This window comes from Microchirus variegatus (genome assembly GCF_963457635.1).
Source record: "Microchirus variegatus genome assembly, chromosome: 17".
Lineage (NCBI taxonomy): Eukaryota > Metazoa > Chordata > Actinopteri > Pleuronectiformes > Soleidae > Microchirus > Microchirus variegatus.
Window position 1 is genome coordinate 19,668,679 of NC_139818.1, and position 60,790 is coordinate 19,729,468.

General features: G+C 41.8%; 3 protein-coding genes across 4 annotated transcripts; all 3 read right to left on the reverse strand.

Moving 5' to 3' along the window:
- Positions 1–1,441: 1,441 nt before the first annotated feature.
- On the reverse strand, positions 1,442–16,317 carry LOC310939068 (uncharacterized protein; the record flags this gene model as incomplete). Its single annotated transcript, XM_083903735.1, has 19 exons — positions 1,442–1,531; positions 1,639–1,665; positions 1,777–1,870; positions 2,928–3,068; positions 5,750–5,867; positions 6,163–6,275; positions 6,753–6,859; positions 6,960–7,044; positions 8,280–8,410; positions 8,972–9,053; positions 9,140–9,291; positions 9,381–9,470; positions 10,440–10,604; positions 12,272–12,345; positions 12,454–12,525; positions 12,629–12,757; positions 14,014–14,235; positions 15,488–15,715; positions 16,236–16,317. The coding sequence occupies 19 exons, from the start codon at positions 16,315–16,317 to the stop codon at positions 1,442–1,444; spliced, it is 2,202 nt and encodes a 733-aa protein (XP_083759861.1).
- A 1,880-nt stretch (positions 16,318–18,197) lies between these two features.
- On the reverse strand, positions 18,198–25,085 carry LOC310938858 (protein kinase C and casein kinase substrate in neurons protein 1-like). 2 transcript variants are annotated; one of them, XM_083903486.1, is made up of 10 exons: positions 24,945–25,085; positions 23,344–23,424; positions 23,072–23,228; positions 22,627–22,862; positions 21,265–21,420; positions 20,693–20,868; positions 20,453–20,573; positions 19,437–19,504; positions 19,265–19,344; positions 18,198–18,800 (listed from the first exon to the last, which is right to left on the reverse strand). In XM_083903486.1, exons 2-10 carry the CDS (start codon positions 23,398–23,400, stop codon positions 18,685–18,687), a joined length of 1,167 nt encoding a protein of 388 aa, XP_083759612.1. In that variant the 5' UTR covers positions 23,401–23,424; positions 24,945–25,085; the 3' UTR covers positions 18,198–18,684. The 2 variants fall into 2 exon arrangements, with proteins under 2 accessions (XP_083759612.1, XP_083759611.1); XM_083903485.1 differs by lacking the exon at positions 24,945–25,085 and adding an exon at positions 24,596–24,755.
- A 4,383-nt stretch (positions 25,086–29,468) lies between these two features.
- On the reverse strand, positions 29,469–54,731 carry LOC310938925 (SH3 and multiple ankyrin repeat domains protein 1-like; the record flags this gene model as incomplete). Its single annotated transcript, XM_083903562.1, has 26 exons — positions 29,469–29,520; positions 29,814–30,704; positions 31,166–34,337; positions 34,410–34,536; positions 35,014–35,135; positions 35,718–35,774; positions 35,882–35,908; positions 36,497–36,577; positions 36,717–36,852; positions 37,460–37,584; positions 37,747–37,829; positions 42,909–42,987; positions 43,674–43,787; positions 44,019–44,158; positions 45,197–45,330; positions 45,443–45,606; positions 46,031–46,097; positions 46,222–46,299; positions 46,396–46,512; positions 47,113–47,154; positions 47,358–47,525; positions 47,964–48,115; positions 48,475–48,583; positions 48,679–48,750; positions 50,708–50,911; positions 54,267–54,731. The coding sequence occupies 26 exons, from the start codon at positions 54,729–54,731 to the stop codon at positions 29,469–29,471; spliced, it is 6,978 nt and encodes a 2,325-aa protein (XP_083759688.1).
- Between the last annotated feature and the right edge of the window lie 6,059 nt (positions 54,732–60,790).

Here is a 60,790-nt window from a genome sequence, read left to right on the forward strand (position 1 = left end):
GTCGTCCAAATTTGACATTTTTTTTCAAAATCATTTTTTTGGTCTAAAAAGCGTCATATGTCGTCCGAAATTTGACTATAACGTAGTACTATGCTATATCATCCAAATGTGGCAGCTTTTGAGCAAAAAAAAATTTGGTCCAAAATTTGAAAAACATCATACTATACTATGTCTCCAAAATTTGACATTTTTTTTCAAAATCATTTTTTGGTCTAAAAAAGCGTCATATGTCGTCCGAAATTTGACTATAACGTAGTACTATGCTATATCATCCAAATGTGGCAGCTTTTGAGCAAAAAAAAATTTCGTCCAAAATTTGAAAAAAGTCATACTATACTATGTCGTCCAAAATTTGAAAAAAAAATTTATAAATCATTTTTTGGTCTAAAAAGGCGTCATATGTCGTCCGAAATTTGACTATAACGTAGTACTATGCTATATCATCCAAATGTGGCAGCTTTTGAGAAAAAAAAAATTTGGTCCAAAATTTGACATTTTTTTTCAAAATCATTTTTTTGGTCTAAAAAGCGTCATATGTCGTCCGAAATTTGACTATAACGTAGTACTATGCTATATCATCCAAATGTGACAGCTTTTGAGAAAAAAAAAATTTGGTCCAAAATTTGAAAAACATCATACTATACTATGTCGTCCAAAATTTGACAACTTTTGAGAAAGTGAATGCGGTGAAGTCTGCCATCTCCGATTGCCTTGTGTCAATTAAGTCCCGATGTATTGCTGGTGTTACATAATGGTGCGTCCCAACATTTACCAAACATCTGCTCTAAGTGAATTATTTCTCTCATGAGGGTCACTGAAGAAAAACTTCCTATTTTCACTGACTTTATAGCACTTTGTTTTGAATGATTCTGATGACATAGACCCAGTAGATATAAACTCAAATTCATTCTTTTCTTTAATGAATCTTGTGAGGCATGTACATCTTGATTCCCTTTCTTTGAATGTTGGTGTAATTGCTGACTCTGGTTCATATTAAATAATAATATTTATAAAATAAATAATTGTAAAATAAAAGATATGCCCAAACGCTGGCCATCTTTAAGTATTGTTCCATCTTATTTAATTTTCATTTTCACTTAACAACAAAATAAAATTGCCTTTGAGGAAATAATACAAAAGCATCAGAATGAAATCACCATCAGAAATCTGCTGTGCTGCTGTAATGTGTTTTCCTGAGTGATGTGTGTATTATTATAATGTGTATTTGCCATTACAAAAAGTCTACCACTGAAAACATGTAAAATATGTTATATAAGTACACTTATTTTTATGACATGGATGACACTGTTTCCGACATGGATGACACTGTTTCAGCAAATATACAGTAATACATTATTTACATGAACGTGAAATGTACTGTATGACGTTCAGCCAGATAAAGTCCTTTCAACAAGGTTAAAAAAAAATAAAAAAACATTTGCTATTGTTGATGTCTGTTCTTCAATGAGATGGACTTCCTGTTGCTTTGCTTCATGGCGTACATCAGTGCTGCACCAGCATCGGTCAGAGACTGGTCAGAAGGAGAAGAAACAAAGAAACATTAGAAAATGTCAAGCAAAAATAAATATATATACATATTGCATTTTAAAATAAAGCATTATGACGGCATGACATTACCTGTGAGTCTGAAATGACAGATTGTCTCTGGAAAAAAAAAGGGATAATTGTTTGATAAATTTGCTCATTGTAACGATTGTGAGACACTGGATCTTATAAATGTACAGTACAGAAAGAAAAAAAAAAAGAAAAACTCACCCGTGTGAAGTTCTGAATGTTTTTGTATATGGGCTCCATCGTTATGATCCAGTCTCGGTAAGTCTCTTTATCCTGGAAGCTGTGATTGTGCTCACTGCGAAACAGAGACGTCACATTAGACATTAACACTGTGCACATAATAAAAAAAACATACTTTCAATATTTCTTTTCTTTTTACTGATGTATAAATAAAGAAGATAGTGAGGAAAATTAAAATATAAAATGACTTTTAACATAATATATCCAATTGTTCTGATTTAATATATTCATCATATTCCTGTTACAGTTGTTTATTGCTACATAAAATATGTTCATATACAGGGTGCGATTTATTTTTTATTTTTATTCAAAGGTTAGGCGTCAAGAGGGTAGTATTTTCATTTTTTTTTAAATATTGTTTTCAGTCTATGATGTGTTCAAAACAACCCACAACTCTGAAAAAACTTCTCTGACTTGTTTAAACCAAAATGAACAGTTCAAATTTCCGAATTTCCAGTTGTTCTTGAACCCATCACACGCCTTACGTCATGTTGTCGGTGCCTGTGACCAGTGTGCGAAACACACATTGATAATTGGGTTTTGTTGCACAATACTCTTTCACCACCCCAGGTGCCACCCTGCAGTAGCGGCTTGTGTGGGCCTTTTCCACAGCGCCATTTGGAAAACAATTCATGAAAACATTCAAATACAAAATAACAAATAAAATCATTTACATTTTGTCTGGTTATAAAGGATAAGAATGCATGCAGAGTGTATTACGTATGTAGATCATATATGTAAAACTGAAATGAAACTCAAATGTTGCCTTTGAGGCTTTCAGGGGGTCTTTAATGTTAATCAGGGGGGTCTAGCCCCCAAGGGCCCCCTCAAGGCCCCCCTGTATTTCACACAGTGCCTGTGACCCTGTTTGAAGATTGTTAGATTAAGAGTTTAAACTAAGAGTTTATGTACCATCAGTTAAGTTGCATTCATCGCTATCAAGGTAAGGGAAGTCCTTGTCCCCACCGGAGATCAAATTAATTTAGCAGAGATAGGGATAGGAAATCCCCCCTCCCCCCACAACACTTCAAGTTCATGGCTTGAATTTTGCAATATGAAAACATGAGTCATTATCTGTGTCTCCCACATACAAACTCCCCCCTGAAACTCACATGGCTCTCTCGATCAGTTTCCTCTGCAGCTCGCCTTCCCTCTTGGCATCGAGGAAGCGTCCTCTGACAGCCAGAGCGGCGCTGGCCTGCGACGAGTTGAGCTGAATGATGGCCAGAGACAGAGAGGACAGGGCCGTCGCGCTGAGAAGAAGAAGAAGAAGAAGAAGAAGAAGAAGTCACACTGGTGTAATAAGAGAACACGCACTCAACATTTACAGCCTCAGCCTTGAACACTCTGCTTCATTGCAGCGCTAATGCACACAGGGGCAATTCTGTGGATATGACGGAGACACAGTGACAAAACGTTTGAATGAGCCAGTAATGTGATTTACACGCTGCAATCATGTCTGAGATTGCTGAGTATCTCGGCAACAGCCTCGGCCTCAGAGGGTTTTCTCAAAAGTGCTGCCTGAAGGTTCACCGAGACTGAGACAGACAATAATACATCTAATCACCTGATGTCCTGAGGGTAAGGAGCAGCTCGTTGATGAGCAATATCAAAGGATAATGACTTGTTTAGCTTTCAAGGAGGCCACAAGAGCGCAGCGTGTGCGTGTGTAAACGAAACAAACAAAACCTCCGTGGTTATATATGGAAACGGCGTGATCACCTGTCATCATTTTGATCAAAAATTTTACAAAAACGGCATATTATATTATGTCGTCCAAAATTTGACAAAAACGTCATACTATACTATGTCGTCCAAAATGTGAACATTTTTTGAATAACATTTTTTGGTCCAAAATGTGACAAAAACGGCATACAATACTATGTCGTCCTAAATTTGACAATTTCTTTGAACAAAAAATGTTGGTCCAAAATTTGACAAAAACGTCATACTATACTATGTCTTCCAAAATTTGACAAAAAAGTCATATTATACTATGTCGTCCAAAATTTGACAAAAAAGTCATACTATACTATGTCGTCCAAAATTTGACAAAAACGTCATACTATACTATGTCGTCCAAAATTTGACAAAAAAGTCATACTATACTATGTCGTCCAAAATTTGACAAAATAGTCATACTATACTATGTCGTCCAAAATTTGACAAAAAAGTCATACTATACTATGTCGTCCAAAATTTGACAAAAAAGTCATACTATACTATGTCGTCCAAAATTTGACAAAAAAGTCATACTATACTATGTCGTCCAAAATTTGACAAAAAAGTCATATTATACTATGTCGTCCAAAATTTGACAAAAAAGTCATACTATACTATGTCGTCCAAAATTTGACAAAAAAGTCATACTATACTATGTCATCCAAAATTTGACAAAAAAGTCATACTATACTATGTCGTCCAAAATTTGACAAAAAAGTCATATTATACTATGTCGTCCAAAATTTGACAAAATAGTCATACTATACTATGTCGTCCAAAATTTGACAAAAAAGTCATACTATACTATGTCGTCCAAAATTTGACAAAAAAGTCATATTATACTATGTCGTCCAAAATTTGACAAAAACGTCATACTATACTATGTCGTCCAAAATTTGACAAAAAAGTCATACTATACTATGTCGTCCAAAATTTGACAAAAACGTCATATATACTATGTCGTCCAAAATGTGAACATTTTTTGAATAACATTTTTTGGTCCAAAATGTGACAAAAACGGCATACAATACTATGTCGTCCAAAATTTGACAATTTCTTTGAACAAAAAATGTTGGTCCAAAATTTGACAAAAACGTCATACTATACTATGTCTTCCAAAATTTGACAAAAAAGTCATATTATACTATGTCGTCCTAAATTTGACAATTTCTTTGAACAAAAATGTTGGTCCAAAATTTGACAAAAACGTCATACTATACTATGTCGTCCAAAATTTGACAAAAAAGTCATACTATACTATGTCGTCCAAAATTTGACAAAAACGTCATACTATACTATGTCGTCCAAAATTTGACAAAAAAGTCATATTATACTATGTCGTCCAAAATTTGACAAAAAAGTCATACTATACTATGTCGTCCAAAATTTGACAAAAAAGTCATATTATACTATGTCGTCCAAAATTTGACAAAATAGTCATATATACTATGTCGTCCAAAATGTGAACATTTTTTGAATAACATTTTTTGGTCCAAAATGTGACAAAAACGGCATACAATACTATGTCGTCCAAAATTTGACAATTTCTTTGAACAAAAAATGTTGGTCCAAAATTTGACAAAAACGTCATGCTATACTATGTCGTCCAAAATTTGACAATTTTTTGAATAACATATTTTGGTCCAAAATTTGACAAAAACGGCATAATATATTATGTCATCCAAAATGTAACAAGAACGGCATACAATACAATTGTCCTAAATTTGACAATTTCTTTGAACAAAAAATGTTGGTCCAAAATTTGACAAAAACGTCATACTATGGTAATGTTGTCCAAATTGTGTAAAAAAAAAAAAAAAAATTTCTGGTCCAGAATTTCACAAAAACGTCATACTATATTATGTCATCCAAAATTTGACAAAAACGTCATACTATGGTAATGTTGTCCAAATTGTGTCAATTAAAAAAAAAATATTTCTGGTCCAGAATTTCACAAAAAAGTCATACTATACAATGTCGTCCAAAATTTGACAATTGTTTGAAATAAATGTTTTGGTCCAAAATTTAACAAAAAAGTCACACTGTGGCATGTCGTCCAAAGTTTTACAATTTAAAAAAAAAAAAAGGTCTACAATTTCACAAAAAAGTAATATTTTCGAGCGCAGTGTGTGCATGTGTGTGTGTGTGTGTGTGTGTGTGTAAACGAAACAAACAAAACCTCCGTGGTTATATATGGAAACACCGTGATCACCTGTCATCGGTGACGTCTCGGTTTGAAGTTATCACTCTGAGCATCGTCTGTCCGTTGCTCTGCCTGTACCTGATCTGCAGCTGGATGGACACACGGCTGCCAGAGGCTGGCAGCGACACTGGACACAGACACACAGAGAGAGAACAACATTAGACAAAACAACCGTCTTCAGTGCTGGGATCACATGTTGCACTAAATATGGTATCACTGGAAAACCTCAATCAAAATCAGAAACTTTGACTCCACCTAAGGTCACAGACATTATCGTCTGCCTCGCAGTGATCTGAGGTTGGAAACAACTATCGCTCCGCAAAGACGTGGCAGTGCAAAGTTCCCGAAGAAAAACAACGGCAACACTGACAGTCAGTCAGTCAGTGATGACGTCAAAGTGTTTTGGTTTTTTTCCCCCTCACCATCTGTGTCCTGTTCATTCGCTCCAAACTGGAAGGTGATCTCTGTGTCCGGGGCCACGTTCCCAACCTCTCTGGTTCCTTTGTGTCCAGACTCCCTCTCTCCTCTCATTTGCCTGCAGCAAAGGAGTCACATCCTTGTTAGGAATGTGATTGAATGCACTTCAAAAAGCATTCAAGAACAAACTATAGCTATATACACTTGTTCAACTGCTTGTTAAAGCAAGAATCTAATCAGCAGATTGCATTTCAGCATGTGTTTAGGCATGTAGACATTGGTCAAGGCTACGGCAAAAGAAACTGAGCATCAGAGTGAGGGAGACGGGTGAAAAAAGTGACCCTGAACATGGTTATTGTTGATCTGAGTGTTTGGAGCTGCTGATGTACTGGTATAGTCACACACAACCACCTGTAGGATTCACAGATAATGGTCTGAAAAACAGAAAATGTCTGGTCTGAGGAGAATGACCCGACTAATTTGAAATGATAGAAAGAGAACAGCATCTTAACCCAGGTATGCAGAAGGCCGTCTCGCCGCGTGTACCTAATAAAGTGGCTGTTGAGTGCATATGGATACAGAGTGCAGCTCTTACAGTGACTTGGGCAGGTGTACTGTAACGGTGCAGTGCGTAGCTATGGTCCTGTGCTCGATTATGTGCTCAAACTCTTGGTGCAGCATGTTCGGATTTGCTATCACCACCTAGAGGACACACGCAGATGACACGATAAAATACAAATGATGTATGTTCATCAAAGAAAACACTGACAGAAACACACTTCCTGTCACGTGGCACTCTTACTTTGCCTCTGGTGCGATCGGCCAGTCTTCCCAGCTCGTCCAGCCTGCAGTCTGTTCCCTCTATGGACAGCACAGACACCGTCACACTGACGGAGGAAGCACATTTCAACACGATCCTGATATCACATTCACTTTGAGATCAGCTGTCATCAATGAATTGCCTTCATTAGCATTAGTGTTACTGTAATCAGATGCTCTAGATATTGAGCTGGACCTGCATGTCCATCTAACACCCGTGTTGCAGACTAATAAGATTAAAGGTGGTATATGTGTGAAATGTATTACATTAAGACATAAAATGAACAGAGAGGAAGGGAACTTGGTGAGTTGAAATGCTAAATATAGTTCACTGATAACAATGGTGTATTTGTGGGCTGCACACTGTGTTTATTTTTTAGTTTGGTGTGTTTGGTCACCCACACAATAACACTTCATCACACAGGGTGCCAGCAGAGATGTGAAGCATCAGAAAGACTAAAATGTACCAAACCTAAAAAGCCCAAGTACGTCTCTCAAAAATGTCTCGACCAGAGGAAAAATTAAAAACTAAAGTAAAGATGTATTAAAGGGATAGTTTCGGAATTTTGGACATAAGACCTATTTTCCAACTCAGCCGGTGTGATGGAGACGTTTTCAAGAAATTTCATTCAGTTCTTCTAGTTGCCGAGTTCGCTGATGCTATGGCTTGCTCAAGTCAATGGTACAGGTTAGCATGGCATTAGAAACACTCATACCGACTCCACAGTGCACCCGAGGCAAATCAATTGTAACCGCAGACTATTGATGTACATATCTGTGTTGATAGAATGTTTGAAATAAAACCAACCTTGCAATTTGAAGGATTTATGTCTCAGCAGCAGCAGCAGCAGGTCTTGATTCACGGACTGATTTCGTTGCTGCTGAGAAAGTAGTCCCTCAAAAATTCATGCGATGTGAGGTTAGTTTTGTTTCAAATATTATTCTATCAGCACAGATGTACATCGATAGTCTGCCGTTACAATCGATTTGCCTCGGGTGAACTGTGGAGTCGGTATGAGTGTTTTTAATGCCATGCTAACGTGTACCATTGACTTGCGCTAGCCATAGCATCAGCGAACTCTGGAACTAGAAGAACTGAATGAAATTTCTTGAAAACGTCTCCAGACGTCTCCATCACACCGGCTGAGTTGAAAATAGGTCTTATGTCCAAAATTCCGAAACTATCACTTTAAGATATAGGTATTTGAAAGTGAAGGGAACATTCCACTGTGGCTATTCACCCAGATGAGGAAGACATGCTCCTGAATTTTGATAATGATAGAGACTAGCGACGCGCACCAACCCCTGATTAGCAGCATAATCCCCCAGCTCCTGGTAGAAGATGGTGGACGAGAGGAGGGTGCAGGCATCCAAATTCTCCTCTTCCAGATTTCCTAAGTCCGTGTTGGCTTTCCCATCTGTGCAGATGATCACCTTTAGCATCACACAGGCATAACAGATCAGGATGGTAAGGAAAATATATATATATGTCATTGCTGTAGGACCACATGAAGGTCTTCGTACGTCACAGGTCATTTTGGTCAAAGAAAAAAAATCTCTTTGATTTAATCTCTGATTTAAAAGTAAAACATTTTTTTTTTTTAGCCTTTATATGTAACTCCACAGCAGCATAAATGGACAAACCAGCCAGAGCATGCATTTCTATCCAATATGTAAGATAGAGGAAGGGGTTAGATGAGTCTAACCATTAGACTTTAAGGACAGCTTAAAAAAAATAATAAAATCAATAGGACCAGACCTGTTAAATGTTAAAAAAGAGCATTAAATGAGTCCAAGTATCCATCACTGTGAGAGATTCCTGGTTCATTTTCACTCAACAGGGTTTGTGTCTCTCCACATCCTTCATACAGACAGGCAGGTGTGCGAGAGAGAGAGTAAATACTTTTAAATGACCGTTTAATACAGGCCATGTGTGTATTATATTCAGTGCAGCGGTACAATGATGCAAATAAAACAATCAAAAGCCAAACATACTTTGGAGCCTGGCTGTCTGGAGGCCAACGCGATTGCCAGAAGAGCAGCTGGACCCAGAGCCGTGGTGCCACTCTCAGATAACCTTTGAAAAGGTGAATCAAGAGAACGTGGCTGTTATTACTGAGCAAATAGAGCAGGTAACGTCGTATAAAGTGTTTTTATTCTCACCCCAGAACTTGTCTGGTTAAGAAGTCCTTGGTCTGTGAGAGCGGAGGCGGAGTGGGGAAACTGGCTGCAGCTTCTTTTATAGAGTCAATGTCTGTCAAATCAGGACCGCTCAGGATACACGAGGTGACATTTTCATAGCCGTGAATTATAACCTGGCAATAAAGAGAATAAAGCAGCAGGGATATTAATAAGTGTGTTCAAGACAATAACGAAGCTGGAGAATTACGAATTAAGTGAGTACCTGATGGTTGAAGGTGATGAGCCCCACTCTTATGTCTGGTTGCTGTTCACAGAGTCTGTGAACACAATGAGTCACAGCTTCCTGGACAAACTGAATACAACAGGTTTCTTGTTTTTTTTTAAACAAAAAATGATCAATGGTTAATTGTATCATCACTTTATGGTCGTGTCTTTATCATTCTTCTTCTTATCATTATAACTATAGTGCACATTCAACCTCTCAAAGTTAAAAGGATATGAGGATACTTCAGAAAGTATCACTGCCCACAAAAGCTTAAAGGTGCCATATGTAAGAATGTGGCCAAAAACGGTTACTACATTCAAATTCAAAATACCGAGGTCTTTTAGGTTTTGTTTTTTGACCTAACTGGCAACCCGTGGTTGCGGAGACTCTACTGACTGCAATGATTGGTAGACGGCGGTAGGTGGCGCCACATGCCAAAACATGATTTCAAAACATAAACATGATTTGCAGTCTGCAAAATATTTTTTTTAATGCAAATATTTTGTCTGTACTGTTGTTGTTGGTGAGTTCAGTTTGTTATATGAACATTATTCCTGAGTCTCTGTGACATATTAGGATTATTTTATGGCCAGTTGCTTTAGATTTATTACATAATGCACCCTTAAATATTTATCATATATATATTTTTTGCAAGTAACGCCCATTAAAAATGAAGAGAGGAAAACCAAAAATTTGGCAAAATCAGCACCTGAGCGTCATCTGTTGTTATCTGTTATCTGGAGGCTCTTAATTTGACCTTCTTCTACGACGGGATAGCAAAGGTTGAATGTAAGTGGACCAAGGGCATTGATATTAAAGGGAAACTATATTGAAACATTATTAAGATTATTAAGAACAGTCTTTCTCTTGTGGTGTTTTATGGGTGATAACTTTTTCTAAAGTACCCTCGTACCTGGAAATCTGACAAAACTCACCTCGAGACGGGTTCTGTGGATGAAATCCTCTCCCAACTCCACCTTTAAATTGACCAGTGACTGATTAGCTGATAACGTCACAACCAGATGATCTATGTCGGTGTCAGCGGTGCATTTTAACCTGTGACGTCATGCTCATGGAGCCTGAGATGTCGATGCAGAAGAACAGCAGAGAGTCGGTGGCACACGGGGGTTTTTCATCTGGGTCTAAAGAGAAGAGCGTGTTGGGAGGTACGTGGGGAGGACTGGACGACTCCCACAGCAGACAGAAGTGACACACCTGGTCCTGCAGAGCAGCAAGAGGTGAAAGACATGACTGTTATAGTGAGAAACCAAACCAGCACACAGTCTTAGTGAATCAAGAGTGACAGTGAACTACAGTGACCTTTGCATATCAGAAATCTAAACCCTACACCAGGGATCTGCAACCTGCGGCTCTAGAGCCTCATGTGGCTCTTCAGCCCCTCGGTAGTGGCTCCTTCTCGCTTTGAAGAAAAAAAACTTTTCATGTTTTTCACACTTTTTTGTCAAGTTAAAGGCGTAAATAATAGTGTTTTGGATATTTTTTCCATCACATCCAATTAGAAAACCTCGCCTGAAAGCCATTAAAGTAATGCATACATGAAGAAATTCACATTTGGAGTCCTGTCCATGCTTAGATCCAAATACTTAGGCCAGGCATATTTTCTCATACATAAACTACATAAAATTGTACATAAAATTTCATCTCAAAGTCATTTTTCTACACTTTAGAGGTTTGGTATCAACGTGCGACAAACTGTAGTTCTTTGAATATAGTACATGTGTAAAAACAACAACTTTACATGTTATTTTATCTTCATTTTAAGGATGAAATAGGTTTTTTGCGGCTCCAGAATAATTTTATTTGGGTGGAGAGGGGACACAAATGGCTCTTTTCATTCTAAAGGTTGCAGACCCCTGCCCTACACTCTTAGAAATGAAAGTGCTAAGTAGAACCATATAAGGTTCTTCGGCTTGTCCTCATAGGAGAACCCTTTTTGGCTCCAGATGGAACCTTTTCATAAAGGTTTAAAGGTTTCTCTGGATCACAATGGTTCTAACTGGAACCATTAGTGTTACCAAGAACCCTTGAAAAACCCTTTCCCCAAGAAAGGGTTTTTCAGAAGCAAATGGTTCCAGGTAGAACCTCAGCCCTTGTAGAAGAACCCTTTTGGAACCCTTATTTCTAAGAGTGTACTAACACACAACTTTCGAAGAAGGTTAGCCCATGGTTCTCCTGAAGTTTAGTTACAACCAAACCAAAAACTAACATTGAGAGTAAGTTCCTTCAAGGTTAACCAGGAGCCTAACGTTCCCTAAAAGTTGAGAGAACCAAAAACTGGAACTGGTTGTACTGTGGTTTCCACACAGCGTTCCCCTTTGGTTATATTTTTTTTTACAATTAAAAGAAAACATTCCCGAGAATGTTGTCCAGAGGTTTGTATGTTTGTATTTCAACCAGCTTCATTGCAGCTGCTAAATTCACCTTTAGGTTTAAATTCAAGGTTATATCTTACAGACAGTTGTACATATGAACCACAGATTAGTATTTTTGGGTTGGTGAAATTAGTAATTTGATGTAAATATGAATATGAAAATACATCTTTAAGGAGTAATTATTTCCCACAACCAAAAGGTCACGTTCCCAGAACGTTCTGCAAAGCTGAAATTGTTTAGCCTGTAGCTGATTTACTGATTCAGGCTGCTGTAGAAAGCAAAAGCCCTTCCTGAAGTATAAGAAAAACAAAATTATGGGTAGTATATCCAAATTCTGCAAAAAAAAAAAAAAAAAAAATCTAAATTTTACACATTGGACCTTTATTGATGTTCTATACATCTAACAGTGTATCATGGTTTTCCCGTCGTGATTATGAGATGTACTGATGTTCATGATTCTACAACTTCAGAAACAGGGTGAAGAGAAGCCATTACCACATTAAAATAGCAGGAGTCCAGCACAGCGGCACATAGAGGGCAGAACGTGGGTTGACTTTGTATGGATTCCACTGGAAAGATGCAAAAATCATCATCATCATCATGAGCATATAGTAGTAAAAAACGAAGGCAGAGAGCCAATACTGAAGCTTTTATAGTGATGATAAAAGTTTACTGACCTTCTTCCTCTGAGAGTAATTTTCCTAAACTGACTAACACCACGTTGGGATTCCCCGGAAGGAGCTCCTTATCTGTGGCTGCTGAGATGGGAATAATGTGAGCGTTTAAAATGATGTAATGTTATATTGGTCTTTTGAGAGACTGACAAAAAGGGCGCTGTTACAGTATATTTACTTTTCCTGGCAGAAGACTGGGAAAGTGATGAATTTGAAGGTGATTTCTGAGAGGAGGAAGTAGACGGCAGGACCTCCAGGTAGTCTGGCATGGACTTCATGAACGAAGGTCTCGGCGGGAGAGCTGGAGCTGCGGTTTGAGATGAGACGCAGAGGCAGTTTGAACAATTATGTCTCCTCTTAAAACAAGGCGCTAAAAAAAAAAGTTGTTTTGCATTAAAGTTTCAGTAACATCTGTTGCCTCCCTGAGGAATCATGAGCAAAGTACAAAACCACTGCCAACATCTCTACGTGACGCGAAACCACGGTGCTGCTATCAAAACCAACCCAACCTCCCACTATCATGTTACAGTATGTGTTCATCCCATTACTATGGGAATTGGTTATCGATCTGTTTCGGGCATCAGTCCGATACTGGACAGATAAAAATGTCAAATCCGATCCAAGAATCCTATATGTCGCATGTATCGTAGTAGCAGTGACTATCAAATATTGTTATATTCCAGAGTTTGTGATATCGGTATCGGACAAAAATGGCATCATCCCATCCCAACTATGACCATAAAACCCTTTGTCTTCTGCTGTGCGAGACATAAAACTTTTATTTCAGCGGTCTATTATGTGTTGCATATCTGTCTTTTTCAAGTTCAAACTGCATCCAGGAAACTTGGAGCTGTTTGGTGCAGGAACAGCAGCAGCAGCAGCTGCTGTGATCAACACATGCAGACAGTTGCTTAGGGAGCGCTTGATTTGCTCTGCGCTCTATTGCTGCTGCCTTAGTAGACCACACGTAACAGGTTACTCATCCCACGTGCAATATATATATATACATATACTTTACATACGTGCAATATACAAATACAATATCTCATGTTTAACCCGTGTTTATACTGTACATATCAATATATTTATTTATTTCTGTTGCTTTTATACTTTCTAGAGTATTTTATTCTTTTATTGTGTGTTTTATAGGACTATTAGGTCTTATCATTTTATATATACTTGTTTTATTTATCTCTGATGTGCAGCACTTTGTTTGGATTGCATACCGCGTATATTCTGGTAACTGTCGATAATGTGCATTCTATTTCAACTTTTTTTTATAGTCCTATTGTTAATATCTTTCTATATTGTACTTTCACATTATTATTATCTTTTTCTTTACCGTCTGTTTTCTGCTGTGACAATACCAACTCCCCCACTGCGGCAGCAATAAAGGACTGTCTTGTCTTATTGGCAGGAGCATTTGTCATGATTAAAATGTGATTTTGCAGCTAGATACTGAGAACTACAAAGTCATGTGGCACTGATAAGCAATAACTAATTTGACAATAGTTTAAATGTTGATAATATTAAAAAAAAAAAAAAAAAGAAGCATCTGTTCACCTGTCGTCTGGTTCACCACATGGTTGTTATCAACCGGCAGCCTGACTTCATCCCCCGTGCCTTCTGGTGTGCTGTATGAATACGTTAGGACACGGGGATGGACATTTAAATCCAGCTCATCCTTTGGCAGCTCATAATTAAAGCTGTGACCCCTGAGAGGCTGGTGGTTGTGTGGTGGACAGTGGCTGCTCGCTGCAGGTCTCATGTGTGGCGGGAGAAGAGCTGGATGAAATAGTGCGAAAGAAAAAAAATGTGTTATATGTGCATCAATCAAGTCTGTCTTCGCCATGAGAAAAACATGTTTTTGTGGTATATGTCGTTCCTTTTTCAGGGCGTGGGATCTCATTTTTGTGGCCCGAGTGACCCTCGACTGCACCCGACTGGTTTCACAGTCCTCCAGACAACTTGTGCAACTCGCGCGGAAGACGTCGAGCGTCACGAGGAAGTCGTGTTTGTGCTTTAGCGTGCAGTGTCACGTTCGCATCCTCAAATTAAACAGTAATGGTCCGCGAAAATTCTTCCAATTGGGAATTTCCCTTTTACACACACTACCGTTCAAAAATGTTGGCGTCATCTATACGATTTCTGTGTGTGTTTTCCATTAAAAGTCACACTTTTATTCATCAAAAGTGTTGCAAAATTTATAGAAAATATAGTCAAGACATTGACAAGATTAGAATTAATGATTTTTATGCAAAAATAATAGTTTTGCTTTCGTCAAAGAACCAGCAAAACTGTTTTCAGCTGTGCTGACATAGTCGCACAAGGGTTTTCAAGGGCACACAATGTACCATTAGAACACTGGAAATGTGCCTCTATACACCTATGTACATATTCCATTAAAAACCAGACGTTTGCAACTAGAATAGTCGTTTACCACATTAACAATGTATAGAGTGTGTTTCTGATTCATTTAAAGGTGCCATATGTAAGAATGTGGCCAAAAACGGTTACTACATTAAAATTAAAAAATACCGAGGTCTTTAAGGTTTCGATTTTATTGACATAACTGGCAACCCGTGGTTGCTCGGCGGCGGAGACTCTACTGACTGCAATGATTGGTAGACGGCGGTAGGTGGCGCCACATGCTAAAACGTGATTTCAGAACATAAACATGATTTGCAGTCTGCAAATGCACATTTTTTGTCTGTACTGTTGTTGTTGGTGAGTTCAGTTTGTTATATGAACATTATTCCTGAGTCTCTGTGACATATCAGGAGGATTTTACGACCAGTTGCTTTAGATTTATTACATAATGCACTTTTAATGTTATATTCATTGCTTTTCCTTCCTTCCTTTCCTTCAAATAAGGACATTTCGAAGTGAAACTTTTGAACGGTCGTGTATAAGCAAGGTTTTATCATTTTCCTGCATTGAATTCAGTCAATGTGAGAGCAGTGAATTAAGATATAACTCTGGATAAATACAGCACAGAAAGTAAACTTTTCCCACAGTTTTCCACATTCACAGTTACCTGTCTTCCGAGGAGTTGCCGACTGTTTACTCGCGGCGTTGTTTGGACAAGCTGCCTCCAGCTTGGCGTGGAATTCCACATTTTCATAGTGCTGAGGCGGCTTCACCGGCCTTTTCATCAGAGGGGCAGACGCGTGGGATTTCGGTGATTTGGCACTGGCTGATTGGGTCGGAGGAGGAGGAGGAGGAGGTGTGGTCGGACGGACTCGGTTCACGGGAGGGAGGAGAGCTGAAAGAGCATCACACGGTGGATGAGGAGAGAAATTCACGCGAGTGCGGTTGATATATTCAGAAAGGCAAAACAAGGACCTGATGACGCAGAGAGTTAATTCTGATGAAAACTATATATATATCTGAGAGGCGTGTCTTCCCTGAGGTGAACAGAGGAGGTTGTGCATGTCACTGATGTCGTAATACATAATGATACTGAACCACCCAGTTGTGTTTTTTTTTTTCCACACATTATTGTCTTTGTTCTCCCACAGAGAATGACAGTCACTAACACTCTATTTTAAAAAAACAACTCTTTAGTGCTGAATCACTCAAGCGGGTTATTTAGAACACCAGTTCCCTGACTGACACTAGAATGTGAAGTTTCCTGTTGTGTTTTAAATAGCTGAAATACTTGACACTCGTCTGCTGAAAACAGACACTCATCTGTTGCTTATGAGAACAAAAAAAATAAATAAAGAAAACAAAGATATACATATATAAATATAGATAAATATGTTATGAGAAAGAAGTCCCACCTGAGCGTTTAGGGACGTTGGGTCGTCGGCCATCCCTCTCGTTCTGAGGCGGCACATAAACAAACTCACAAGCAAATTCCATAGTGATTCTGCCTGTGAGTGAAAGGAGATTATTAAATGACATCCCATAATAAACATTGACACATATACAGGGAAAAAAAAAATTATATTGATAATTAAAGTCCAGAATAACCACAGTAATTAGAACTTGATTATAGGTTGACATGTCTTTCAGCAGCATTTAAAACAAGCTCTGTGGATGTTAAAAAACAGAGTAAGACGTACTTTACTTACATGTGCAGAGTTCTCTTTAAAACCGAGCGCTCAGTAAAACCTTCGACCTGAAACCCTGCGGTGAGGAAACGTTCAACTACTGTTTCGCCGACTGTTCTGTCATTCATCATTTGTGCCTTGTGGGAACTCGTCCAACAGGTTTGTTTCTTAGAGAGTTCTGTACGTGTGTGTGTGTGTTGAGGGGGTTTATCAGGTTAGTCATTGCACACACACACACACACAGATTTACTGCACATTTTGTGTCAGTCCAGTTAAACATTTGTGGAAGTAGACGACGTAAACCTGTACGGGAATAAGGCATCAAAGGTCAAGATGACTGATATATGAGATTTAAGATAGAAGAGACTTTCAAAATAAAAGAAAAACCTATAAACTGACTATATGATTAACAATATAATGGGACGTAAGTCACTATATGAGAGTATGGAGAATTGTACTTAATTTAATAATTCAAACCCAGTAAAACAGTTATACTACACCTTATGAGTTTTAATAAAAACTGCAAACTACCATAGCTTTATTTCCTTCTTCTACGTACATGCTTGGAAGGGAGCGGTGAGGGATAGCACCAGCAGATCTAACCCCACTGTACCGTTAACCCTTGACCGGGCAAAGGAATATTATATGCGATAACTTCCGCATGACATTGTGAAAACACGTGGATCTCCCCCAGCACGCGGCCAATCAGCAGAGAGGTCCAGCGACGTCACAGAAAAAAGTAAGCGTCGGATGCTCGGAAACTTCTGCGGAAGCACAGTCAGTATTGACATGTACAGTAATATGTCAGATAAAGTGGATGAGGTGTTTCTGAGCAGGGAAACACATAAGGGACCAGGATTGGGAAATGTTGTAAAATGTTATACCTTATATTGTTTTGGATTACTATTACACTGCTCAACACCAAATTTATTGTTTAAGTTTTTTTTACTGATTTAGGACCATTTTGATGTGCTGAATCCAAAAATCACATTGGCTTTGATAAATCAGGTCAACTTTCTGAACAAAGCTACATATTTTTATAGTTTTTAACGTTTTTGTTTACATTTTTGTTCACGTCATATGATGCAACATTCTTTTATATTTCTTGCGATAAACAAATTCTGAAGATTTGTTATTGTTTTTTATATATATATATACATGTGAATGAAATGGCTTTGACTAGAAGATCTTGCAAAAATAAGCCCGACGTATTCTGCTCCATCTGCAGTGAATACATTATTATTCCTAACGGGAATCTGTTAGAAAACTTTTTTTTTCTCCTTAAACCTTTTTTGGATGAGATATATTAACGAAAATCAACCGATAATGACACAACAATGGAATCAATTTAGTCAGAAGGTGGGATTTTTCAAAATTTGCATTAAAACCTGACCTGATTGAGGAAAAATTTATGTCATTTTTGGATTCAGCGGTGCAAAATGGTCCTAATTCACATTTTTTGTACACTCATGGACCTTGATTTTCCACATGAAAATAAAAGAAAGGGGGGAAATAAAAGTTTTGTTATATCCTGCAATAACACAGGGTTGACATGTTTTAATGTTCAAGTATTTCAATGAGTGTCCTGTAAAGGGTTAAGAACAAAACTTTGATATTTCACTTTAAAACAAAGTAGTGGATTTAGTCATTAACGCAGCAAAGAAAAAAAAAAAACATATCAACAGTGAATCCAGGCAAAAACAAATATAGGCTTTTATTGTGAAACTACATTCTCCTCAGTCAAAGTAATGTATGTGTGCTTTGGCCTTCACATAATAATGATTTGGTGAACATTAACCTGGAGCACACACATGATTTAAACCTGTGCCTGGGTAATAAACCTAATGGATCATTTTCAGCTGACATGATTGCTGTGAATAAATATCTCCTTCTCATGTTCTCCTTTTGTGTTCATCTGAATGTGCACACATGCAAACACACATCCACACACACGCACACACACACACACACACGCACACAACTCTTGCACAAACAGCACATTCTAGTCCTCATATAAGTTAAAGTACTCAAAACGAGTAGGTTAGAATATTACGGGAACCGATTTGATCTGAAATCATTACAGAAGAACAAACATCTCAAACTGTTAGAAGATTTAGAAACAAACTCTCTGTGAGAAATACGTTTAGGACATTTTTAGGTTTTGGACGGCGTGACGTCACTCTGGCGTGGCCTCGACGTAGTTGGCCGGGTAGAAGCCCTCCTTCCCGCTGCTCAGGACTCCTCGACACCAGCCCTGGTCGTCCTCCTCTTCCACCTTCAGGAACACTTCTCCTGAGAGCCAGAGAATGAAGACGGTAAAAAAAAAAACAGCTGGAATCTCTTACATCTCTGTTTTTAATCCACTCAAACTTTTACGGAATTTGACCACGTTCCCCATTAAAATACCCTCAATGCTTTAAATAGATAGCATAGCTTTGCCCAAATCAAAGCCAATTGAATCACATTTTCCTCATAATTACTTTAAGATGCACTTTGTCTTAAAGCCACTTAATGTTGGGTCAAAACAACCTCTTTAAATGTTTGCTATTTCAAATAAATGGCACAGAGTCTCTTTGGATTTCACACAATGTACATTTAGTTAAAAAACACCTCCGTGAGAGTTGGTTTCAGACTTTAAAGCACCACTTTGTGCCATTTTCTCATGTAATTTATCAGCAAACTGTAGCTTTAATAACATAATACACAGTGTATATACAGTATAAGTATATATATATATATACGTGACGTGAATGCACCTGATTTAAAGGACAGTTCATCGCCCTCCTCTCCGGTGTAGTCATACAGAGCTCGCACCTTCACACCTCCGATCATCACTCTGATAGAAAGAGACACAGATGTTTAAAAAGTGAAAAATAATAACGTTTAATTGTCTAATCAAATGTAAAAAAAAAAAAAGTTAATATTCACGGTCGGTTCTCTTTTCTCCTATTGTCTCTTTTCCTCCTCTTCAGCTTTTTTACTGGTGGCAGCCATTCCTGAAAAAGATGAAAGTTTGCGTGTGAAAATCATGTATTTCTTTGACTGAAAAAAAGGTTTAATTAGATATAACTTTAAAGCTGCTAACAGTGAAATATGTTTTATCAAAATAAATGTTAAATAGCTCTGTTTTCTGAAAGCTATCACTAGTACATTTATATGCACCAGTTTAATCAAGCTAAGGCCTTAGTCAGACTAAGACAGGCAATCGGACACATTTTTTTCCAGCTCGACTAAGCATATACATGCAGGAGTAATCAGACTAAGAATCACATTATCTACGTTAGTCCGATTAAGACTAGCTCGATTTTTAGTCAGACTAACGTGTTTAAATGACATTAAGAGAATCAAATTATTGTCTTAGTCCGACTAAAATCAGACTTTGGCCAGTCACACGAGTTTTGCAGTCTCAGGAGTCTGCAAGTATCTATCAATAAAATTTGAGTATCTCATGAAACTGTATCCAACAGATGATCCTCTCTGCTCACGAGATTATGCCAAACGTGGCGACCGGTCGTGACATAACATAATAATCTGATTAATTTGACATGTGGAGGTTTTCCTATCGCAAATTCCCAAATGTCACCTGCAACCGGGCATCTATTGGATTCCACTCAAATATACTGCGCTTTATTGTCTATTTTCCTTTTAATGGGAGAATAATTTTCTAAATCGACATCATGTTCAATTGAAGAGGACCTGAAACTAGCATTTGAGGCCATTAATTCCACAGGAAAAGTGTGTTCAATACATTTTTACTTCCTGGTTGGCCTCATCCAACAACAGGAAGACCACATCCACTATACAGTCTATGATGGTTTGTAAGAGAATACTAACATCTGCAACCAACAGGAAGTTAACCAAACGCGCTGTCTGACGTATTTATACTTTAACTGTCATGGCCATGTTCGTAGTTTCATTTTCTGTTTTGTTTTGCAGTCACGTACTTGAATCTTGGGCCAGTCGGTGGGCATGCCTGGACCGCGGTTGTTCTTCCACCATTTTAAATCATCCTGGTCGTTGATGGACATCAGTGTGTGATGGAGCTCACTGTACACTGCCTTCACACTGACACACACACACACACGCACACACACACACACACACACACACACACACACACACACGGAGAGATGTTAATCATGTTAATCTGTGTAAAAACAGACTTTTTCCTCACGGCTGCTCACCTCTCGTTGTTGGTGATGTCCAGGTGGCTGTGGATGGAGAGGAAAGTCTCCTTCAGGAACGTGATCCTCTTCAACTCTTCCTCCTGCGACTGTTCAAAAATGGCCTCCATCTCCTCCATGTAGCGGGGCGTGTAGGACGTCACTTCCTCCAGCATCTTCTCATAGCGCTCTCTTATCTGCAAGGAAGACTCTCCTTCAGGAACAACATGGACTGTGTTTCTTTAAAGGAGGGGGATCTAAAATGTATAAATCACTGGTGTGCGCTCTACTCTGTTCCCAGGCTGTGCTCCATAAACACTGAGCCCAGTAACAAAAACACATCTCCATACAAGGGAAATGCCTGGAACAGAAACTTAAGGCTGGGCTCGATGTTTGGAGTCAATAGTTCCTCGAGTGAATAAATATCACTACATGCAGCAGGGGCGGGGAAACGTTTCTTGGAATGCAGCGTATTTGTATCTGTAGCATGTGGTGAATCAGGACTTTAATGTGCTGTAAATTAATCCCTGATTGAAGACACATGCCAGAGCTGGAGTGTGGATGGTGTAAGTTACGTAAACATCTCTCCTCACCTTCTCTTTCTCCTCTGTGGCCTTTTCTTTGGCCTCTGTGATCTTCTGCTTCTTCTCCGGACTCATCTCGGAGTTCTCGTTTGCTTGTTTTTCCTTGTCCAGCGCCGCCTGTTCCCTCTGACACGACTTGTGGTATGCGACTCTGGCCTTCTCCAGCTGGTGGATCACACACATTCACACGTACATGTTTACTTTACGGGGGGAAAATGTGCCTGCTATTTTGTCTGTTTGTGATGGAACATTAACAACACTGTCACGTGTGTACAGAAAACCTGAAGCTGCAATTAACCGACTATTAGATTATATTAGATTACAAACACATGGAGAAAGACTCTGTCCAAAGATTGCCACATATCAACGTCTCTAAAGACTGCATATTAACATTTTATGGGCGATTTATTAGGTACACATGTTCAACTGAGCTAATCACAGCAGTGTCAGGTCTAAGTATTTCAGATGATCTATTGGTATTTTCAAACAGAGAATGGTCTTAAAAGCTGATGAGCTACAGCCATATATTTTCTTTCTGCTTCTCCCTCACTAGGGATCGCCAAAGTGGATCCATCCATCCATCTTCTACCTCTTTAACCTCCACAGCTGACATAAGCTGAAAGGCGCCAGTCAGAGACAAAGAACCATCCACTCTCACAACCACTGTCAATTTAGAGTGTCCAGTTTGTGTCCTAATGCCTGAATTTGCTTGGCTTTTGGACGGTATATATCGCATATAAGGGGGAGAACATGCAAACTTCCTGCAGAGAGGCCCTTGTTCTGACCGGATCACGAACCCGGGTCTTCTTGCTGCCAAGGCAAGAGTGCTAACCGCTAACTACACCAACCGTATGGCTAACCACAGTGAATGACCCACATATTTGATTCAGCAGAGATTTTTACACTAGACACCTTTCCTGACACAAACCTCCAATTTATCCAGGCTTGAGACCGGCACTGGATGTGGATCCCCTGTGACTGGGGTCAGTTGTGTTTCTCAAATCCGGTCCTCAGGGCCCGTTTGCCCTGCATGTTTTAGATGTAGCCCTGCTCTGACACACCTGCTTCAAATGGTCAGCTTGTCATCAAGCTCTGCAAAAGCCTGATAACAACTCATTCATTTGAATCGGGTGAGTTGGAGCAGGGTAACATCTAAAACATGGAGGGCAGGGGGCCCTTAGGACCTGAATTGAGAAACACAGCGTCTTAATTAACAATGAGCAATGGGGATTGGGTACCAGGTGCTTGAATCGGCAACCCTTTGGTCAAAAGTCAGGTTCTTAACCCTGAAAATTCTATACATAAAGGATTAATAAATAATAAAGTAAAGTAAAATAAGTAAAGTTAGTGGTTAGAGATTGTAATCTGGACCTTTATCAGCTTTTTGGACCAGGGCTTTTGGGCGCGTGAAAAGCTTGTGTTGTTCTCGTGGCTCTCCTTGAACCCGCAGAAGATTTTCTTGGGAAAGGTCGCCTTCTGCCAGCTCTTCACCCGCTGCCCCTCCTCGGCGACGAGCGCCTGGGAGATGGAGGCGTGGAGCTCGGACAGTCGCTCTGTGGAGGTGAAGAAACACTGCCATGCACTCATGAGGGAGCCATAAAGTGGCCCTGGAGGATGGGGGGGAGATAAAGTGGAAAAAAGAGAGATGGCAGATGAGCGAGAGAGAGCAGAGGTGAGTCATGGAAAACAAGGAAGAAACAATTACCTCCATTTGTCCACTGGACATTTTCAAACAAGCACACGTGTGCTCATTTAAACGTGACGAAAGATGATCAAACACATCCAATGAGGCTGTAGCATGTTTCCTCATACTTACTGGAATCCACTATGGACTTCCACTTGCTGCTCCACTGGCTGAGCTGCTGCGAATACTGTTTTTCCACCTTTGCTCTCTCTGTGAAGCAGGCCACGATGTCGTTGCAGGCCTGGAAGGACTGATCAGTCCGGTGCACGGTGGGCACATACTTCCCCGGCTGCGAAGAGAGGCGGAGACGACGCCGTACGTCAGCACAACAAACCGTGCAACTGGATTAACAAAGGATCCCTTTAGGGCGGTGTGTGATCTGATCATATAAACGTAATCCTCACCAGCCAGAAGCTCTCCTTCTTGGGATCCTCGGCCGTATCTTTGGGGAGGTTCGCCATATTGGGGAGAAAGCGTCTGTGTCTCTGAAAGCATATGATAGCTGTTTGTGTGATACGAGAGAGAGTTGCCAGACTGGTTGAGATGCATCACAAGCATGGAAGGACAGTTTTTTATTGGCAGGCGAGTGACAGTGATTACCATGGAACAGGTTGAGCGTCTGCACGAGGTAATATGCAGATACAGCAGGCAGACTTCATCATCAACAGAGCTGTTCTGCCTTGTATGGGAAGCATTTATAATAAAGGTGATTGACAGCTGAAAGTCTGTGTGTGTGTGTGTGTGTGTGTGTGTGTGTGTGTGTGTGTGTGTGTGTGTGTGTGTGTGTGTGTGTGTACGCGAGGTTATTGCCATAACAACTCAGACAATCCTGATGAGGTGTTATTTACACTGCGCAGAGCTCGGGTGCATCTAAACCCCACTTTAGTGAGTAAGGGAGAGTCTATGCAGTGGCAGACTGGAATTCACAGGGGTGGGAGCTGCCAGCAGGAATAGAACAGCTGCTCCGGCATTCTTCCTGTTGCCTTCCCAAAATAAACAGCATAGAAAGGTCATCTTTCCCTTTAGCGCTCGCTAATACAAGGTCTATAAGAGCCAACTGTCTCCCAGTCCGACTCCATTCGATCTGGGCACCATGACAACGAGAGCGGAACAGAGCGCAGGTTTTGCTGATCGTACAAACAAACTGGAATGTTATTGGGGGGGAAAAAAGAAAAAAAGCCCAGATACAGCTGAATATTTTCACAGTGTGCAAAAACCAAAACACATGTGGCAGATCAACAGAACAACAGCAGGGATATATGCATGCACAAACACGCAGAGGACGCAGTCACATTCAAGGGCCTATTTCTGTCTGTGCAGACACACATTGCTGGCTGAGTAATACGAAAGTGACTAACCACACCTCATCACAAGACTGAGCATGACACAGAGACTCAGACTCCTAGTGTGGACCATCTTTTCCCCTCTGCTGTAGCTGGATATTCTGTTCTTATAGTATTTGTTTTTAAACTTTTAAGTCCCTGAAAAGCTTCACCTGGAGTCAACTGTACACCCTGAGTCTGTTATTGATCCTGCATCACACTCATCTGTATCATACAAGTATCTGTGTACTAAAAAAAAAATCGTGAAAAAAATCCACAAGCCACACAGAAGAAAAAAACCGAGCAGTCATGCCTGTGAACAACCAGCACTTACATGTCCCTCTGAATCACCAGTGATTACTCAAGTGACCACTTGTTACTGCAGTTCAAGAGGCTACAGAGAGGGTTTCCCTTCATTTCTCATGTCCGTCTCCCACTTTTTCCCTCTGAGCGTCTCTCCTCACACAGCCCTCACTCCCCCTCTCTCTCTCTCTCACTGGCCCAGTTTTTCTCTCTTGGCACTTAAAGTCACACACACACACACATACACACACACATGCTGTTGATCTGAAAGTGGGCGTTAAGAAACAATGACAATTCAAGCAAACAGACAGAAAAATGGTAATCACTCCTCTTGCTTAATTGGCTTCAGGGCAAAGAACGAGATCCAGGAAGAAGCTTACCTTTTCTTGCCACACTCCCGTCAGCTGAGAGCGTCCAGTTCACACAGTCATTCCAGGGATTAACTCGTGTCTTCCTCTCCTGCTCTTACTTTACTTTAACCCCATCCTTTGGCCTGCTATCTTTGACTATAACACTCTCACTTTTCTTTTGCCACTGTGCTATTAGAAAAAAAAAAAAAAAAAAACAGCTGGAGGAATCCCCCTCCTTCTCTCTCTCTCTCTCTTGATGCCCATCCCTTTTTCTGTGTCTCTAAATATGGTGCTAATGAGATGCTGAACCTTCAGTTTGACCGCTTGCTGGTCGCACGATCGTGTCAGCGTGGCACGGTCGTGTGAACTTATTAGTGAGGGTTTGACAGCAGAAGGGGGGTTCAGGTGTGTGTCGGTCAGAAACTATAGTATAACATGCACAACATCTCTCACACAGTGATTACTTATTCTTACTCTGTGCTCGCCTGGACATTAGCCAGGAGTGGAACACCACTGTTGTCCAGAGTAACTGTCTGTTTACTGCCGCCTGCATCTGGTTAACAGTTTGAGTGTTTTTTTGTTTTTTTTTACACACACACACTATTAAAAACATTTGACTTTCATAAGTGTCCACACACCAGTTGTTCTTACTACAAAAAAAAAGAAATGACCGAGAGGTGTGCAAACACTTCTTCACTACTTTCTTATCATTCTGTCAATCTGCCCAGCACCTGCTCTTTATTTAATCCCAATGCACATGCCTTTGCTCACTTTATCCATCAATTTTCTCAACTTGAACAGCTTCCGATTCAAAAGACCACTACCAGTGGATAAAAGCAATATTGTTTTGTATCAGTTTATGATGTCGGAGGTGTTTAAGGGATGATGATCCATCTTCTTTAAGATTTAGACGAACAAACAAACCCATTTTCGTAAATTAAAATTGGGTCAGAAGTAATTTATTCAGTCAAAAAAACAATCTAATTTTTTAAATTATAAAGCTTTTAGCAGAGAGGTTTCCAGCCGGTGCATCATACCAAGTCTCTTGTATTTAGTCAATCACACAGTAAGTTCCCATAAATGTGTAATTTTTGTGGTCTAACACAATGAGCTGTCCTCAGGGGGCCACTTTCACCTGCAGGGCCCGCTGCTGCGCCTGTACCTCAGTTAACGTCACTTCTTTCATGATTTTTGAAACACATCCACCTCCAAAGTGACTACCAATGTTCTTATTCTGCAGAGCTCATAATAAACAGCCTTTGCAGTTTGTTTACAGACAGAAATATTTAAAGAAAAGACTTTGAAAAAGACAGATATGCAGCCGATCTCACTGCAAATGAAAAGCGGTGTATACTCAACAAAAATAGAAACCCAGCAGTTTCCAGTGTCACTCGGCCACTCCTATTGACGACAATCTCAGATTGAGTATTTCAACTCACCAGAGTCATGGAGCATGGCAGAGTGGTGGTCAATATGCGTCGCCAGTACACAGACACTCCTTATGGTCTGGTCAATAAAAGGGCACACCAAAATGTGGACTTGTGTCACTGGTCAATATGCCACAGATGTCACAAATCATGAGGGAGCGTGTCATTGGCATGCTGAGTGCTGGGTTGAGCGTTACAGCTGTGGCAACACAACTGAACGTGCATCATTCCACGATCGACAACCTGGTGATGTCCATGCATTATTGAAGTTTGTGAACTTGGATCATCGACCCCCATTACTCCAGGACTTTTGTTTTGAAATTGATCCTAATGCTCCCAAATTAAAGCCACTTTATTGATAAAGTTGTACTGTTATTTTTGGATAGTTACTCTGTTTTGTCGCATAACAATAACTAAAAGTTTTTCTTTGTGTGTTTATATTTTTGTTGAGTGTAGATTTTGGAGCAAAATGTTTGGACAGGAAGTAGGGAGAAGAGTTTGCCTCCTCTTATTATAATAACTAAGATAAAGATTTATAGAGACCTGTAAATACCCCAAGAACAAGTGAAGACGTTCTGGTAACACGTGGGAATCCAACACCTAAGACTTCCAAATAAGAATTTGTTTTATATGTACAAACACACCAATCAGTGACAGTGAACCCGTCCTAAATAAACCAGAGGAGAAACAAGGGTTGGATAAATTGCTCAGGGCCACATCGGTCCCCAATTTGTTTAAACTCATGTGACGTGATGCAAGACACGCAACGAGTCATGACACAAACATTGAAAAACAAAAACATGTAGAAGTTTTTTCTGTCATGCTGTCACACTGTGAGAGGAGGATTAAAAAATGGCCAACATCTGTGTTTTTATGAGCGGACCCCAAGTTGAGAAAAACAGGGGTGGGGCCAAAAAACAAAACAATATAAAACAAAACAAAACAAAAAATATTTAGGAGTATTTGGGAGTTTTAACTAAGAACCTAAACATTCCAGTATGCTCGCAAAACAATGCTTCATTCATCTCCCTCCAAGTTGTGTTCCATCATTATCCGTTGGCCTAACACGGGTTTACTGCATGAATGCAAACACCGCTTGCTTCGAATTATCATTATTACCATCCCATCTTCTTCTCCCTCACCCTCCTCTCCTCCCGTCATTGCTGCCTTCAGCTCACGAAGCCTGATGGGAAAATAAAATAAAACCCGGACCTGAACTTCTGCCAAATGACTCCGTTCAAACACGGCGACTTTAAAAAAATCGGATCATAATGTGAATCTGTCACAAGAGAGAGAGAGAAACGAGAGTCACGGCAGGGCCACAGTTTATTTTAGAATTTATTTCAACACCTAAGTTGTACCTCTATCATATTGTTTATCAGTATATATTGTTTTATTTAAAACATAACTTTATATATATATATATATATAGATATATATATATCTTTTTATCTCTGCATACATATGCTCATACTGTATGTACTCATTATGCATTTGCTAGACCTAAAATACTCTTTTTTTAAAAATTCATATATGTAATGCTTTATACACTACAGCTCCATCTTTTCACTTCTTTCATGAAAAAAAAAGCATTGTGGCATGAGAATAGTCATTACTTTGAAACTCACATAGAGAGAATATACATTAACTAACGTGTCGGCGTGGTCGCTCATTTACAGGAGAAAATAAATAAATAAACAAAGCATTATAGAATTTGTCCACACTATCTGGAAGACAGAGGTTCTTCAAATGTTTTAGATACCTAATATTATCTTTATTATACTATATTTTTCTTTTGTTATCATCATCATAAATCTCTGTGGTGTTTATGCTCACCTTTGTGTAACATAAGGTTACACGTACAGTATTTACTGTTAACCCCAAACCTTTTTTTTAAAAGGTGTTTGTCAAACATCAGGATTGTCACATGGTGAGGAAAAACAAAAACAATGCTTTCTGACCGGGGGCTATAAACGTGTTTTTAGTAAAATTTGAAATAGAAAGGGCCGTAGGTCAGGGGAAGCATTTAGCCACCGACGTAAGGTTGACGAAAGCACGCGACGCGCAAAATCAGACACACAGACTCACGGAGGCTGAAGTCAGGCCAAACAGAATAGCCGTTTTTAAAAAAGCCCTTTTTGATCACAGCACCTGCTGTGAGACAGAGGGAGGGCGCTCGACGTTATGGCATCAAAGAGGATAAATCCATCCCTTGACCTGTGCTACCTGTGCTCGACCTGCCGCAAACACCAATAACGCTCCGTTTAGAAGGAAACTTCTCGATTGCTTTCAAATATTTTCTCTCATTTCTATGAAATAATAAAAACGAAAAATACAGCATACATTTGTACCTCTGAGTCCCCTTATTTTCCCACACCTTCAAGTTCAACGATTTAAAATACCCTGACCAGTTTGAAACGAATGATTGCAATAAGCACTTAGTACAAAAACAAATGATTTTTACCAATACTGAATCCCGTTGAACATGTAAGCTATATTTAGTGCTTTGCAGTAAGTACAAAGCTTACTGACGTACATCCTTTTGGGGGAATAATGGTAAATATAATAATATAATATAATCTATCATCATTTACACACAACACATTTCTCCCGTTTATCTGACTTTGGCTCCGTAACTCACAGCCATTTTCATACACAGATCTACTTAAAGCTACAAAACTGATGTTTCTGACTCAGACCAAAGTTCTCTCAGCAGCAGATGGTGTGACTATTTGTCTGTCAGTGTGTGTGTGAGAACACAGGTGTTTGTCTATTACAGCAGAAAAAACAGTTAATTCATTAGTTAATTAAATGCCTGTCCATCAAAAGTTTAAAAGTGTCTTCCGAGTCGGAGAGCATCACTTTCATACAATCATAGAATTGCTTTTGTAGCCTTTTCTTGACCGGGTATCAGTCCAGACATTTCATTTTCATAATATTCTCCAAGTGTGTGAAGTAAAATCTGTGATACAACACTTTTTCGTTATCCAGCCCCCACTTTAAAGTCTTAAATCCACACAACCTGTTGACGTCCACTTCCCGTCTCCTGCACATCTTCCGTTATTGTTCGTCTGTCTCAATTTGTACCTCTCCCTTTCTCTCATCAATGAATCACTCCTTCACTCTCTCAGTCTGTGTCTTGGGGAGAAGGAGGGACATGCAAAGGAGAGGAGAGCAGCCTGGGAAGAGACGGAGGGTAAATCAAAGTATAAGAATGAGACTGAATTAAACGGTGGCAGAGCAAACTAAATAGGGTTAATAAAAACAGATATAGAGGAGCGAGCGAGAGAGAGAACAGGATGGAGGGAAGGTGAAGTAACTTGTCAAATTATATGCATCTGATGAGCTAATGGGATGATCCAGCTAATTTGCTCTGAAGGAATGAGACATTGACTTTCCTTCACCTTCCTTTTTAACCTTTTTGATCCCAATTGTCTCATTGTAATCCAGTGTCTTATTAGTCCTCCCTCACCTGTCAGTGAGTTTCTTCAGCGCCCTCTCGATGTTCATTCGGTGTCCCACACGTGTCACTCCCAGATCCAAGAAGTCGTCCTTAGTGAGTGAAGGCAGATGTGATCCGTCGATCTCGTTGTCTATAAAACGCTCTCTGTGCTCGCCCAGGTTTAGATAAGCCAGCCAGTCTGCAACGTCATACTTGGTCCAGTAGGGCAACGGCTTCACTGCGAATGGTTTGGCTGGCGGAGGCGGGGTTAGCTGGGGATAGTTAAGACAAGTGGGGCTGAGGGGCAAGTGCATGGGGGAGGAGGCTCCGGAGAGAAAATGGGTGGGAGACAGAGAGCGGGAGACGAGGAGAGGGTTTGCACTCGGGATGCCGGATGGAGAGAAGAGTGGAGGTGTTGACGTCTTGTAGGTGTCTCCCAGAGGGAGGCCAGGAGAAGGAGGGGTGAGGGGTCCAGGGAAGTCAAAAGGGTTGTTATAGACTGGTGTAGTGGGGAGTATGGGGAGTGAGGACGGTCTGGGAGGGGCAGGGTTCACCTGTTCTGTGTTATAAATGAGAGGGCTTGGAGCGCGGCGCCGATAGACTGAAGACATCTCCTTGGTAGGACTGCACTGGAAATCAAAACTCTTGCGGATCTTGCACCGATGCTTCGGCGACGTTGGGTACGGGCAGTAGGTCGGGGAACGGGGGGAGTGGGAGTGAACCGGAGAGGTGGGCATTTGCGGAGAAGGGGACCGGGTCCAGTTGCGCTGCACTGGTACTTGAGGGGAAGGGGAAACGGAGGGTGTTGCCGATAGGTTGGGCGTCATGATTTGACAGTGCTGCGGCGAAGATGTGGGCAACGGTGAGGTGGAGCGTCCAGTCGGTGGACTATGAAATACATCACTGTAGTCTGCCGAGTACCTGAAAAACACAGAAATGCACCAGTGAATTTTAAATGATAGCAAACTTTGCTTTAAACTAGTGCTGGGAACGTTAACAGCGTCAACGCACATTAACATGACATGTTTCCATGACGACTGACCGGGAAAAGACATGTTTACGTGTCGCGGCACCGGAGTCCAAGCACCGTTTACCAGTTAGCTCCGTTAGCTGCATTAGCAACGTTAGCGCACCTACAGTCGAACTGGAGCGGTCGGTTTATTAAACGAAAAGACCAGCAAATAACCAGCGTACCTGTGTACTGCATATGTTTTTTAAAGTTTAGCGTTACTATAGACACTCATTTTAACAATCGGGAGTCACGTAAACATGACGTTATGCGCGTGTTCTTCTGGTTAGTCGACATGCAAACGCATCATGCGTTAACGTGCCCAGCACTACTTTAAACAAAAACAAGATTTTATTGTAAAAAACAAACACACCTGTGAATGGTGGGTGACTTTGGAGAGTGGCTCCAGTCATCCATGCTCTTCATGCCGCCCATCTGGTGCAGCTTGGAGCTCAATTCGTTGATGATGCTGGCCTTCACACCTGAGAGAGGCGAGTGCAGCCTGCGGCCCTCCAATACCACCCCACCTCTCTGCACAACATCGACTTGTCCGTGCACTTCAACCTCCCCCCAGCCCAACGACCGAGACTCCACAGGCCTCTCTAAACACGCGGTCAGAGCTGTGCTAAAGCCGTCCAGCTTACGCCTCCTCTCATCTAAGAGAGCTCCTTCTATCCTCGCATCTTCAAGATTGTTTTGTCTCTGTAACTGCAAGGGAGCGGGGTTGGTGCTGTTCTGCCTGCGAAGTGCTACAGACGGAACCTTCCCTCCTCCTCCCCCCTCCTTGTAATGAGTCATCTTTGGAAACACAGGGTTTTCCATTTTGGCATTGTGCACCTCATAAGTTTGTCCACCTGAGAAGGTTGAAGAAGAATCCTGATGTTCGCCGCTTTTCTCTCCTCCTCCTCCGACCCCTCCCCTCTCTCCTCTCAGCCCGCCCAGTCCTAGCATTTCTAAATGGTGGTCGCTACTGCTGTGACTGTCCAACTCCTCGATCCCAGAATCCACCACACCGTCTTGCCAGTCTCCGCTCTTGGGTATAACAGTGTGATGACTGTAGTCAACAACTTTACCCCCCGTGCTGAGGCCGACCCTGGGCCCGGCGATGCTCATGCTGTAGTCAGAGGACACGGGTGACGTTGTGGTGGTAGAGGCGGCAGCAGTGGTTGTCATGGTTGTGGTAGCATAAGACATAGTGGTGGTGAGGGCAGCTGTACCTCTATCCTGCGCTGGGATGTGGCCAATTACTAAAGGGTCATTGGGGCTGCTGTAATAGTGATGAGAATGGGACATGGGTTGGGATCTGTGCAGTGATGTAGGAGGTAAAGCAGCTACAGAGGATGAGGGAAATATCTGTGGGGATGGATATGATGGAGAAAATGCAGACTGTGTGAGATTGGCGACCTCACTGTCGTAGGAGGTAAGGCTGGACGTCGCAGAGTCACCACCTTGTGATGAGGATTGGGGGATATTCGACGGCTTAGTAGATGGAGGAGGTGGTGGGGGAGGTGGAGCAGCAGCAGCAGAACCATGACTTGGGTGTTGATGCCTCTGATCGAACCCTTGACCTCGCCCATTCTTACCATTAGCAAACTGTAAAGGTGGGGGTAAGGGATCTGCAAATACAAACTCGTCATCTGCGTCTATTGAGGGAGCTGGTGGAGGGAGAACCATCAGTCCTAGACCTCCACCCACCCCTGATCTGACGTCTGCCATAGCTTCATCTGTCTGTGCTGGGGCTGTGGGGACAGTGTACTGAGGAATGTAGCTGGCGGTGGGGGCGGTGTCCATCTGCAGAAAGGAGGGTCTCCGGGGCACTGGTTGAGCTGGTGGTGGAGGAGGAGGATGCATGGATGGAGCGCGTCTGCCGTCGTACATCTCCTTCTCTCTCTCCCTGGGACTCTGCGGGTAATACTGGTTTGAATATTGAGTGGTTCTGTCCTCTGAGAAGCGAACTCTGAGACCTTCTCTGGGTCCTCCTTCTTTTTCTCTCTCCATCCGTTCCCCACCTCCACCTCCCAAACGTAATATCCGTGGCGACTGCGGTCGACTCAGAGATGCAGGTGAGGTGGTGGTGGAGCTTAACTGGAGAGACACTGGGGAAGTGTAGGCTGACTGTGTAGGGGTAGCAAAGAGGGAGGGAGCTGGGGTCTGAACAGGAGAGGGGAACACTCCTACTGTGGACATCTGGCGACCAAAGTGTCTGTCCTCTCTACGCGTCCTGCGGTCGTCTTTTAAGGCCCTTTCTCTTGCAGCCAGGGCTAAGCCAAGTGGGGATGAAGGGTCCAGAACTTTCCCTGTAAGCGGATGGATGAAGGTAGTAGCTGGTTGAGTGCCATGTATCGTGGGGGCAGATTTGGGTTGTCCGTCCTGATCAAGGACAGGGGAGGAATATTCAGGCAGGCCAAATGCTGGGGGCATGCTGCTGGAATAGTTGACGTAGCTGTCTCCAGAAAACATGCCCTCATCTATAGACTTTGATGGACGCAGTCGAGGTGTGGGTACTTCGATTTGTGAGCTCTGCAAAGGCTGAATTCTTGTCCCTTGTGCTCCTGCTCCATCTCCTCCTCCTCCTGCCTCTCCTTGAATATCTTCCTCAGATGATAGGAAGAAAGAGGCACTCTTTCTTCTCATATCTCGAAAGCGTTCTCTTTCTCTGCGCGCTCCTCCTGCTCCTCCAAACCCTGTACCAAAGTTTGACGTGTAAACCAAGTTTTCGAGGTTTTGCTGTGAGGAAACGGAAGGAGGAGCTGTTGATGCAGGAAAAGAAGATGGTGTCGGGGCCTGAGGTGGCGAGGATGTCAGTGGCGAGGGTAGACTGGTGTTGGGGCTGTCTGGGGTTGCATCTGCTGAGGTTTGCCCTTCTACATCCTGGGAATTCTCAGCATCCACGCTGCTCCCCTGGCTGCTTCGGCCACTGCTACTGGTTGAGGGCGCTTTGACGATGATGGTAGGGATAGGGATTGAGCTTTTCTCTTTGGCACCGCCTCCTTTTCCTCTGTGCTGTCGCAGCCCATCTTCTACTTTTGACTGCTTCATCAAAGCTCCTCGACCGCCCCTTCTGGCAGCCCCCCTGCTAACCCCTCCACCCTGCTCCCGGTTGGCCATCTGCGGTTGGTGTTGCGGGGCTTGTTGCGCCTTAGGCTTAGCACTTGTCGGTGGTGTGGCACTGCTATAGCCTCTCCTTAACCCTCCCATCTTGCCACCACCTCTACGTGGTGCATCTGGCTCTTTGGCACCCAGTCCCTCTGATTGTCTCCTGAGGGTGGAGACCATCATCTGCTGGTTCATCATAGCAGGTCCACCCCTCTCCCAGCCAGCTTGAGGAGGATGCCCTGGCTGGGAGTGGGGCTGGTAGTGGGCTTGAGACACAGGAGGGATGGGCATAGCAGGCCCTCTGACAGGATGAGGCCCTGCAGATAAAGGTGGCTCTGGAGCAGATGTGTTAGGGGGTGGGGGGATTTCCTCTGGTCCTGGCACCGACAAGCTCCGAGCCAACTTCATAGCAGGTGGGTGGAGGTACTGCCTCTCCTCCTCGGTTACACCTGACCACACAGACACAGGCAGTTACAAACACATACTGAGCAAGAATAAATATCCATGATAATTGCAGTTACCAATCGATTTTTGCCGCATCATGACGGCATGCTGAGGTCCATGGCCTGGCTGAAAGTGAGCTTGGTTGTAGCCAAAACCTGGTCCTTGTTGTACTGTACTCACAGAGGACTGCTGCTCATAGGGTTGCTTCAGGTGTTGAATTCCAAAGGAAGGAAAATAAAGAGGAGGAATCATTTACTCAAACATAATAATAATAATAATAATAAAATTATATTGTTTTATTTTACAGTAAAATGCACTACAGTAAAGTAATAGTGTATCAGACAGAGCATAGCTGAATAGACAACCTGACTCACAGTTAAACACATGTTTTTATGTGGGTGGTCTATTGTCAATCACTTTCTCGAAAGCACAGTGGAGGGGAGACAACACTGCGCTCAGAACAGTTTCATAGATACAGTAGGAGTCTTTTTTAAATAGCATTAGTCACCCATCTGACTAAATATGTGCTGGATCTTTAGCAGTGAATAGACTTTGTCTGGTACTGTTGGACAGTGAGGGAGGTCCATGGGTGTACAGTGTTTGTAAATGGAAGGCGATCACAGGATGTTATCGTTATGATGCTAACTAGAACCATTTGTTAGCCATTATTCCCAACAGTACCTCATTGGAGACATTGGGAACAATGCTCCTGCTCCGGTCCCTCTTCCCCCCATGACCTCTCTGGCCCTGGTTGTCTGGTGTAATGGTGTTCTGGGCAGCAGCCAAGATTTCATCCAGTTTATCTAAAACAAAGCCAGAGAAGGGGCCGGGGCCACAAGTGAAGGGTAGAGGGAGGATGTGAGAGGAGAGAAACACAAAGAAGAGGAGGATATCAGTGAGCCCACTTTGTCCTCTCAAGGTATAAAAACACTGGACCGGTTTAGACTTGGTATTGACACTGTTGCCCTCAGTGATGCGATTGTCCTTTGACAGCACGTGATACGATCTGGTGTCCCTGCACTGCACTCAAACGCACACATCTGTTCACAAGAAGAAAATTATATTTATGACTGTGCAGATGTGATGACAAACATGCTTGTGAGCTACTTGCACTGCTGTAACGTAATGAGTATGATATTAACTCATAAAAGGTGGTCAGCTCAGGAGTCTCTAATGAGTCCCCAGAACGGATTGTGTTCATGCAGCTCATTAATGTGTCCTCAGACTTCCTGCGGTGCAACTGCAAGGAAGCAGGGTCGGTGCTATGATGACGCATTCAGAATTAATTGGGGGCATTCAGACCTGTACTTAGCGTAATCTGGCCGCGATCACTCAGGACTGATGTTAATACCAGGTCTGAAGGGTCTGAGCGATTGATTTCTTACTCAGTGCCATCTGATAGACTGTCCTCTTCTTATCAGGAGCCTGAGAGGACTCATAGTCTATAAAAAAAAAAAAAAAGACGAAAGAAATGGCATCAAACAGGCTGAATTTTAATTAAAGCTCGGGGGCTGATGGTTGCAGCGATAAAGGTGATAAAGATATTCACCTGCTTTCTTTTTCCATGGAGATGCAGCTGTTACAGTAGCATGCATAATTTGGGAAACAGAAATTAAGTGTGACAGGAATTGCTGTGCAGTGACGTGTATTAAGCAGATGAAAGGATGAAATACATACTCAGACACATGTGAGGGTGTGAACGCTGGTGTGATGGGGAGGGAACGCGATGAGGACAGAAATGACAATGAGCGCACACGGATCTATGATTCTCCCACCTTTGTCCACTGTATGCAGCACATGTGATGACAAAAGGAAAAGAGATGAAAACAAAGATGAACTTGTGAATGATGATCTCCGTCAAAGTATTAACAACAACATGATTTCCCCAATTAGCCATTATTGGTGGAAAAGAAAGCACCCACACTTAAATCATTTCCTTGGCTTTCTGCATCAACTTGGTTAATATTTAATGCTGTGTTTCCCTATAGTGCCACAACACTGAAGCTACTAGCCCACCAAAAAGAAGCCTTTTTTCAATGTGTCCTCCCCCACACCCAAACTATTTGGGGGACATAAATTTAATTTAGTTTGTTATATATTCTCTCCAGATCTTTGCTCCTTTTTATTCTCAAGTTTCAGTTCTGTGTCTCCTTTATCGCCTTACCCATGTCTTCCAGCTCTGATGTCATCGACTTGGAGCGGAGGGCAATGGCAGGAGGAGTCAGTCTCTTAGTCTGCTGAGGAGCTGCCAAGGGGAGGTAAGCCAAATGCAGACTTAATGTTTAGTATTCTTGTATACACGTGCAGACAACCACGATGCGAAAAGGCTTTCAGGGTTTATTGTACAGAACAGAAACAACATGAGGAAAAATCTCAACCCTCACCCCTCTTCCGGGTGGTGTCCTCCAGCTCAGGGTTTCGAGCCACCATCACAACTTTCACCATGAGGTTATTGCCGCCCTGGCGGATCATGTTGACCACCTGCCGGTGGCCGACCTTCACCACATTCTGGCCGTTCACCTGGAAGACACGGACGCGCGGGAGAAGTGAACTCAGAAGAGAAGCTGACATGTTATTGCACTGCTTTCTGTCTAAATAATGTGGCCAGTGGTAAGTGTTTTGGCATAAGTTAATGTTTTCTTTCAGGCAGCAGCACAGTTACAAAGATTTGGGCAGAGACATCGTTGAGTCATATTAATTTGAATACCAGTCAGCTGTTCCCGTCAGATTTGTAGCTCTGGAGTGTAACATTTAGAGGATAAGTATGTTAGTATAAGTGTATAACATTAAATAAATAAATGAAGGGCCCTTTAATTGAAGGGCCTTGATTAAGGATTTATGGAGGCCACCATCTTGTGTTTGGCATCTTGAAGCGACTCCACCCACATAAAGACAGCGTGTCAATCAATGAAGAAGAAGGAGGAAAAGAAGAGAAAGAGGGAGAGAGTTGTGAATGAGATCCCCAACATGCTTGGGAAAGGGACGGGTGAATGGTAACGATAGCAAGAGAGTTTTAGAGAGGAAAAAAGTTTAGTGCAAATAAATGTGGGCTTCTTGCTGAAGGACAAAGTCATTAAAACTCAGGACCTTGGATTTTGTTCCGTGTGTAAATGCACAACTTTCTCACCTCAATGAGGAAATCCCCCATCCTCAGGCCCACTCTCCACGCCACACCCCCTTCATCAACAGACTCCAAGTACTGCAGCGCTGGAAACGCTGGCGTCGGAGTGAACTCCTCTATGGGAGTCTGGGCTGAGGAGGATGAGACAAAAAAGAAAACGACAAGCATGAGTGGACAGAGTTAACAAGAACACAGGTTTGAGAATGTGAGAGGAATGAGAAAGAAAAGAAAGCATATGAGAGTAAAGACATTTACAGAGACTGAGATGAATGAATCTTGTGTAAGAAACTCACCTTTGGCTCCTCTGAGCACAAAGCCAAAGCCCTCATTGTCTTTCTTCTGTAAAAGCACTGTCTTTTCCTTAATAATGTAGTCACTAAGAGGGAGCGAGAAGAGACGAGAAGAGAAAAGGTAAAACAGAGTTGGGAGTAAGATTCGCAGAAGCCGAGCGATTTGGAGAGGAAGGGAGCTCTGTGCTCTCTGTGGCAAAACACAGGTGGCACTGTCATGCAAACAAAACATTGTCTGACAATGGAAAACAGTTACACTGACCGACATTGTGAAGTAACACTGCAGCAAAGGATAATGTAGTTGAAGAATGGCACACAAAAAGCACTAGTGCACAAAAAAGGGGTTGATGGTAGGGACACAGTTCTTGTCACAATGAGAGGGAATGCACATGAGATGCTATATGAGGGACTAATCCAGTTGGAGCCGACGAGCACTGGGCTAAGGGGGAAAAAGCACATTAGAAAAATGTGCACATACACTTCACTGATAATGGAAAACTCCAAATGCGCCCAAATCGCCGCATTAGCTTTCACCGCCTCTGGCAGCCTCTGCTTTATACCAATACCGGCCATACATGACACGTCAAATTATGCACGAGGAAAAAAAAGTTGGGCAGGCCTCGAATATCCCACCACAAACAGCTCCTCTCGCTCAAAGACTGCAAACTGTGAGGGGAGAAATCCTCATGAGCACAACAACACTGTGATGCAGTCCTGTTGTGAGACAGTTGGAGTCGTATATATCGACTGGCCCGGCAAACTCCTTCATTATTCTATTACCATGACTGTGACTTTTGGCCAAGCTGCTTTTACAATGCTTCCTCTAATATGGGGGCTGTTTAAATGGACTCTGCACACAAGCCACAGCTCATGACTCATTTCTGAACCTGATTTTCTAACGACGTTAATTCACCCAGGTTCAGTTGGAGAGCCTGGAGCTTGAGCTGAGGCGTATAATCGAAGAGGAATTCCAGATATTTAATTCCTGGGTCGTTTATTTCTGTGTTAGCTTGTTCTGCTCAATGTAAGTGACCAGGCCACTCATTCAAGAATTGCCTTTATTTACAGCAATGGCTTAGCTGTAGTGATGCTGTAGTACACTCAGCAAGGACATTATTTCCCACTGGAAGAGCCCCCCCCCGTTAAACGGGACTTTTGGGATTGATGACGAGTAGCGAATACAGTCGTTTAAATATGTCAAGCACCACTTACTCTCAATTCAGATATAAATACTGCGTACTTTTCAGACAGAAAAACCCAAAACAGCGGTGCCAAATTGAACCTAAATGTAAATCCAACACGACGACTTGATTGGCAGCTTGGCAACACAGCGTGTAGTCAGACTTGTCTTGATAACTCAGCCTTTAAACCACTTATTGAAAAATCAGTGTATCGTTTAACTGTGCCAATATGTTATTTTTAAGTTTTTGGCTTTCTGGCACAAAAGCTGTTCCAATTAATTTTGCCTCTGTCGCTCCTGAAAGCAAACCAAATTATTGTACGGGCACTAAATTAGCAACAACAGTGTAAAACAATTAAACAGTGTCTAATACAGTGCAGTTTCATCTATTAAAGTTGGGTGGTGGGATCGCAGAGGTACAGCAGAGTCATGAACGTTGGCCTGAAGATCCAGACTTCGACACCAAGCCGTAACTTTAGCACTGAACAGACGATCGCTAGTTTCCCCTACTGAGGTCCATCCCTCGTGTGTGTGTTCTCCATCAATGTTACTGTTTCGCCAACGCACAGCCGCCTTCCAGCCATCTGCTCCTCACACCTCATTCCTTTTTCTCTCACCCTGTCCTCCATCATGCTTTTCCCTTTCTGAAGATCAAAGTAACATAGAGTGGGCGGATGGATCCTTCGGGGTTCGTCATCTGTCCACTTCCACGAGGAGGGGGAAACCGTGGACCGGCGTTTGCTCCTCCAGGTGATTCTAAGGTGCGTTTGCTGACTTGCACACCTGGTTTAACGTTACACAAACTGCTCAGCTCATCAGCCATCAGCACATTGATAACCGGGGTCGATTAGAACCATGAAAAGTGCAAATGTCCCCGGTTTATCGTTTCACTTAGTAGGACGCTGTGTCTTTGAACTAGCTGCATTAGCGCTGTAAGACTACTCGAGTTGTTATGTACCCTCCTGAGTCATCCTCTCTTCTGTCTACAATTACTGAGGGAAAAAAAGCAACTTTTTAACCATTCACCTGCTGAATGTACATGAAGATTACATGGGGGGGGAAATACCCACAGAGCCCGCCTCAAGTGACAGATGTTACAGTGAGAGTGGACAAGAGACAAATGAACAGTGCATATGCACAGAGTTCATGTACAGCAGTAACACGGTCATATACACTCATATGTGAAGACCACACATACATTATTTAGTGTATATAGTCCCAGCCACACACACACAAATGCAAATTCATGCACAGAAATGACAGGTATCACAAATATTGCACACTTGACATTCATCTATGTGGACAATCAGAATATCACATATTTGAATGACACGGTGGCATTAATGTAAAAAAAACAAAAAAAACAATATGGGATATGGCAGTAGCATTTTCAAAAAAGGGAAGAGGGATCAACGGCGAGGTGCTGGTGAATGAAAAATATCTACTTAAAGAAATCATGACTCAAAGAGAACGAAATACACCCACACTGTCTGACTGAAATGCATCAATATGTGTTCCCTTTCATGCAATGACACACACACACAGGCAAAGACACAGAAATAAAAAATGCTGCAGAGTCTCCATTCAATAGCCACTTCCGTCCCACAGATACACACATGCATGAAAATACGAATTTAAGACACACGCACGCACACACACACACACACACACACACGCACACACACACACACACACACACACACGCACAGACAGAATAGATAGCTTATTAATCCGTCTTTGAAAAGGCACAGCCTCTCAATAGCATCATCTACCTCTCCCCTCTCTCCATTGTCCTCTCCTCACATCCATAGCCAGCCAATGAATGAGGAAACAGCCGCTACCTGTAAATGAACCACACGCTCCTGTTTCTGGGGCCCAGTGACGGCCACGAAGAAGAGAGGGAGAGAGAGAAATCTCTCTCTCCGCATCCCCCCATTGCCATGTCCCCCCCTCCTCTATCTCGCACGCTCTCCATCACCTCCTCCTCCTCTTCCTCCTCCTCCCACCTCCCTCCCTCCCTCCCTCCTCATGATGTTCTTCTAGCGAGAGCTGAGCCGGAGAGCGAGAGAGCCGCGAGAGTGGAGATGGAGAGGAAGCAAGAGAGGAGAGAGAGAACATGATGCTTTGCAACCACGCATACATCAGACAAGGCGAAGACAATGAGAAAGAGAGACAGATAGAGAGAATACCAGCGATTATCACAACAGGGAGAGTGTGTATTGTGCGGCGGATGACAGGAAGAGGGTTTGGTTGCAAAGTAGGGGAGATGGAGAGCTGAATGTGCGGGGGATGGGTATGAATGTACAGCGGCTGAGAGGAAACAGAGAGAGACTTGCATTTGCTCATTGACTGACTGCTGTATCACAGACACACAGCTGATTCCCACCGTGGATTTACACACACACACACTTGCCAACTTTCATCTCACCCCCCCCCCCCCCTTTTCTCATCTAAACCAGAACTGTCATCACCATACGGACTAACAAACACTACCAATCTCTCTCCTTTTCTCTCTGAAACAGTAATTGACATTCTCCCAAATGCCGAGCTGCAGGGGGGGTGGGGGGGTGGATCGCTCCGGATCACCTTGCTCTTAACTGAGCACCACTTCACCACAGTGCCGCAATTACGCTTAACCAACTTAACACAGGTAACATAACCACGACGGCTGCGTTCTCCATTTAGAGCACAACTGCAGCTGCGTTTCAACACCAGCTCCACTCTGATGAGAGGCTGCAAAAAAAAATCCTCGGGTGGCAACTGGTAAGTCCGTCTCATTAGCCATGGGGTTTAAGCAATGTTTGGCGTTTCAGCCTCCTCATGACTCATCAAGAGACAGGTGTTTAAACACACAGCAATATTTAAAAAAAAATCTCAGCCAACAAACAAACGACTGCAGTTGGCCAAGACAGCTTTTCCACACAGATGTCACCGAGGCGAGGAACCCCACCTCTGTGTCTCTCATGACAACAATATTGTGTTTGAGGAATGTGGATGGAAGCGACAAGTGTGTTGTGTGTTTGGGGGGCAGAGCCAAAAGAGGCAGAGCTGGAAATGACATGGCTGCTCTTTGTGTTATCAGCACTGATGTAAAACAATAGAGAGAGCGTCGTTCAGGATCAGCGGAAAACAGTCAGTTTAATGCGAATGAGTGTATGAGGGAGTCACACGTGAAAATGAAGTTGTTCACTGGCAAGTGTGACACAGGCTGCAGCCAATCAGGTTTTATATTTATTTATGGTAACACATTCAGCCTTCACTAGGTGCTTACTAACATGGATATAAGTAGCATACTAGCCCTTAGTAAATATTAACACGTTATGTAGGAAAAATCTTAATTAATGTCGTAATAGAGGTAGAATTAGGTTATGTATAATAAGGTGTTAATACGTGCTTAATGATTACTAATAAAGGGCTAGAACGCTACGTCTATGCATGTTAGTAAGCACATAGTTAATGGTGAATATGTGTTCCCTAATCTAAAGTGTTACCTTTTTTATTTATCATTAATTCATCTCAAAGGACTGTCATTTAGAATATCTCAGTTTACTACAGATAAATTATTTGAATATGAAAGATAAACAACACATGAGGATACTTTATGAGAAGGAACACGTTTTACTAGAATAACATATTACACAATTATAGCTATTAGCATGGGACCTATAAATTGTATTTATTAAAATCTGTTATTCCCGTTTAATAGGATTTTTAACCATTTGGACTAAACATCTGCCTTTTAGGCCTCACTTAAGAGAGACCACCATGCAGAGACATTCGTCATTAATCTACAGCAACCTTCCCACTGCTGTAGATTAATGACGAACGTCTCTGCCCACGTAAAACCCTTTGCATACGCCAATGAAGAGGCAGCAGGAAAGTGGAGGAGTCTTTTTTTTTCCACACCACAGTCTCACCATCAGACGTCAGTCACAAACCAAGGGCAAGTTTTATGCTCTGGTGACAACTTATCATTTGTTTTTACCTGGGACCATCGGTGCCGTCGTAGGCTCCGACGGTGACGTTACGGAAGAGCTTCCTCTTGGCTTTCTCGCTGCGAGACTCTGCGAAAGGCAACGAAACATATGCTCCCATCAAACTTCACCTTCTGTCGTGACACCGCCTCTGTTTGTCTGTTTGTAGAAGTGTTTCCAGCATGAGACTAAAATTAATCAAAACGTATTTACACCACCTTTTTTTTTGGTGTCTTCAGCTCGACATATGTTTGCTTGTGCAAAAGTGTTGGATGTTACAATGACTTAGAGATGCTTTTATTAAACCTTTGTGTGCTATTGTTTATAATTGTGCGTTTTATCCAAAACATATTAATAATATGTTCCTTTCAGTCTATAAATGCACAAACAATAAAAGAAATAAATGTCAAATCAGACTTAAACTAATTATAAATTATTAGTGATTATTATGCACTGATTAACTGCACAAATGCACTTTATGTCCACAATGACTTGTGTCCATTACTGCTTTTTTAACCTTTTTTTAAATGCACCTTTTTGTACGTTTTTATTGATGTTTTCATCGCTTATTTTTATCAAACAAATTCTAGGGTATAGGTAGCACACAGAGACCCGACTACTGTATTTCATTCATCATGTAAAATCATGTTAAATGACAATAAAAGCATCCTTGATCCTTGATAAATCCTTATAAAAGAGCCTATACATTAAGATTTGCTATGAAATTTTCTAAATAAAATGTGAAGATGAAGCTCCAGCTGGTTCTTCTGTCTTACCTGATCGATTGTCTCTGTTGTGAGCAGCAACTTCTTCCACACAGTCTGAAGGAAACCAGCCCGTGCGTCCTTTCACCGTTCCCTCCCAGTATCCCCCTTCACCTACACTTAACACTTAGAGAGACGAACAAACAGATTTGGGATGACTGGATGCTGGAACTTGTTCTTCTTAAGTGTGTCTAACTGTGTTAACTGCAGAAATTACAGATAATGAACACTTAAAGTAAAGAAGAGAATATTAAGGACATTTTTAAAAGTCTTGTGTGGATGTTCTGTGGATGACCTTGTTTATATTCTGTGGATGACCTTGTTTATATTTCAGTGTGTGGTTTGGCTCCGGCTCACCTTTAACTTTATCTCCTATGCTCAGAGACAGCTCTCTGTCTCCACTGGCTGAGTGGGCACGACTGGCCACATACACTCGCCCTGGCACCGCACTGTACATACGCTTTATCTGACCTCCACCGCTGCCCGCAGAGGTCGCGCTACAGAGAGACAGAGAGAGACGGAAAGAATGCCTCTTACAAAACCATGGCATAAAGCTGTGTTACATGGTGTGGAAAAACAAAGCGAGATGACATACTGCTCGTCAGGCCACATCAGAGACAGTCGGCAGTTGAGTCATGCTGATCAGTCATAGCAACACGGAGAATTCGTGTTGCAGCTGTGTATTTACTAAGTGTCTCTCATTTAATGATAACATTTCTTACACAGCCAGGGCTCGCCTGTGTAAGCACATTTGTACAAAATGTGATCCATTGCCTTGTTTATGGCTATGTTGTGCTCATTGTTATCTCACCATGTGACTTTTCTTTTTTTTTTCAGGCTGTAAATATCTTCCACATCTTGCTCGCACAGTGTTTACTGATACCACACCTAAAATATGTGGCATTCTTGCAGATAAAGATAGTGCACATGGTATGCTACTGAGACACAAATAGCACCGTATCTGCATATAAATGATGATGATGGGTTCAGATTAGTTCAGGAAGGTGGGTCTGACATTCTGGTTAGAATAAGAACCCACCACATTCAAAAAGTATTCAGTTTGAAAAGTGAAGCCCAGGAAGTAGGACGGAAGTAGCAACTAGCCACCAGGGGGCAACTCAGCTGGTTTGAATGTAAGTATATGGATAATATAAAATTATAATAATAAATATATTATAAATTAAATATTATAAAAAATAAAAATAAATATTATAAATATAATCCCATTCTGAAAAACAATTAAAAAAAAGTTGTTTTTATTGTTTCAAATTCTCAAAATATTCGTTTTTTTTATTTGTTTTGATTGTGTCTTTCTGTTTTTTAATCATGTACTGTAACCTTGAGTGCTTTGAAAGGCGTCCTTAAATTAAATGTATTACTACTATAATAATAAAGCATGGAACATATTGAGGAGACACCAATAGGATTGACAGCTGGTATATTCCAGGGGTCAAATCACAAATCTTGAGGCATCAAAATGAAGAACTACATCCACTTTTATACAGTCTATGATCTTCCCTGCACAAGTCATTTACCTCTGCCTGCCCCGTGGCTGCCGGTGTCTCTCCTCAGTGTCACTTTGGCCTCCTCCTCTCCCTCTGGACGGGGAGCGAGTGCGATTTCTGGGGCTGCTGGAGCTTCTCATGCCTATGGAGGCTCTGCGATGGACCTGCAGGAGCACAGAAACAAATACAGAGCTCCTAAGCTGATCTGGTATCATAATATCGAGATATATACGAGAGCCATGAGTCGACGACGATACGCCTGACGGTATTCAGTACCTGTCCTGGGTGGGGATTTGTCGAGGCCTTGTTGGGCAGGATCTGAGGGTCAGACTGGGTCATGGTGTTATCGCTGTTGGCGCGCAGCAGGTGGTGGGGGAGAGGCAGCGTGTGGGAGCTCTCTCTGCGTTTGGGAACGTACTTTGGCGACTCCAAAAAGGGCACTGAAGACAGAGGGTGTGAGATATGGTGGTGAGGATGACAGTGAGGATTCAGAGGTGGAGAAGTCAGAAGTGAGGAGGAGGAAGAGGAGGAGCTCGGTTTGGAAAAGGGGAACAAATCAGGGTGCAAAAACAAGGACAAAGACAATTAAAGTCTAAAAGCCCAGTGTGTAACATCAGTAAGTTGTATATAATCACTTTAAAAATAAAAAATGCTTCTTGGTTTCTACGGTAAGAGCATGCATTTCTCCTTTTCAAGAAACCACCATAGTTCCTAGAAGCACTCGGGTAAGGGAAAGGTAATCGGAGTCGTCTTAATTGTTCCAATTTGCAGTCTCAACAAAAGATGTTGCAAAATCTTACACACTGGACCTTCAAATATTGAATTACTCCTTGAAAAGAGGAAAAGTTTGGCACGAAAGCTTACCTACGTCAGAGTCTTTGTGGTTTTTGATGATTTCCCCAAGTTCAAAGTGACCAGACATTACAGCGAGCTGCAAGCGCAGAACACAAAAATTAGATTGTACAATTTCTTCAATTTAATTGCTTTGTAGAGCTTCCCTGAACACATGTAAAATATATTTCTCAATAATAATGATGTAATGGTTCACCATTTACCTGAAAAGGGGTCTGACCATGTTTGTTCTTTGCCTCTTTATTTGCTCCCCTGTACAGAAGAACACGAACACAGCTCTCCTGCTCACACAGAAGAGGGAAAGTGAGTGGTTAACACCTTTAGGTAATTATGTAGCTAATGACAGTTTAATGTAAGGGGTCTGTTTCCATACTTGCCTTGTTGTACAGGGCAGAAATGTGAAGTGCACTGTTCCCTGAGGCGTTTTGAGAAGAAGTGTCTGCCCCATAAAAGAGCAGATGCTCCAAGTGCTGGGAAAAGCCATTCTGGCAAGCCTTTTAATGTTGAGAAAGTGATAGAGAGATCCACAATTTATCAGTATTAAACGGTATAGAAGGAGGCACCTTAAAGAGAAGAGGGTGTGCTTATATAGTCCTGTTTCAGTGCGAAAGAAAAAAAGATTTCACAAAAGAGATACACAGAGAAAGATTCTACATTTAGATCCATAATTACTCTTACGGGAAAACAGGTCAGAGCCAATTACATCGTACAATGGTGGAAAAGAAACGAAACAAACAATATTAAAACAACAGAAATGAGCTTTCAGCAACCAGGGAGGTTTCCTCATATTTTTCCTTTTCCTGCTGCGACTAAAATATCACAAGATTATGTTCAAAGTAAAGAAAGAAGACACGAGCGGCACGGCAAAACCAAAATAAAATACCATGACAACCGGCTCGCAGCACAAACGCATATCCACTATAACGTCACAGAGAATATAATGCAGGCAATGCAGCCATCTCTGCAGTGAGAAACATCGTAATTACGCAACGCTCGGTCTAAACTGGGCTCAAAGATGGTCAAGAGGTTAGAACACATGAGTCTGATGATGATTTCTCAGGGTCTGTCTTCTGATGGCAGGATAAAAATGGTACCTTATGTATTTCTTCCATTCCAAACTCCTCTTCATCTCTGTGCTATGGAAAGATAAAGGGAGGGGAGGAGGCAGAGAGAATGGAGAGATGAGTGAGGCAGGCCAACGGAGGAGAAGACAGGTGTGAAGACATGCTGAGGGACACCGAGGGCGGTGAAACACAACATCAACAACAGAGATAAGACACAGGGACGTGTGGTGCACTGCTTCAGTTTAAGTTCACACAGACAAACTTTCCACTGGTACCTGATGGCTCTCGTCCCAGCCGTTCTCGTCCCTCGTCCCCAGCTTCGCCCTGTAATACAGCAAGGTTTCACAGCATGTTGTGTCGCCCCCTGTCAGTACGGTGTGGTACAGCGGGGTCAGGACGTAGCGGTCTTTGTAGTTTGGAGACACTCCGAGGGACAGGAGAGCCTTTTCAGGGACAGAGACAATGAAGAGTATCACAAAGAAATTTAAATACAGAGAATAGAAATTTGTTTCCCAGCAATTCACTTGTAAGTTCTTATATACATAGTTATATTATATAAATATATAACTTAAATGGGAAACACTGGCCTGCAGTATTTGGGACATCTAATGGTGAGACTGCAGACGGACTTCTTGGTTCACTCCTCCTATTCTCAAAACTACAGTGGCCTTGGAATGTTTTTTGCAGAGTAAGAGTCAGCTTCAAAATATGAAAGGCATATAAAAAGGCTTTATTGTGGGTAGCAGATTACATTTTTGCCAGTAAACCCTTCTAAAAGCGACATATTGGACCTTTAATGATGCATTTATGTGGTTTTATTCAGTTTCCACATTGCCTCTCCTATTAGTGGTCGTTTATAATCTGTGACTGTGCGAACTTACGAGCAGCCCAGTGTGATTTTGAGCCCTGACGGCTTTGTGCACCGCTGTCAGACCGTCTCTGCTCCTGAAGTCCAAATGAGCGCCGCCCAGAACCAGCAGCTTGATGCCCTCCACCGACAGGCCGGACTGCATGGCCACAGAGAGTGGGGTCTCTGGCCCACAGTGGAGGTTCATGGTCAGGAAGGACGGTGGGTAGAAGAAGTGAAAATCACTTAAATCACTTACAGCATTTAATTTAAAACACAAGAATAGTTTATTAAAATGTTGAATCCATAGAGCAGGGGTCTTAATCTCAAATAATCTAGGGGCCACTGAGCGTCTAGTCTGGTCAGTAGGGGTCCGCTATTTCACAGAATTTCACAATAAAAGGCTCTTAGATGACACAGAACAATGTATATTTTACAATAAAAACATATTTATAATACAAAATTAAACTATTGCTTCAAAAACATATAGAAGTTACTAATTATTATGGCGATATTAAGTGGTTTTAAGTTCTGGACAAACTCACCTCCAGAGTCGGGGTCATGGAAATTTGGATCCAGACCTTTATCAAGGACTTTTGACATTTTCTCCATTGCTCCAGTCTGAATGTAATCCAGGAACTTCTTCAGACTGGCCTGGGGAGAAACAGAGCAAGGAGGGGTGGCTGTGAGTGAAAATTCATGTGTGTACAGTTAAGCCAGTAATGTTTAACAGTGAAGTGATGAAATACCTTTGTGCTGAGCTTTGACAGAGCCTTTTCGTCCAGGTTTGTCTGTTTGTAAACTCTGGTTTTGTACCTAAACTGAAAAACCAGAGGAAGATTCAGACTTTCAGTGACGGGATATGCAAATAAAGCAAATTAAAATGGTTAATATATGGTACATTTGGGGATCAGATAGTGTTTTTATTTTCATAAATGAGGCTGGAAACTTTAGAGAAAATATTGAAATTGCTCTGTTCCTCTTGTTAACGTCACTCTCCCACTCAAATTCACTGAAACATCAGCACAGTCTTCGAAATGAAAATATATATTTATACTGTACTTCTCTAAATGTGTATTTTTACATGTTTGTATTCAACCAGGTGGCATCTACAGTTTTCTTTAACACACGCAGCAAATATCTCAAGCCCGATATAGATCACATGACGTGGCAAAACTGCACAGTCGTGAAAAATAACGTCCTCAGATTCACAGTGCTCGTACAAATGCAGCGATATTAACATTTTACAGCCTTTAGGAATAAAAGACTTTGGTTTAAATCTCCCAGAAAAAAAAAAAAAAATCATCCTTGCTTGAATAAATAGGAGCCAGCTGAGGTCTGGTTGGTTTACAACCCACACGCTCTCTCTCTCTCTCTCTCTCTCTCTCTGAACGATATCGGTCGTCAATGAAAACCATGTGAATGGATGTGCCGTCTTTACATCTGCGTGGTAACAACATCAAACCATTCACGGGAGGTGAGGGGAGAGGACTGAGCTGATGTCGAGCAGTGGAAGTGGACCACATACAGTACAGCAGCTGCATTTAAGAGCATCACAGATATATTTTAAATATACTGGACTAATAGTTGGAATAAAGTATGGTTGTACATTGTGAGAACTCATTGATATTGACACCACTGCAATAAACGCCGCTTTGGTTACAGCACAAATCGGCATTACTCGCGTTATAAATACTTTTACTCGTGGTGCTGTGAGGAGATACATTCTAGTGTGCAGGGAGAATCTAGTTACAAGGCCTCATCAGCACACAGACATGCCCTCATATGGAACCATGTCAAGAATGTAAACGCTCTGGTCTGAAGCCAAACCCTCGAGTGCATGATAGGATTTCAGCCCCACCCCGCTCTGAACGACGCTTACTGCAGCTGCTCCACCAGAGGGCACTGTGGGATAATTCACAGCATGACACCACATCTCGGTGCAATTATATCATTTATGTGCATAATATTATTGTCATTTTACCTTTTTTGTGTGCGTTTTTACTCAGTTATGAGTCATTTTAAACTGCTTTAGCTGTAATGTGATGAAATTATCTGTTAAACGTTTTCTCACTGAATGTAAATATGTAAAATTATCCGTGCACACGGTAATAAAAAGTGGATTTTTTTGTGGCTCCATTGTGGGAATGTTAGGGAAAGGGAGGGGAGTTAATGATGCCTCAACATTTTATAGACTGTTTTAATGATTGTTTGTGAAGTCTATTTAGCAAATAAAATATTTTACCATGAGACATTGATTACTGGCAGTAGGAAATTTGGGAATCAAAATCTAATGGAAACGATTCGCAGTTTAAAGCTAAAAAATTACTTATGGACTAATTTGTCCTAATATTAATCACAACTCTTAACAGAAGCCTCAAACCTTATGCTATTTGTTCTTTATGAAGTCGTTTCCCTGCTTTTATGTGATTTGCTTGCATGTCTGGTGTTGTTTGCTAATGGGTCAAGACAAATTAGGATAAAGACCAGTGAGGACATCCATACATCCATCTTCTACCACTTTAGCTAGAGGCCATCCCAGCTGACGTAGGGAAATAAAGCATTTATCTATCCATTTATCCACGTCAGCTGACTAAATATCACTGAATCAGTGGCAACTGGTCCTGGACAATGCTTCAATGTCTTCAAGAAATCATAAACAGACTTTCTTAGTTCTCAAAAATGTAAATGTTGAAGATTCAGCGACATCTGGGTAGTTACTCCTCACTCATCTCCTCAAGTTAAATCTTCATTTTTCCACACATTCCGTCTCCGTACCTCCAGGTAAGGCACGCCTTTCTCAAAGGACTGCGAGTATTCTCGCAGCGCTCGCTCCTCCTCCAGGAACTTGGCGTCCCGTCCTTCCCCCGCGGGCTGGAAGAGGCCGTAGTTGTAGACGTCCCACAGCGTCTTGCTGAGCGACAGGATGATCTGCTGCTTGGCGTTCCACACGGTACAGTCCTGGTCAAACTGGACACACCTCTGATGGAACGGGAACACAGGGACACATTGGAGCAAACGTTAAAATATCCACAGCCAAACAGACATATTCAATTTAAATAAAAAAGGTATTTAATATAAATCAAACAGTTTTTTTTAATGCAGGACGCTAGCAGAGCCAAATAATCCAGAAGTTACAGTAACCTAGCTTAGAGTCCAATGTGAAACATAAATACTTAAATTAGCTCAATCCTAACAAACTACAACTATCTTGTTTATATGGCATCAACTTAATTTACTTCGGATAAAAGATCCCATTATTATGATTAAAATGAGTGATTATTTAGCTATTTCTGTACATTACAGAAGCTTAAAATGCAGTGTCTTTGCCTAAGTATCTCTATATTGTGATATTGATTGAATCCTTCTGTGGAGTAGCAGAAGTGCCTTCATATTCAAAGCTATCGCCTTCTTCTTCGTGTTGTTCATCACTGTTTCTCAGATCTTAGTCCACTTTATTTCTTGATTTGATTTCCTCATCTTACACCTCAGTCTCTGAGAAAAAAAAACAGTGATCTTGAGTTATAGGACTACAGCTTCATCGAGTCACTTTGGTTAAATATCTGGTCAAGCTCGTTTCATTATAGCGGATTAATTATGGATCACGATGATGGTTCTACGTAATATCAACCAAATGCATGAATGCATGAGAATGCACTGTGTGTGGAATATGAATACATTTATTTTTTAATAATTGATCATCTGCCACATTCACGGAATTAAGATGACGTATACTACTCATATAGTGTGTGCCATCAGATCTATATCACACGCCATTTATTCTCTTTACACTTAATGAAGCCACAGTCCAGAGGAGAACTGTACGTCTGTGTGATTTCACAGTGATTCCTCTACTGCTCGTCTCTCTAATTTTTTCCTGCTGCTCAGCAGGAAGACAATCTTCCTTGTGTCCTTTTCTTATTATTAAAGTCTAGAGCTGGAGGATGGAGCTGGAGTTGAGGGCTTTGAATGAGATGAATGTATGCATGGGTGCTATTGTTCCATATCAGAGCAGTGTAAGTAAAAAAAAAAAATGTGCACAGCTCAGCACACTTCCATGTACCCTCTCCTCCCCCAGCTTACAAACCCCCCATCCCCCCCCCAACCCTCGACTAGTATGCACTATTTGATAGTGTAGCTAACTCCATTGGTATGGCAACCACTTCATTAGTGGAGGCAGGCACCCGTTGCCGTAGCAATGTCTTGGTGGTCCCTGGGAGGTAAACCACGTGATTGAGGATGTGCGCGCTTATGTGTGTGTGTGTGTGCACGCTCTACAACTCACACACACACACACACACACACACACAGCAGTGAAGTTGTGTTAGTACAGTATTTTCCCAGCGTTTGTGACTAAAACAGAGAGAGGACACTCATCCCTGTGAGACACATCTAATGTAATACTGTATATTACACTGACACTTCTCTCCCCATTCCTTTTTTTTTTCTCCGTATACAATTTTCTTCGGCAAGATCTCTCTGTTGGTGCTCGTCCTCGCTCACACCTTTTTTTGGTGAAATATTATGGTATTTGAAAATGCACTTTCACTTCCATCATCAGAATCCATTTCCCACTCTCTCTCTCTCTCTCTCTCTCTCTCCCCCTCTTAACTAAGCTCTCGTCATCTCTCCTTAATTTGACTCAATATTTCCGCTCTAAGGTTTTGGGAGTGTTTGTTGGCTGTTTTTGTGTGATCCGATGATGGCGACGGAGAGCAAAGAGCAACACAGATGCCTTCTTTCTCCGAGTCACTTACTTCCCCAGCTCTCCCCAAACTCATTAAAAACCTATTAGATAATTAGCAATTACTGTTATATTGAGGGCAGATTAGCTGACATGTGGAGCAGTCGTGGCACGTTCAGGGAGTTGGAAATAAGCAGGAAAGAGGATTGGAGGAGGGGTTAGAGTTGGACACCCATTCTCCCCTGAATACGGTGTGTATGTGTGTGTGTACCTGGTATTCCTTATGTTGTGGGGACCTAAATTATGCAGACTTGATTTTTGTCCCCATAAGAAAGACACATTGAAGTAAATTACTACATTTTAAAGTTGGCTGAGGTCAGGGTTAAGATTAGGTCAGTAGTAATTATGATTAAGTTTAGCGTAAGCCTCCAGGAAATTAACGTAATGTACCCTTAAGTCAAGTAACCAGTGTGTTTGTGTGTGGGTGTGTGGCCAATTCTCAACTGCTGCCACTGTACACCGGAGCTGATGTAAGTGTGAAATGATCCCAACTTCCGTTACGAAAACAGAATATGAACTGTACCTGACGGAGGGCAGATTGTTAAATGGTGTTGACTGAATACCTGATCCCCCCCCCCCCACTTCCTTCTGGGACTCAAACGTGGGTTTTGTGGAATAACTGTAAAGCTTAGAAATAAGATCTTTGTACAGTTGTGCACACTATTTGGCTAACGCTCAAAAATGTATGCATCAAGTACCCCCTCGAGTACTTTCCAGCGACTAATTTGAAACAGATGCAGAGAAGTAAACGCAGCATTTGGGTGTGTAACAAAAAGCTGTTCTGGGGGAGAGGAAATAATTGTAGCCTCCATATGGAGAGATAGCAGCAAAAACAGGGAAGAAGGGGTGGATAAACAGAGGAATAGCACAGCAAGTCCTGAACTGACAGGGCAGCTTGAAGGCCTCACAACAAGAAATGTTTTTCCTCTGCTGATGTTGAAACATTCTTACAAATCTATGCACCAATACCCATGAAATACAAAAAAAACAATAATCCCAAAAAATGATATTTACATGTTTAATTATGTCTGTACTGAAACATTAAAATCACTGTATGGATATTATAAAATATCCTGAAATCTACAGTATATAACTAACTGTGACACTTGAATTGAACATCTTTGTAAACTCAACCTCTTTGTAAGGGATGCAGTGTGTAAAGTTCTTTACTTGCAGAAATGTTATATACTTCGGCATATAATTTGATTTATTGATCATTTGTTTTGTTTTGTTTGAAATAAGCCATTTATACATAATTTAGGCATAGAATTACAGAATCTTCCACATTTCTACAGCGGTCAAATGGTCAAACCAGCCATATTATGCTATTGAGGGGAAGTTTATAACTTAAACAAATGAGAATGTCATCATTTGAGGTATACATGAAGGTCACTGTTCCCTGGCGTTCTTGGGTAAGGGAAGGTAAAGTGAAAAAAGTGTAACGAGTCCTCTTTTAGATGTCCCTAATTCTTACACATTGGGCATTTGATGTATTTTGATGCTTCAATATATGCTAAACTGGGGGTCAAGGGGAACCTGGGATTGTGTTATGAGGAGGTGACTTTGTGACCATGTGTGAGAACGTGCACCTACTGTTTGCTTGATGTCAGGAATCCCAATGCGAAACACCATCATTGTCAGGAAAGTGTCCTCGAGAGGAGCCATGGCGGTCATGCTGCGCTCCATGAGAGCCCGTCTCTTCTGCAGCCCAGTCAGGCCTTGGTGGTGAGGCTGCTGCTTATTGGCTGCTTGGTGGTGGTGTAGCAGGACTTGATTCGACATGTAGGCAATGTTCTGGTTGCCTGGCCTCAGAGGCCGATCTGCTCTCTGTCTGCCGACAACAACGGCCGACGGTTTCACCACCTCTGCGCCTTTCCCTTCCCAGGATTGTCGTCCTCCTTTCATTTCCTTCCCCTCCGGATCCTCTAACTCTCCATTCTCAGCGTCATATCCGCCTTGCCCGTTTTCGATTTCTCTGCCCTGCTCCTCTTCCTCCTCCTCATCCTCTCCATCCTTGTCGTCCTGACTGGGATAAAAGTGCTCGTTATTTCCCAGCATCCTTTGCTGTGCGGGGTCACTGCAGAGCAGGCTGAGTGACATAGCTGTCAGGAAGACAAAACATGGCTATCCCATGAGACTGGCTTCATCCTTAGAAACATGCTGTGGGAAACAGGCAGAGAAGGGAGTAAATATCCGTCATTAACGTCTCACTGAAAGCGTGAACTTTACAAAATAAGACAAAGACACGTGCAATAATGGAAAAATTACAGTCCACATGTGTGAATGAGCACGGCGCTGGTCCACATTTCCCTTTTAGCCACTGGGAATGCATCAGGGAATAGCAGACTGATGGAAGACAGGCTATATATATATAAAAATATATATTATATATATAAAAACTCTGTGAATTTGTATCACAGGTTTTTGGCAGAAGAGATTGAGCTGGATACGCTTCACAATTTAGCTTCACGTGAGGTGAAGATCATTGCTGCCTTGTGATAATGGAGCCAGCATATGTCTGAAGCATACACCCAGGGCTATCGGCTAAGCGTGAAGCCCTTAAAGATAAAAATCCACCCTCAGTTACTCATACGCTGTAATACGCCACCACCCTGGGATGCAGGTGTTAGTTTTAAATGAGCTGCTGTGATGGCTCACTTTGGTCTTTTTTCAGTGCCTTTGACCATGTTGATATTGGTTGAGAGAAACAATTTCCTACACATTACCTCGTGAAAACCTCCCGTCGTGTGCAGGCGACAACAGCCTCATTAACGGCAGTCTGTGTGTCGGTGCACGACAGAAATGAAAGCAGATTTATTTGAACAGGAAACAAAAACAAAAGGCTTTGCTGGTGTGTAGGAAGCACACAGTCAAGGGAACTTGTCCACACAGCATTTTTTAAAGGCACCTGAAATCAGTGTGAAGTCCTTGAGCTGTGTATTTCTGGAAAACACTCTAGTTTGTACTCGGCGACTATTTAGAGGACGTTTTTGAAGAAGGGTAGTGCAATTTCCCTCCTTAGACATTTAAGCATGCTTTTTCCAGTCTGCACACACTTCAGGAAAATATAACAGACTGGTGTTTGTCCAAGACACAGTTTACCTCAACAACTTCATTTGGCATCAGTCCACATCAAAGTTTTGAGGGGATTTGGAGATTTACTCAGCAAAGGCTTCCAGATAACTCAGTAAAGCTGCTCACATCTGAATATATTTCCAATCACATTAATTATTGTGAGAATATTCTCAATTCAATTTGGTTTGAGTCATTTTATGTGCAATTGCTTTCCCTTTATGAACACGAAGAGAGAAAAATACCACAAATACATGATATATAATCAAAATATCTGAATTAATATCATAATTGGCAAGTTAAGTGCACATAGCATCACCAGCAGCTATTCCTTCAGGGTGGATTTTTTGCTTTAAGTTAGTTTCACTGCATCACTGTGCTTCAGATTTGGCATGGTGGCATCTCCATATGATCCGCCCTGGTTTCCTCTCTGGTAAAGTCTGGCGACAAGGGGATTTTTGCCATCATGCAAATCTGCTCCACTGCCAATAACAGCCGCGTTAATGATGGTAAATGACACGGGGAGTCTCCCACTGTCTCATTGGCAGTTTGATGCTCTGAATATTACATGAGGTGGGAGAGGATCTGAAAGCTCAGATGGACAGATGCAACTCGTGGAGGCAAACTCATAATAGGTCACAGATCTGAACTCATTCAATCCCAGATTACAAACATGCAGAGTCAATAAGTTACTCATAAAGTATGGTGTTGATGGGGGATTAAAAGGGGGCATTCAGTGATCTATGATTTATATCCTTAACCTCTATCAGTGCCCGAGGAACATCGACAGGTGTCTGGCCCAGATTATAGTGCCCTGCAAGTGACATAAATGATAATGTTGACATGAAGAAGGTACAGATTTCAACAGATATCAACAGAAAGATAATAGAAAAGACTGGAAAAGAAAATTGTTAATCATCTGCTATGTCTGTCAGATTTCCCAAGCATATTATTAAAAATGTTTTAATAGCATCGTTCAAATGTCACAACTATGAAGTCGGCAGGGTTTGAATGATTGATTTGGGCGAATGCAAAACAGTCCCGTTTCTGAGCTGATGATCGCTCAGTGGCCAAAATGAAAGTCTGCTCGTTGAGCATTTCTGGGAAAATCAGGGGCAACACAGCAGGAAGTGGATGGACTGTGGTTGATTTCCCATGATGCTCTCAGGGTGACAGGCTGGGCTGCTTCAACACCGTCAGAGCAAGTAAACCATGGAAGACAGGAAATGCAGAAAATCCCTTTTATATCCAGTTTAAAAAGGAATAAGCAATGAAATCTCTAACTACACACATGTATCGGGGAGAGTTTGTTCTTCATTAAGTTTTTCAAGCACTGGCGGTAGAATGACTCACCTCAGTGCATGGTTCTGTCTGGGGCTCTTTCCCGTTCTCAATCTATATGCTACACCTTGACCAAATCATCCCATAATGTACATTATATCCTGAAGACACCCAGCTGCACATACCACAGAAACCGTCTTTTCCCGCCTTATAGATCAGTATCTTCTTAAATTTAATGATGAAAAGTCTGACGGTGCTGTGATCGCAAGGTTTCAACTCTCCTGCTTCATCCAAACTTGATTATTGTAATGCATTATAGTGTGGAATCAATCAGGCTTTCCCTCCACCGTGTCTAGCTGGTCCAAAAACGCTGCAACGAGGCTAATCATAAGAACAACTAAATCAGCACTGGCACTCGATTAGTTTCTGTATTGATTTAAAAAAAATATTTCACTCACTCTCAAAGCATTAAAGGGCTGTGCTTCCATCTACATCACGGAACTCCTAAATAGGGCAGCCCATGGCCAAGAGGAAAGGAATTGGGCTTGTGACCAAAAGGTACGGGGATGGACCAAAGGCTTGGGTTCCCCTGAGCAAGGCACCCAATTCCCCATTGCTCCTCGGGCACAGATAAGTGCTTCACAGCTTGTGTAAGTTCACTACTGATGCATAAGGATGGGCCAAATTAAATTAGATTAAACTAGATTATGTTCATTCCTGACCACTGGGATCAGCTAATGAAGCCCCACTTGTTATCCCAAAATCTCAATCTTTAGTATTAGAGCCTCAACAATTTGGAACGCTCTCTAACCCAGTGACCTCTGACAAATTACATCCTTATTTAAATTCTGTCTACAAAAAACTTATTCTTTATCAAGGCTTTTGGAAATGACAGACTGTACGTTTAGATTAAAATACCCATTACTCATCATCATTTGTCATTAGCCTTAGTCATTGTCCCACTTCTCCTCTGTCCCCATTTTTCCTTTCACCACAACCAGCCTAGGCACATGGCTGCACATCTCTGAGTCTGGTCCTGCCGGGGATTTCTTCTTGTTAAAGGGGAGCTTTTTCTCTCCACTGATGCCAAGTTTTTGCTGATTTTGTATATCTAACCTAAGTATATTATCATTGCTATTATTATTATTATTATTATATCATTTGCTATAAAAGAGTTTAGTTGTGTTGAATCCTTATTCAGCTAACATTTAACTACACACTGACCATCGCGACATGTTACCGTATGATTCACATGTTTCCGATACACAACATACTGTATATCATCTTAGACTAGAAAGGCACTCACAAAACACTCACACAAGGTTTTGAAGATTAACACCATCATTCAAGTACACCACGAGGAATAGAGGGGGCTGATTTATGAACAGAGTCTCATCAAATATTGAACAACACCGAGTCTGCACTGGGCAAGATAAGGAACAAAAAGAACGGGCTGAGAGTAGACAGGAGTCCATTAATTGGACTGTAAAAGCCATACAATGACGGAGAGCGGGAGAGTTATAGTTTGCATAAAGTGGAGTAATAAGATTGAGAGGGTGAGAAAAAAGAGGGGTTAGAGGACAGACCTAAATTAACAGCAAAGCAAGGAAGAGGAGGTGGTGGAGAGTTACAGGTAAAAGGAAATGTTGTTATGTGAACTCCAATCACACTTCCTGACATTCTCCCTGCAGCCGCCACGTTGGCCGCAATTTGTCTCGTCTTTGCCTTTCGAGTCTTATCACTCAGCTCTGCTCTGTTTAGCTTAGCATCGGTTCCTTTCTGTCAGCGGTGTGCCGTTCTTCATCCGTCAAACACGGTCCCGAGAACACAGAAACACGACACCTGTGCCTCCTGAGATGCAATTTTACTTTTCGTAGAAATTTAGAACATTATTTAAATCGTCCAGATTATATATTGGAGTATGTTCAAAAGGCACTGGGAATAACGCAAAAAAATAAATGAGGAAATTTGATTTTCAAATGACATGTTAAGATAAGTTATAAGGCAACCACATGTACATCTATATTAAAGATGATTTTAAAAATCATCAAATTGTTATCAAATAAAACTTTCTTTGAGCTGCTAACTTAAAGCTTGGGTTAAATTTTCCAGCAGTCATGCAATGAAAGGGCGCGACAGATGGACATGTGGAGTTTTCAGATGTTAGCGAGTCACTCTCGTCGCCCATGGGAAGCTAATCCAGATGTTTGACTCCTGATTTTTCCAAGAGATGTGAAGAGGATTTTGGCCTGAGTGGACGAGGAGCAACAGAGACACTAAGGAAATGGAATAAAACCAAGATGAGGAGTCAGGGACTGATTAATCACTATAATGTGGACAGAGATGAATGCCCTGTTCGAGTACCTGCAAAGTGAAGGATGGGTGTAGATATTTTGTCTGCAGTGATCAGACGATAACACCATAGCAAAGATGCAGGAAGGCTCATTTGGCTGCTTTAAACCCTGGGGTTCCATAAACAAAACATTACATCTGTTTTTGGGCTATAAAGCCATGTTCGGGTTTACTGCACTACAAACACACACACGATGAAAAGTGTGGAAAGACTGGTGGTGCATGCCGTTTTTAGTCCATCACCTCATTTTTACTGTTTATATCTCCTGTGACCAACCTATATTTGTATTCTGTAGCGTTTGTTGTGATGGGTACTCTGTTTTGCCTCCTGCTGCAGGGGTTTCTCGTCTCTGTCCAGTCTCGAAGGACATTTAGTGCACACCTATAACGTTACCATGTACCAAATGGACATTATGGACTCGCACTCATTTCTCACTCTTTTTTTTTGTCAATTTCTTTCTCTCCACTCTCTCACCCTATGTAGGACGGAGCGTGTGCATATATATTTTCAGTGTATCAGTCCCCGGAAAGTAGAATTGGAGCTGGTCCAAAGAACAGATTGTCCCACTTTTACGTCCTGCAAAAGTGGAACGGCCAAGTTGTGTCCTCTATATCTCTCTCTTTCACTGGGTCTCCAATCCTTCAGCCTCTTTCACACTGACGAGGACTCATCAAGAACAATCTAGACCGACTCCGACACAGAATGGACGGGATGAGTCAGAGGAAAAGTGCAGTTATCTTTGTGTGAATGGGGTCTCACCATCCATCAGGCCTGGGGATAGTGCAGGAGTTGAAGGGGGGAAGGGGGAGGGTGGAGTTGGAAATGTGGGTACAGTATTGTATAAGATATCAAATTAAAGCTGCAGTGCATCATTTTGGTGGATAGTATTCACTATATGATGTCATTATTGTTGGGTCTTTCATGACCACAAATTATGGACGCATCTTCTTAATCGAACCCTAGTTCATTTGCTCGGAAAGTCCAGTTCGTTTCGGGAGGTGTGAATGCACAACTGAACTCTGATCCACACCAAAGAAGCTGAAAATGTAGGTCTCGGTTCGCTTCAAGTGAATCAAATGCAGGACGCGGACTACAACGTAGGGCATTGTGGGTAAACACAACCAAAACATACGCGCGTGTAGAGCGATAGCCGGGAGAAATGGCCGAGCCCATTGTTGCAGCAGATGGTATGTTTGCATAAACAAAAACAAACAACCCAAGACCGATTCGGTTCCATGTTTTGCTCTTACGTTATTCAAAAGGTTGGGTTCTTTTCACGAAAGTGTGAGTCTTTAATCGTACCGAGTCTAGTGGACTATTAGGTATGTCAAATTTATATTCTGTGTCCTCCATAAAGTAATACCATCAGACCTGACTCAAGGAGCATTTGTGGGTATACAGCTGTAGCGCA

What these genes read in the sequence shown, in the direction of transcription:
- LOC310938858 (XM_083903486.1), bottom strand. Translation starts at nt 23,400, where the DNA reads ATGGCGAACCTCCCCAAAGATACGGCCGAGGATCCCAAGAAGGAGAGC. An exon ending in GACATCACCAACAACGAGAG is followed by an intron (nt 20,574 to 20,692) that starts GTGAGCAGCCGT and finishes TGTGTGTGTCAG; the next exon opens with TGTGAAGGCAGTGTACAGTG. An exon ending in CCGACTGGCCCAAGATTCAA is followed by an intron (nt 19,505 to 20,452) that starts GTACGTGACTGC and finishes CATCTTTTTCAG; the next exon opens with GAATGGCTGCCACCAGTAAA.